Source organism: Rattus norvegicus, chromosome 9, assembly GCF_021556685.1.
Source record: "Rattus norvegicus strain SHRSP/BbbUtx chromosome 9, alternate assembly SHRSP_T2T, whole genome shotgun sequence".
NCBI classification, from domain to species: Eukaryota; Metazoa; Chordata; class Mammalia; order Rodentia; family Muridae; genus Rattus; species Rattus norvegicus.
This window is the reverse complement of record NC_141542.1, coordinates 88,883,897-88,955,985: the sequence shown is the minus strand read 5'-3', so window position 1 is coordinate 88,955,985 and position 72,089 is coordinate 88,883,897. Positions and strand designations below refer to the sequence as shown.

General features: G+C 42.2%; 1 protein-coding gene and 1 long non-coding RNA gene across 6 annotated transcripts in view; both read left to right on the top strand.

The window, feature by feature from the left end:
* The window catches only part of Mreg (melanoregulin), a 69,406-nt gene extending 64,013 nt beyond the window's left edge, over positions 1 to 5,393 (top strand). For all 3 annotated transcript variants that reach the window (XM_087567318.1, NM_001192002.2, XM_087567316.1), the window contains 3 exon segments: positions 924 to 1,014; positions 2,549 to 2,712; positions 3,569 to 5,393. In XM_087567318.1, the coding sequence (XP_087423444.1) occupies positions 924 to 1,014; positions 2,549 to 2,712; positions 3,569 to 3,703 (390 nt within the window). In that variant the 3' untranslated portion in view covers positions 3,704 to 5,393.
* Positions 5,394 to 19,257: 13,864 nt separating this feature from the next.
* On the top strand, positions 19,258 to 53,564 carry LOC148003786 (uncharacterized). Of its 3 annotated transcripts, none has more exons than XR_015629625.1 (3): positions 19,258 to 19,433; positions 46,627 to 46,714; positions 47,724 to 50,164. It is a non-coding gene; the product is annotated as an uncharacterized LOC148003786 (long non-coding RNA). The 3 variants fall into 3 exon arrangements; XR_015629624.1 differs by lacking the exon at positions 47,724 to 50,164 and adding an exon at positions 52,138 to 53,564 and having other exon boundaries at positions 19,273 to 19,433; XR_015629623.1 differs by having other exon boundaries at positions 19,276 to 19,433; positions 46,987 to 48,083.
* Positions 53,565 to 72,089: the final 18,525 nt, after the last annotated feature.

Here is a 72,089-nt window from a genome sequence, read left to right as displayed (position 1 = left end):
AAGAGTGATGCTAAGATACGGGATGGGCGACGCGGCAGGAGTCGGGATGCTCTGGAGTCCTAGATCTCTATGTCATCCTCATAACAAACCGAGACAGAGAGTCTGGCTGTTGTCTTTTCATGAACTTCTAAGATTTATTACCTAGAATAAAATTATTTGAGCCTTAGTTTCGTCATCTATAAATGGCTCCAAATACATGGGTTTTATTAGGTCTTCATTGTAGGCAGGCACTGACATCTTTTTCTTTCGTGTGTGTGTGTGTGTGTGTGTGTGTGTGTGTGTGTGTATGTGTGTATGTGTGTGTGCGCACGCTCACATGCTGATGTGAGCAGTCTTCCTCAGTCATTTTTTGTTTTAGTCATAGAGGCAGGGTGTCTCAGTTGAAGCCAGAGCTCACCAGTTTGGTTAGTCTAGCTATCCATGAACGTGCTCCCCTCCCCCAATATTTCTGCCTCTGAGCACTGGAATTATAGACCTACCCCTTCACCCACTGGGCATCTACAGGGTGCTGGGTCTCTGAACTCTGGTCCTCAAGCTTGTGTGGTAAGTACTTAACCTCCTGAGACAACCTTTGTCCTAATATCTTATACTGTAAATCTTGACGGTAGTCTTACGCGAAACTTTACTATGGCTAAGCACATTTTCAGGTAAGGTCAGTGCATTGGAGAGAAGTGATTATCAGAACGTCTAAGTAACATTCAGATGTGACATCCCTTAGAAGCAGAGCGATTCCTCAGCAATGGCAGCTGATGACGTTCCTGTCACCTCTGCCTTGTGTAGGCCTCCTTTTCTTGTAGGATTATGTTCCGTGTTCCGATTAGTGAAGAGAGGAGCCATGTGTTTAGGCAACATGAGGTTCAGAGGTGCGATAGGGGTTTTAGGCCAGAGGGTGTAAGTAAATGTGAATTTTTATCTCTTTACAGGAGTGGCAAAGACTCAACTATGATATCTACACCCTGCGGCAGATCCGCAGGGAAGTGAGGAACAGGTGGAGACGAATCTTAGAAGATTTGGGTGAGTCTGAGAGAGACTGAAACGGTAAAAACAACTGGTCACGTGCTTTTCACTTTTCCATCAAGGTTTGCCTGGACTGTCCCAGACCCGCCATGGAATGATGACATGGAGACCTTTCATTAATTCTGAAAGCATGGCCTTAGCTTCAGCTTGTTCCCAGCTGGCTCCTTTACTTAAATTGGCCTGTTTATACCAACGTGCGACCTGCCATGTGGCTCGCTCCCTCCCGAGCGCCGGCACTTGCCTTGTCTCCTGACTCAGATTCTTTCCCAGAGTTCCTTACTTTGCCCAGAAGTCCTGCCTCCCCATCCTGTTTTGCTGTAGGCCATTGGGTTCTTTTTTAAATCAATTGGAAGGTGGAGAAGATGTTTGCAAAAGGCTGAGACAGGCGATGCTTCATCAAAAGTTTGCCAAACACTGACTAATTAAGTTACCTTGTACTGATTAGGTTCTCAGTTTTTCTTTTAGGCTCTCAACATAGACCTTGATATTTCTGTTGTCACCAGTCCATATGACTTCATCTGTCCCCAAGTCAGAGATGACACCAGGTAGCAAAGTCATATGGGTGTTACTACTTACTGGTTTTGTCATTATTTATTGACTGAATTAGAAGGAGAGCGATTGTCCAAGCGGTAATAGCTTTATAAATATGACAGGTGAGAGAAATATTGTTTGTAAGAGATATTCAGACAGAAAGTTCTCAAAGAAGCAAAAAGTGGGAAAAGTTGCAGGGGCAGGAAAATACACTTGACATTATGGTAGACATTGAATAGTGGCCTTTCTTAGTTCTACTAGGGTTGAATAAATATCCCCACATCAAGAAATCAGCTTGCTCTAGTGTTCAGAAATGAGTGACCACCTTTAGAGTCTTTGATAGTCTGCTTTGAGGTCACGTGATCCTCTGGCATTCCAGGTTTCCAGAGGTGGGTACCAGGGTGGCAGCCCTCGTTGTCTTGGCTGGGGTCAGTGGGGTAAGGTGGGTGCTCTGCCCTCCTAACTCGCTCGGTCTCGCTGTGGGTTAATAGTTTACTTTCCACAAGTCAGTCTGATCAGTTGCCTTCTGTGAGTCTTTTCTGTCTTTGGGAATGAATTTTCCACCAGTTGACTAGATTACCATGAGGATGAAAAGGGGGGCCACTAACAAAATGCCATGAGCAGTCAGGAGCCAAACCTCCTTTAAAAGAGGGAAAAGGTAACAAGAAAAACCATGGAAAACATGGACTAGTGTTAAGTAAAGAGCCTCCCACTCACACAGTGTGGGAAGCAGCACACAGTAGTGCCTTTGACCTTAGTTTTCACTGTATAGAATCCACATTCTATTTTCAAGACAGGGTTTCTCTGTGTAGCCCAGCTGTCCTGGAGCTTGCTTTGTAGACCAGGCTGTCAGGAACCCTGAGATCTTCCTGCCTCTGCTTCCCGAGTTATGGGATTCAAGGTGTGCACCACCACACTGGTCAGGATCCTTTAATAACCACAGTGATAGTACCACAGGATGAGCTCTTCCTAGTGATGACTTTACATTCTCCTATGTTAGGCTTTCAAAGGGAAGCTGACTCTTTGTTGTCAGTGACCAAACTCAGCACCATGAGTGATTCCAAAAACACGAGGAAAGCCCGAGAGATGCTGTTAAAACTGGCAGAAGAGACCTCTATCTTCCCAGCCAGCTGGGAGCTCTCCGAGAGATATCTCTTGATTGTGGTAAGTGGGTGTCTTCCTTATCTGTCCTGTTTGGCTTTGCTTTTACCTTTTCTGTTATTTCCTGGAACACCCATCCCAGCCTCACAAACTCCAGCAGGATACAATGGCGGACGCTGTTGCTGCTGCCGTTGTGTGCACCTGTGGCCGATGGCACCAGAGCCACCTGAAAAGCTTTGAGGGGGAGGATAATCTGGATCTCACCTCAAGCCCTTGAGGCTCAGGCTGTGGCCAGAGTCTGTTTTTCAGACAAGTCCCGCTGTGTGGTTAGTTTCGACCTTAGGTCAAAGGGTCAAAGCATCTCTCCAGCCTGAGATTGACACGGTTGGTGGAGGGGTTGGGGAGATAGTCTAGTTTGTGCTCCAGCACCCACTTTAAAAGTCTGGCACGCTGGCACTCAGGGCTGGGACGCAGAGAAATAGGCTGTGTCCTGTTTCTAAGACACTTAGGCTTGCTGAGAGCTAGCCTAGCTGGTCAGGTGCCTCATAGCTCCCAGTGAGAGACACTGTTTCCAAAAATAGTGAAACAAAGGTGGGGTGGCTCTGGAGGAACAACACCGAAGGTTGACCTCTGGCCTTTGCATGCACACATCTGAACACGCACACACACACACACACACACACACACACACACACACACACACACACACACATGCATGCACACACATATGCTTACATTACAGAAGATTGGTGGAAATAAAGAGGTACAGCAAGCCTCTAAGACTTGAAATTTTAATGAACGCTTTACTTGCCTGGTCTGATTTCCAAGGCAGGCTTTGTTGTCTATTAAATTTTCGTATCCATGTGGCTTGGTCTCTAACTTGGCAAGCTTCCTTTTGTCTTTTCTTTTTAATCTGCAGGACCGGCTCATTGCTCTAGATGCTGCTGATGACTTCTTTAAGATTGCTAGCCAAATGTACCCCAAGAAACCTGGGGTCCCATGCCTGGTAGACGGCCAGAGGAAGCTGCCCTACCTTCCATTTCCAAGTCCCTGAAGGGAGGCCCAGAAGAACAGAGCTCTTTACACAGTAATTCACCCAAGCTGGACAGCTGCCCACAGTTTCCAGTGAGCCAGGAGAGGGCTTTCTCCAGTCAAACACTAATGTGAATCCTACGAAACGAAAGGTCTTTCTCAGGACCCTCCCCTAAGGATGCTCTGGTTACACTAAAACACCCGGTGACCACCGTGCATCCAGAAAGGAAGGTTAAAGAGGTGGTTGGTGGGCAATTCTTCCTGGATAGTCAGGTTCCAAGAATCCATGGCTTCATTGGTTATGTAAGCCACAGTCATTCATTCTGTGGAGTGTGGAGGACTGATGTTTTCTAATCAACAGAAGGGTCTGACTAATAGAGAAGGGTGTAACCGAGCCCTCAATTACATCGCCAATGTTGAGGTAATCATTATTAAGTGTAATACTAGACAGGGTGCCCCAGATTTCATAAAACCTCCTAAAACCCCCTGTGACCTCGCTTTGATTTGGAAACACCTGCAGCAGCTGGGGTGCTGTTTAGGGCATCCCTCTGAGCATCAGGCACGGTTATTTAGAAGACTAGGTGAGCCAGACCATAGATTTGTGTAGACATACAGCCCAGACAGCAGAACTTCCTGTAGCTCGTGTCTTCCTCTGTGATGAGAGCACCCCGAATCCTTGGCACCAATCCTCAGCCCTGAAGTTACCCAGTTGCCTCGATTTTTTTTTCCCATGTTGCCCATTTCTGATCCAAAAGCCCTTGGCATTTTTAGGAAGAATAGCATCTGTAAACTGGAACGTTTGGCCTCTACTCCCTGCCTTGAATCTGTTTCCTGATTGTCAGCTGAGGGTCGCAGCCGCCTAGGGACCTTTTGGTGCAAACTTGCAGATATGCAGGTAGTGGCACATGCTGACTGCTGGGTCTTCACTCTGAGGGTGATTTTCTAAAATGGAGCTGTGCTAACAGTGCAGCTTGCCCACCGAATGAGAAGCCCCATCTCCCAAGATCATAAAGCAAAGCTTGCCAAGAGATCGTGGTGCGTTTTGTTGAAAGGCCTTTAAAGACTTGTGGGATTTATCTGTAGACTTCTGAGGACAATAGAAATATTTTTATTTTTTAACAATTTTGCACTTCTGACTTCAGGTGGAAAATAAATTTGTATTAGTCTGTTCAGGGGATTGAGACTTGAAAAATTTCATATCCTGAGAAGTTTTTTTTCCCCCAAGCGTATACTTCATGTTTAAAATATTTACTAGGAAATACATGTCCTCCATTCATTAATATATTATAGACTAATTTAACAGGTGCGTTTCAGGAAAATTCTTCCTAGTTTAATAAGTAAGGTAAAAGTTTTATTTTATTTTATTTTTTTTTTAGTGTTTAGTGCTTATTCTCTACTTCATGTTTAAGATTAGCCCACAACTATTTTCAGTCTCTTCTGTGGGCTATTAGAAGATAAACAATAAAATAAACAAAAGACATCTTAGAATGTTGTATTGTTTTAATCAGAATTTGTTTTGGCTCTTGTCTTCTTTGATGTCAAAATAGATAAAATTGTCTGCGTCTATGAATTATAAACCATTAACCATAGTTTTTATTTTTTTGGTTTCAAACAAGTAAGGATAAAATTATCTCTGTGGTAACTAAAATACCTGCAATTAACCCAGGAGATGTTTCCCCAAGGAATTAAAAGACTTCTCTGTGTGCCTTCAAGTTGAATTGTGTGTTATATTTCTGATAAATAAGAAGAAACTTTGGTGTTCCTTCCATCATCCCTTTAAGTTAGAGGGAGAAGAGACTGAGAGACAGATGGGTTTACACCTAAGTCCAGTCAAGGACTGGGTTTTCTGCTCAAATGAGTAAACACTGTGTTGTATGAGAGGCTCAGACTGACTGAAGTGGGCCCTTCAGAAATCACAGGCTTCTCAACAGGACCAGGGACTGCCGATGGGTTGGGAGGCCACAGGGCTCACCTACTTTAATCAGCGTCTCCTTGTGGACTACATCAGCACTTCTCAGATTCATCTGCGTGCTAGGTGGTTTTAAGTGGTAGATGGGAACATATTTTTTATATTAAAATTATCCTACTGGGCATCAGGGGGAAAAATCCCTGTAATTAACAAGTCAAATACACATGTTCATATTTCCTAGATGTTTTTGGACAGCAAAGCATTTCTTAGGGAAACATTTACCGTGGTGAGGAGGGATGTGTTCATGGGACACTGGTGTCACTGAGAATTCCCCTGATACCTCTGTGGACCAGATGCTGTGACAGAAGAGATTTCACTGAGAGCAAAGGTACAGAAGGGTAGAGGCCCAGTGGCAGCTCTCCATGGTCTGAACAAATTGTGGTAGCGTTATCATCAGGCATGGCCTGCAGGGAGCTTTGGAGACAGCTAAATAGAACGTGAACACATTCGATGGGTCAATAGGAAGAGTATTGCTCAAGCTCTACCATTAAAATTTCCCAAGACTGGGTAAATGGGGAACAGGACACGACCATCCTAATAAAAGATTACAATCTCCACCAGGTTACTAGAGATTGGTTACTTTTTTTTTTTTTTTTTTTTAAAGATCTTTATTGTTCGGTCCCCAGCTCCAAAAACAAATAAAAAAAAAAAAGAAAAAAAAAGATCTTTATTATATACACTGTATCTGTCATCAGACACACCAGAAGAGGGCATCATATCTCATTACAGATGGTTGTGAGCCACCATGTAGTTGCTGGGATTTGAACTCAGGACCTCTGGAAGAGGTCAGTGCTCTTAACCGCTGAGCCATCTCTCCAGCCCAGCTTGGTTACTCTTTAAGGCCATAAACTATTGACCAAAAAACAGGGTAGATCCCCAAGTAAAAGGACTCGTGATCTGTTGTGGGAGTGTCTGATAATTAATTCCCTATGGTGGTTTGTGTGGAGGAAAGAGAACACACATTCTCCATGGACAACGAGCTACAAGGTTCAGGTTACCTGAACCCTTGGGGATTGTCAACTCCTTTTTCGGATAGGAACATTTGAGAGGTTATACATGGCTTCTTCCCTGGGACTTCCTAACACTGAATTCATGATCTACCTCATTGACATCTCCCCACTTCCAGAATAAATAATTGGGCCAAACATACTTGGGACTTGACTTGTGGATAAAGAACTATCTTAATGAGAAAAACAGACAGTTCTGAAATTCTCTACCCATTGGCCCAGACATCAAACTATAAAATTACTATTCCATCCTAGGGAGATGGCAGACATTATTTTTTAAATACCTACATAAGTTATAAATTATATGAAGTGTATGTGTATGGGTGTTTTGCCTGCATGTGTGTAAGTGTACTGTGTACCTGCCTGGTACGTGAGGAAGTCAGAGATCCAGAAACTGGAGTTATAAGACTGTTGTAAGCTGAGATATGGGTCCTGGGAACTGAACCCTGGTCCTCTGTGAAAACGCTAGTACTCTTACCACTGAGCCATTGTTTCAGCCCCAGCTGACTAATTATTAATGGAAGTCCCTACTGAAATCCATAGCTTGTTCAGATAGTTTTAGTTTTTACCTAACTTTTTTTTTTTCAGGACCCCATCTAGGCCACCATATTGCATTTAGTTTGATTGTCATGAATCAGTAGACTCCTTTTGGTCCTAACTGTTTATTAGACTCTCCAAGCTCCCAGTATTCCTGACAGTCTTGAAAAGTACTGCTTAATAATTGGGAGGAAGGACTGGAGAACTGGCTCGGAGGTCTAGAATTCTGGCTGCCTTTGCGCGGAGGACCTGAGTTCGATTCTTAGTATCATGTTGGGTGGCTCACAAATGCCTGTAACTTGCTTCAAAGAATCGGTTGCTTTTTTTCCCTGGACTCTGGGTCACCTGCAATCATACATGCACAGTGGTAGAATCTAGAGCAGTGATTCTCAACCTTCCCAATGCTGGGACCCTTTAACACAGTTCCTCATGTTGTCCTGACCCACAACCGTAAAATTAAATCTCCATGTTATTTCCTAATTGTAAACTTGCTACTGCTATGAATCATGATGTAAATATCTGATACGTGATACCCAAGGGTTGAGAAGCACTGGTTTAGGGGACCATTCTGGACAACAGCTGTAACAGTGGGGTTGCATGATGCTCTATTAACTCTCCAGGCAATTTTCCATAAGAAAAGATAGGTACCAGACTCCTAGATGAGATACCCCCAGATCTGGCCAGCAAAAGCAAGTATATCTGAGGAGTGCACAGGGCTGAAGCAAAGAAAATGCACTACTGCTCAGGCCTTGGCCTTTGTAACAGACATTCTTGTTCCCTTAGCTATTAGCAGTGCTGATGTTTGATCCTCCAGTTGAGATTGCTACTAGCTGATGGCAGCTGCATTGCCCGACGTGACTGTTGGATAGCTTGAAAACTTGACATAAGCTAGAGTCAACTGGGAGGAGGGAGCCTGGATTGAGAAAAGGTCTGCATGAGATCCAGCTGCAGGGCATTTTCTTAATTAGTGACTGAAGAAGGAGTCCAGCTCATTGTGGCTGGTGCCATTCTTGTGATGGTGGTCCTGGTTGCTATGAGCAGGCTGAACAAGGCATGAGGAGCAAGCCAGTAAACAGTACCCCTCATGGCCTCTGCACCAGCTCTAACCTCTAGGTTCCCGCCTCATTTGAGCTCCTGTCCCGACTTCCTTCAGTGATGACCAGTGCTGTGGAAGTGTAAGCTGAATAACCCCCTCCCCCAACATCACCACCACTTTTTTTTTTGGTCATGGTGGGTGTTTCATCATAGCGATAGAAACCCCAAGACACTCTGCCTTCTAGGGGGCATCCTACATCTATCGACTACTTAAGCGATGTGGAGGTAGAAAGGCTTAGCTAAATTCCAGAGTTTCCTATTAGATTGGCTGTGGCCTTTGCTGTGTCTCCCTTCCTGGATTCTGCTTTCTCTGTTTGTCCACATAGTTATTTGTTACCAAACAACTCACATGTCAATTTCCATTTCAGAACCTCTTCTCCAGGGGATCTAGTTATGACAGTATCTGAATTACCAATCTGGTATCTGTCTTAGTCAATATTCTATTGCTGTGAAAAGGCACCATAGTCATGGCAACTCTTATAAAGGAAAGTATTTAATTGGGGCTGGCTCACAGTTTCAGAGGCTTAGTCTATTATCGTCATGGTGGGAAACATGGTCACATCGAGGCAGACATGGTGCTAGGGAGGAGCTTGAGAATTCTAGCTGGATCTAGGCAACAAAAAAAGACTGGGACTGGCTTGAGCATTTGAAACCCCAAAGCCAACCCCCAGCAACACACTTCCTTCAAAGCCCATACCCATTCCAACAAGGTCACATCTTTTAATTCCTGTCAAGTGAAGCCACTCCCTAATGACCAAGCATTAATGGATGAGCCTAGGAGGGACATTCTTATTCGACCAACCACAGCACCCACACCTACACTTACAGATACCACATTCATAGTAACTTTACCTTTATTCTAGTATAAGGTTCCCAATTTACTATAACATCTATTGAAATAAATATTTCATTGAATTTTTTGGACTGTACCATATTAGGACACTATATTAGGGCTGTCTAGAGGAATAGAACCAATAGGATGAATATATCTAGATATATAGACAATGATAAAATATAGATCAACAGGATTTATTAGGTTGGCTGACATAATAGGGTCTAGGTAATTTAAGAATGGCTGTCTTTACATCAGAGAGACTGAAGACCCAGTAGATGTTTGATCCACAAGGCTTGTGTGATAGTTTGTATATGCTTGGCCCAGTGACTGTCGCTATCAGAAGGTGTGGCCCTGTTGGAGGTGTGTCACTCTGGGTGTGGGCTTAAGACCCTCACCCTAGCTGCCTGGAAGTCAGGATTCTGTTAGCAGCCTTCAGATGAAGGTGAAGGACTCTCAGCTCCTCCTGCACCATTCCTGCCTGGATGCTGCTATGTTCCTGCCTTGATGATGAGGGACTGAACCTCTGAACCTGTAAGTCATTGTCATTTATAAGACTTGCTTTGGTCGTGGTGTCTGTTCACAGCAGTAAAACCCTGACTAAGACAGCATGACCTCAGCAGTCTCACTCAATCTGGCACGGAAGGCTGGGTAGACTTTCTGGAGAATAATTGGTCTTCAATCCAAGTTAGAAGGCTAAAGAAACTGGGTTCTTGTCCTACTCGGGGTTACTATTGCTATGGTGAAACACGATGGCCAAGAGCAACTTGAGGAGAAAAGGGTTTATTTGGCTTGCACTTTTTAAAAATGTTTTATTATATATTTCTTTACTTACATTTTAAAGATTATTCCCCTTCCCGGTTTCCTGTCCATAAGCCCCCATTCCTCCCTCCCTCCCCTCATACGGGTATCCCCCCTATACATCCCCCTTATTGCCCTCCCCCATATTCCCCTGCACTGGGGGTCCAACCTTCGCAAGATCAAGGGCTTTCTCTTCCACTGGTACCCCAACAAGGCTATTCTCTGCTACATATGCAGTAGGAGCCCTGGGTCAGTCCATGTATAGTCTTTCGGTTGTGGTTTAATCCCTGAAAGCTCTCGTTGATTGGCATTGTTGTTTTTATGGGGTTGCAAGCTCCTTCAACTCTTTCAATACTTCCTCTAATTCCCCCCAAGGGGTCCTATTCTTAGTTCAGTGGTTTGCTGCTAGCATTGACCTCTGTATTGGACATGCTCTGGATGTGTCTCTCAGGAGAGATCTATATCCGGTCCCTTTCCGCATACATTTTTCAGCTTCATCAATCTTGTCTAGTTTTGGTGGCTGTAGTATATATGGGCCACATGTGTGTCAGGCTCTGAATGGCCATTCCTTGAGTCGCTGATCTAAATTTTGCTTCCATATCCCCTCCTATGAATATTTTTCCCCCTTTTAAGAAGGAGTGGGAGCATCTGCATTTTGGTCATCCTTCTTGAGCTTCCTGTGGTCTGTAGATTGCATCTTGGGTAATTTGAGTTTTTGACTAATAACCACTTATCAGTGAATGCATACCAAATGTGTTTTTCTGTGATTGAGTAACCTCACTCAGGATAATATTTTCTAGTTCATTCCATTTGCCTATGAATTTCATGAAGTCATTGTTTTTGATAGCTGAGTAGTACTCCATTGTGTAGATGTACCACATTTTTTGAATCCATTCCTCTGTTGAAGGGCATCTGGGTTCTTTCCAGCTTCTGACTGTTATAAATAAGGCTGCTATGAACATAGTAGAGCATCTGTCTTTGTTGTATGTTGGAGCATCTTTTGGATATATGCCCAAGAGAGGTATAGCTGGGTCCTCAGGTAGTGGAATGTCCAATTTTCTGAGGAACCTCCAGACTGATTTCCAGAATGGTTGTACCAGTCTGCAATCCCACCAACAATGGAGGAGTGTTCCTCTTTCTCCACATCCTCGCCAGCATCTTCTGTCACCTGAGTTTTTGATCTTAGCCATTCTGACTGGTGTGAGGTGGAATCTCAGGATTGTTTTGATTTGCATTTCCCTGATGACTAAGGATGTTGAACATTTCTTTAGGTGCTTTTTGGCCATTCGATAATCCTCAGCAGAGAATGTTTTGTTTAGCTCTGTACCCCATATTTTAATAGGGTGATTTGGCTCTCTGGAGTCTAACTTCTGGAGTTCTTTGTATATTTTTAATATTAGCCCTCTATCAGATATAGGATTGGTAAAGATCTTTTCCCAATCTGTTGGTTGCCGTTTTTTCCTAATGACAGTGTCTTTTGCTTTACAAAAGCTTTGCAGTTTTATGAGGCCCCATTTGTCGATTCTTGATCTTAGAACATAAGCCATTGATGTTTTGTTCAGGAAATTTTCCCCAGTACCCATGACTCTTCCCCACTTTTTCTTCTATTAGTTTGAGTGTATCTGGTTTGATGTGGAGGTCCTTGATCCACTTGGACTTAAGCTTTGTACATGGTGATAAGAATGGATCGATTTGCATTCTTCTACATGCTGACCTCCAGTTGAACCAGCATCATTTGTTGAAAATGCTATCTTTCTTCTATTGGATGGCTTTAGCTCTTTTGTCAAAGATCAAGTGGCTATAGGTGTGTGGGTTCATTTCTGGGTCTTCAATTCTGTTCCACTGATCTACCTGCCTGCCTCTGTACCAATACCATATAGTTTTTATGACTATTGCTCTGTAATACTGCTTGAAGTCAGGGATGGTGATTCCCCCAGAAGTTCTTTTATTGTTGAGTATAGTTTTCGATATCCCGGGTTTTTTGTTATTCCAAATGAATTTGCAAATTGCTTTTTCTATCTCTATAAAGAATTGAGTAGGAATTTTGATGGGGATTGCATTGAATCTGTAGATTGCTTTTGGCAAAGTGGCCATTTTACTATATTAATCCTGCCAATCCATGAGCATGGAAGATCTTTCCATCTCCTGAGATCTTCCTCAATTTCTTTCTTCAGAGATTTGAAGTTCTTGTCATACAGATTTTCACTTGCTTGGTTAAAGTCACACCAAGGTATTTTAATGTCATTTGGGACTATTGTGCAGGGTGTAATTTACTTAATTTCTTTCTCAGCCTGTTTATCCTTTGAGTAGAGGAAGGCTACTGATTTGTTTGAGTTGATTTTATACCCTGACACTTTGCTGAAGTTGTTTATCAGGTTAAGTAGTTCTCTGGTGTAACTTTTGGGGTCACTTAAGTACACTATCATATCATCTGCAAATAGTGATATTTTGATTTATTTCCTTCCAATTTGTATCCCTTTGACCTCCTTTCGCTGTTGGATTGCTCTGGCTAGGACTTTGAGTACTATATTGAATAAATAGGAAGAGAGTGGGCAGCCTTGTCTAGTCCCTGATTTTAGTGGGATTGCTTCAAGTTTCTCACCATTTAGTTTGATGTTAGCTACTGGTTTGCTATATATTGCTTTTACTATGTTTAGGTATGGGCCTTAAATTCCTGATCTTTCCAGGACTTTTATCATGAAGGGGTATTGAATTTTGTCAAATGCTTTCTCAGCGTCTAATGAAATGACCCATGGTTCTTATCTTTGAGTTTATTTATATAGTGAATTACATTGATGGATTTTCATATATTAAACCATCCCTGCATCCCTGGGATGAAGCCTACTTGATCATGATGGATGATCGTTTTGATGTGTTCTTGGATTCGGTTTGCAAGAATTTTATTGAGTATTTTTACGTCAATATTCATAAGGGAAATTGGTCTGAAGTTCTCTTTCTTTGTTGGGTCTTTGTGTGGTTTAGGCATAAGAGTAATTGTGGCTTCATAGAAGGAATTCGGTAGCACTCCATCTGTTTCAATTTTGTGGAATAGTTTCGTGGAAGGTCTGATAGAATTCTGCATTGAAGCCATCTGGACCTGCCCTCTTTTTGGTTGGGAGACTTTTAATACCTGCTTCTATTTCTTTAGGAGTTTTGGGGTTGTTTAGATGATTTATTTGTTCCTGATTTAACTTTGGTATCTGGTATCTGTCTAGAAAATTGTCCATTTCCTCCAGATTTTCTAGTTTTGTTGAATATAGGCTTTTGTAGTAGGATCTGATGATTTTTTTAATTTCTTCGGATTCTGTTGTTATGTCTCCCTTTTCATTTCTGATTTTCTTAATTTGGACACACACTCTGTGACCTCTGGTTAGTCTGGCTAAGGGTTTATCTATCTTGTTGATTTTCTCAAAGAACCAGCTCCTGCTTTTGTTGATTCTTTGTACAGTCCTTTTCATTTCTACTTGGTTGGTTTCAGCTCTGAGTTTGATTATTTCCTGCCTTCTACTCCTCTTGGGTTTATTTATTTCTTTTTGTTCTAGAGCTTTAAGGTATGCTGTCAAGCTGCTGACATATGCTCTCTCCTGTTTCTTTTTGCAGACACTCAGAGCTATGAGTTTTCCTCTTAGTACTGCTTTCATTGTGTCCCATAAATTTGGGAAATGTTGTATCTTCATTTTCATTAAATTCTAAGAAGTCTTTAATTTCTTTATTTCTTCCTTGACCAAGTTGTCATTGAGTAGAGCATTGTTCAACTTACATGTATATGTGGGCTTTCTGTCATTATTGTTGTTATTGAAGACCAGTCTTAGCCTGTGGTGATCTGATAGGATGCATGGGATTATTTCTATCTTCCTGAATCTGTTGAAGCCTGTTTTGTGGCTGATTATATGGTCAGTTTTGGAGAAGATTCCATGAGGTGCTGAGAAGAAAGTATATCCTTTTGTTTTAGGATGGAATGTTCTAAAAATATCTGTTAAATCCAATTGGTTCATAACTTCTGTTAGTTTCTCTATGTCTCTGTTTAATTTCTGTTTCCATGATCTGTCCATTGATGAGAGTGGGGTGTTGAAATCTCCTACTATTATTGTGTGAGGTGCAATGTGTGCTTTGAGCTTTAGTAAGGTTTCTTTTATGAATGTAGGTGCCCTTGCATTTGGAGCATAAATATTTAGGATTGAGAGTTCATCTTGGTGGATTTTTTCTTTGATGAATATGAAGTGTCCTTCCTTATCCTTTTTAATGACTCTTGGTTGAAAGTCAATTTTATTTGAATGTGAAGTTTTTTTTTTTTCTTTTTCTTTTTTTTCGGAGCTGGGGACTGAACCCAGGGCCTTGCGTTTGCTAGGCAAGCACTCAATTTTATTTGATATTAGAATGGCAACTCCAGCTTGTTTCTTCGGGCCATTTGCTTGGAAAATTGTTTTCCAGCCATTTACTCTGAGGTCTGTCTTTGTCTCTGAGGTGTTTTTCCTTCATGCAGCAAAATGATGGGTCCTCTTTAGGTATCCAGTCTGTTAGTCTATGTCTATTTATTGGGGAATTGAGTCCGTTGATGTTGAGAGATATTAAGGAATAGTGATTGTCGCTTCCTGTTATTTTCATTGTTAGAGGTGGAATTATGTTTGTCTCTCTTTTGGTTTCATTGCAAGGAAATTATGTTCTTGCTTTCTGTATGGTGTAGTTTCTCTCCTTGTGTTGAAGTTTTCCATCTATTATACTTTGTAGGACTGGATTTGTAGAAAGATATTGCATAAATTTGGTTTTGTCATGGAATATCTTGGTTTCTCCATCTATGTTAATTGAAAGTTTTGCTGGATACAGTAACTTGGGCTGGCATTTGTGTTCTCTTAGAGTCTGTATGACATCTGTCCAGGATCTTCTGACTTTCATAGTCTCTGGTGAGAAGTCTGGTGTGATTCTGATAGATCTGCCTTTATTTGTCACTTGACCTTTTTCCCTTACTGCTTTTAATATTCTTTCTTTGTTTTGTGCATTTGGTGGTTTAACTATTATGTGATGGGAGGAATTTCTCTTCTGGTCCAATCTATTTGGAGTTCTGTAGGCTTCTTGTATGTTTATGGGCATCTCTTTCTTTAGGTTAGGGAAGTTTTCTTCTATAATTTTGTTGAATATATTTACTGGCCCTTTAAGTCGGGAGTCTTCACTTTCTTCTATACCTATTATCCTTAGGTTTGATCTTCTCATTGTGTCCTGGATTTCCTGTATTTTGGGGCTAGGAACTTTTTGCGTTTTACATTATCTTTTGTATTATAGTTGTGTTGATGTTTTCTATGGTATCTTCTGCCCCTGAGATTCTCTCTTCTGTTTCTTATATTTTGTTGGTGATGCTTGTCTCTTCCTTTGGTTTTCTATATCCAGGGTTGTCTCCCTTTGTGCTTTCTTTTTGTTTCTATTTCCATTTTAAATTCCTTCACCTGTTTGGTTGTTTTCCTCTAATTCTTTCAGTGATTTTTGTGTTTCCTCTCTAAGGGCTTCTACTTGTTTACTTGTGCTTTCCTGCATTTCTCTAAGGGAGTTCTTTATGTCTTTCTTAAAGTCCTCCATTATTATCAAAACATGTGATTTCAAATCTAAATCTTGCTTTTCTGGTGTATTTGGATATCCAGTATTTTCTTTGGTGGGATTACTGGGCTCTGATGATGCCAAGTAGTCTTGGTTTCTGTTCCTTAGTTTCCTGCGCTTGCTTCTAGCCATTGGGTTGTCTCTGGTGTTCGCTTGTCTTGCTGTTTCTGGGAATGACTTGGCCCTGCCATAGACCTCTGTATCAGCACTCCTGTAGAACTGTTTTTCCTGCTTTCTTTCAGCCTTTCCTGAGAACAGGTGCTCTGATTTCAGGCGTGTCAGTGCTCCTGGAGACTGTCTTTCAGCTCTAGGTGCCGGCAGGAATCAAAGAGTCCTGCTTGTGTAGGTCCTTGCACCCCTTGGGCACAGTTGACACTAGGCGATTCCCTCTTGGGTCTGGAATGTGGGCAGAGGGTATTCTCCTCTGACTTCTCAGGAGTGTCCACACTTCTGAGGTTCCAGCTCTGTCCCTCATGGGATTTGGGTGCAGGGAGCTGTTTCGGCCGGATCAGTTCAGTCCTGGGCGCAGACCAGAATCATGGGTAGCAGCGGCTGTCTGATCCTATATCCCTCTGTCCAGAGGCACTGTGCAGTTTCCCCTTGGACCAGGGATGTGGGCCAAGGTGTGCAGAGGTGGCAGTCTGTCCTACGGCCTCAGGATGTCTGCACTCCTGGGTGGTCCGCTCTCTCCCCCATGGGATTTGGGTATAGGTGGCTTACACTTTCATATTACTGTTTTATCATTGAAGGAAGTCAGGACAGGAACTCAAAGGGGGTAGGAATATGGAGGCAGGGGCTGATACTGAGGCAGTGGAGGAGTGCTGCCTACTGGCTTGCTCTTATTCAGCCTGCTTTCTTACTGAATGCAAGACCACCAGCCCAGGGATGGCACCAACCACAGTGGGCTGAGTTCTCCCCGATCAATCACTAAGAAAACAGCTCCACTGGGTTGGGGATTTAGCTCAGTGGTAGAGCACTTGCCTAGCGAGCGCAAGGCCCTGGGTTCGGTCCCCAGCTCTGAAAAAAAAGAAAAAAAAAAAAAAAAAAAAAAGAAAACGCTCCACTGGCTTGCCTACAACCTGATTTTTATTTTTAAATATTTACTCATTTTACATCCCAGTATCAGCCAGCCCTTCCTCTCCTCCCAGTACCCCTTCACGTAAGTCTTCCCCCCATTCCACCTTCCCCTTCTCTTTTGAGTATCACACCCTCCCACTATCACTAATCACTGCACATCAAGTTGCTGTGGGATTAGGCACATCCTCTCCTGCTGAGGCCAGACAAGGTGGTCCATTTAGGGGGATGGGATCCACAGGCAGGCAGGCAACAGGCTCAGGGACGGCTCATGCTCTAGTTGTTCAGGAACCTGCATGAAGATCATGCTGCTCATCTGCTACAAATATGCAGGGGACCTAAGTCCAGCCCATGCTTGCTCTTTGGGATTTGTGTGTATGTGTGTGTGTGTGTGTGTGTATGTGCGTGTGTGTGCGTGTGTACCTGTGTATGTGAGGGCCAGAGGTTGGTGTTGGGTGTCTTCTTCAATTGATCTCTATTTATTTATTGACAGGATCTTTTCCTCAACCCGGAAGCTGGATTTGGCTGACAGGCTGGCCATATAAGAATCTTCCCATGTCTCCTCCCCAGCACTAGGCTGACCCTCACACTGCAGCACGTGGCTTTCAAATGGGTGCTGGAGATCTAAACCTGCCTCGTGTTGGTACAGCAAACATTTATCAAAGTAGACCATCTCTCTTAGTTTTTGAGACGGGTTCTCACTACGTAGCCCAGCTCCCTTTAAACTTGTTATGTGGTTCAAGATGTCTTTGTATGCTCCCTCCTCCTGCCTGACTGCTGGGTGCAGATGATCATGCCTGCCTCAACAGAAATACTAATCGAGCAAACAAACCCAATTCTAATACTAGAAACTGTATGGCAAGCATTTAGAGCAATTTTGGAGGTTTCAGTTTTTCTTTATGGGAAGATTCAAAGTTTGTATGTACAATTTTTTTTTTAATCCTAACTGCAAAATTTTGGTTGAGGGCTTTGAACTCAAATGTACTATGAGCCTATGAATAGGGATCATGTATCCAAAATGTTTAGAAAAGAAAGATTTATTTATTTAGTATATGAGTACACTGTCACTGTCTTAGAAAGCACCAGAAGAGGGCATCAGATCCCTTTACAGATGGCCATGAGCCACCTGGGAATTGAACTCAGGACCTCTGGAAGAGTATTCAGTGCTCTTAACCGATGAGCCATCACTCCAGCCCCTGGAAACAGTTTTGTTATATATACAGCCTTTCATTTTGTCAGCTTTTCTATTTTTGTTTTCTCCAGTAGAGTCCAATGTAACATTTTGTAAGGGTCCGTGATTCGCCGAAAAAAGATATCCCAGACTTAAATAGTATGTAAACACAGAAAGTATTTTATTCTGCAGAAGTCCAGCATTCTGGGTCTCCCATTACCAAGAATAGAGAGACTACCAAGTGAGCTTGCAGGCCTGAGTTAAAGGGAATACTGGGGTAGGTGACCTCTATGTTAATCTGTTGGGTCCATCTCTACAGACGTACCATTGATGGGGTGTGGGAGCTGGAAACTTGCTGGGGAGGACTGGAAACTATTGCTGACCCATTGTCCTTACCTTAGGCCAGGTGGTGGGGCAGCTTCTGAAGTCTGGACTTGCCTGGAATTGCCCAGTTCTTGGAAACAGATTTAGACCGAGTTTCCTTAACTGCCAATTTAAAGCCTGTCATGGAATCAGCCTAGCCTACTCAATTTATGTAGATTTTTCTCAGTTTTAGAACATTGGCCACTGGGGCTGGAGAGATGGCCCAGCCATATAAGAGCATCTGTTAATCTTGCAAAGGATCTGAGTCTCGTTCTTTGAGCTCACATCTCATAGTTTGCAACTGCCTATAACTCCAGTCGCAGGGGATCCAATATTCTCTTCTGGCCAGAGTGACCACCACCTGCACTCCTGTGCACACACCAGCCACACACACATGCACACCGTTAAAAACAGCAAAAAGAAAATTTTAAAGAAGTGTTGACCAATAAACTAAAAATTAAAAATCAAAACATCACACGAACCTAAGACCTCTCTGTAAATAGCAGCTTAGTGCAGTTTCCCATGCTACAGAGATTTTCCTTACTAAGGAGAATCTGAGGACATCATCTTTACAAAATAACGGATTTAACTGAGTAGGCATAGGAAATTTAATCACCGTCCATCTATTTCTAGACATTAGAGGCTGTTTCTAGTTTTCTCCATGGTGAGGAACTTCACGCCCATATCCAGTGCTTTCGATGGGGTTACAGAGTCAGAGGGATACATATTTAAACCATCCTTTGCACACATGGTAATTAGTCTTAAAGGCTTATTTGTGCTGTCACCTAGCAGCGAAGTATGAGAATTTAGTTTCCCACCTTGTTAACTGGAAACTTAGAATATGTAAAATAGTAAAAAAAAAATTGGATAGTTTCTTGTTGGTTTAATTTGCATTTCCGTTTACTGGTTGGGTGGAACATTACCCCATACTTGTGTTTACTGCCTCGAGTTCTTCAGTGATTCGTCCTTGTTTCCTTTATCTCTTGTCCATGGGGTAAAGCCCTTGGTTTGAGATTCTAACATTGTCAATCTATGCAGCAGCCAGGTATAAATAAACATCAACACCTGTTCCTTGTTTACAACATCTGCTTTATGGGGCCTTCGTTTTCCCTCTCGATTGTCAGCTTTTATCCACTGTCTCACTCGAGCAGCATTCGTTACAGAGGCAAAATGAACCCAAAGACGGCTCTCCATAGCCTTTGATGTGGGCTGAGTCTCTTTAACTCACGTTGAAGGCCGATGCTACTGGAGAGCCTAGAGGAGTACACGCAACTCACCGTTTTCCTGTACCTGAAAAGAAATTAGGAGGGAAAATTGGTAAGGGAGAATAGATTTATTTTCTATTTGACTAAAACAGTGATTCTCAGCCTTCCTGATCAACCCTTTAATTTAGTTCTTCATGTGTGGTGAGCCCCCAACCATAAAGTTATTTTCATTGCTACTGCATAACTGTAATTTTGCTACTGTTGTGAATCATAATGTAAATATCTGTGTTCTCCAATGGTCTTAGGGGACCCCTTAGCCCCCAACAGAATCTCGACCAGCAGGCTAAGAACCACTGGGTTAAAACATTATTTTAGTAGTCTGATAGCTGAATGAAGGTGTGCGAGTGTGTCTCCAGCCATGATAGTTATATTAGACTGTTTTACACTATCATTTTATGATTAGCTAATGAATTCTTATTTATAAATTACTTTGAGTTTAAAAGTCTATATCTTAATGGTGTACTGTAAGATAATTCTGGATTTTGAGATTCCACAGTCAGGATTCTACAGCCCAGATGGATACTCAAAATTAACCTGTAAGCTCCATCTGCTCAGGGACCTGGTGACTTCCTGGAATTCTGGGAATTGTAGTTCTTGGAAGATAATGCCTTATGGAAAAATACAGTGGCCTATGTCTTTGCCCTTATAAACCCCTGCAACATGGCCATTCTCAGTGGGGAAATTCCAGGGAATGGTCCTGACCAAAGTCCATCTCTTGGTCAGTATTTAGTATTTAATAAACTTGCTTCAAATTTAGCTCAAAATGGCGGAATTGTTTTTCTCTGGCATCAATACTTAAATGGCGTGAGTTACTTCTCTCATTCTGGTGACAAGCACTTGGCAGAAGCAATTTAAGGACAAGTGGCTTTGTTTGGCTTAGGAATTGAGACTTTAGGGAAGCATGGTGGCAGGAGGGTGAGGTGGCTGGTGGCTGGTCGTGCTATATCTGAAGGCAGGAAGCAGAGAGAGGTGGATGCTGGCTCTCAGTTCACTTTCTCACTTTTTCCATTTTGTTCACTCTGAGATCCAAGCCCCTCGGATAATGCAGCCCACACTCAGAGTAGGCCCTCTCTCCCCAGCTAATTCCCCATAGGTATGCCCACAGGCATTACTTGTAGGAGTTCTGAATCCAGTCAGGTTGACAAGGAGGATTAATGGCCACATATGTTGTGTATTCCAAACTACTCACTTTGCCTAATGTGGACCCAGTCCAGAGGTCACTTCTTCAAACTCGAATAGCTAATAAGCAATGGTGACGTATTTTATTATTTACGACTTTCATCTCAAGTTCTTCCCCTTCACCATACTGCCTTCTCCTGATGGCACAAGCATGTCTTTGCTACATTGTATAATTCGATGCCAATATGTAATACGTCAAATCATGAATAAGTATATTTCTAGTACACTCATGTCAGAAATATGTTACAGGAAAACAGTGGCTTCAACTGTGGTCTCTGAGTAAACCAGGATGCCCGAGACTTTAGAAGGAATTTAAAGGTGGAGGTGTGGACACCCCAGTGACTTGTGAAGGAACTGGAGAAATTTTGTTTTGTGATGGCTTTTGAAACTTTATAGCTGACCTGTCTTGATCAGTTTAGTTTAACACATAAGGGCAAGGCTGGAAGACACTTAAATTTAACTCTGAAATGTTGTCACAGGAATTTGAACATTCTGTTGATCTTGATCATAGAATCAGAGTCCAAGAATGCAGTGTTGTGGTCCATGGGTTGCCCCACAAACCACACAAACACTGGTCTTAGTCAGATAGGGATGGTGTATGGAACACACACCTTAATACTGATCAGATCAGAATTATCTGAGCTACAACAACAAACATTTCTCAGGGCAGGCTTATAAAGGGAAAAAAAACCCACAAAAACTGTAATGAGCTCATACATGGGGCAGGAAGTGCTGCCCAGTTGTCCACACTCATACAAGATATTTTGGCTAGCTAGACAGAACAGTTATAACTGACCTTTATTCTGATTGGTCTTATGGCTGTGGAATTTCTTAAGATTAACAAACCTCAGAACATACAGAACATAACGGGACATGGTCAGCATGACCCTGCTCTGAGTCAGTTATTTTTCTGTGGCAATGACTGGCAGGCCTATTACAGAAACAACATGAAATAGCCGGAGGGCACAGAACAAAATGGCTACGGCTATGCTGGGGCTGGGGGTGGGTGGGGGGAGGTAGACCTCAACACAGAGAAGGGTGTAGCAGAAGGGCAGAGAGCAGAATCTCTCACCTGAAGTCTTGGGCTCTCAAGTGAGCAGAGCTGTAACAAATTGGGGAATTTGCATAGCCTTTTGTGACTGACTTCTTCAGCTGTCAAGGAGGAGGAAGGTAGTCTGAAGGGAGAACTGCAGGGAATGTCTAGTATATGAGACACATGTGTATATATGTATACATATATATGTACATGAGGCAGTGACTATCAACACCTGCACATGCATACAGACATAGACACACACATGTGTGCACACATGCTCACACACACACACACACACACACACACACACACACAGGTTGTCTGGAGCAGTAATGGACAAAGAATGATAACATATCTGTCAGTATGCCAAGTTAAAAAAATTCTGAGGTTTCTTATTCTTTTCTATGTTCTCTGATAAACCATTTCAGCTATGACAAGTAGCTTCTAGGGTTTTTTTGATGTTGTTGTTTGTTTGGGTTTTTTTGGTTTAGATTTAGAAGATAGACTATTATTATAATCCAGGAAAATTAGTTTTAAATGCTGGTCTTGGGGTTCAGGTAGTTTTAGGTTGCTGGTGATACTCTATAAATGAAAACATGAATGAATGAATGGATGAATGGTTAAAGAGAAAATCGCGACACACCATGCTTTAGGAACACGTCATAGGTGAAGCTGAAATGCTAGGTTAGAGGGTGGTACTTGGACTCTTCTTGAGAACTATACTGGCATTACCAGTAGGTGAGGAATTCTCAGGAGGAACCAGCAAGGTCTACTGTCTCCCAGAAGAGTGGCAAAGCTTGGTTCTATTTTTAAAAGTAACTTTATTTGGCCAGGCAAGGTGGTGCAGGTGTTTAATTCCAACACCTTGGAAGCCAAGGCATGTGGATCTCTGTGAGTTTGAGGCCAGCCTGGTCTACATAGTGAGTTCCAGGACAATCAGGGCTATGTAGAGAGACCTATCTCAAACAAACAACATCAAAAACAAAACTAAAAACTCCCACTTATTTGATGTGTGTGTGTGTGTGTGTGTGTGTATGTGCGTATATGTGTGTGTGTATGTGTATGTGTGTATATGTGTGTGTTTATATGTGTGTGTGTATGTGCGTGTATGTGTGTGTATGTGTGTATATGTGTGTGTTTATATGTGTGTGTGTATGTGTGTGTATGTGCGTATATGTGTGTGTATGTGTATGTGTGTATATGTGTGTGTTTATATGTGTGTGTGTATGTGTGTGTATGTGCGTATATGTGTGTGTGTATGTGTGTGTATGTGTGTATATGTGTGTGTGTTTATGTGTGTGTGTATGTGTGTGTATGTGCGTATATGTGTGTGTTTATGTGTGTGTGTATGTGTGTGTATGTGTGTATATGTGTGTGTTTATGTGTGTGTGTATGTGTGTGTATGTGCGTATATGTGTGTGTTTATGTGTGTGTGTATGTGTGTGTATGTGCGTATATGTGTGTGTATGTGTATGTGTGTATATGTGTGTGTTTATATGTGTGTGTGTATGTGTGTGTATGTGCGTGTATGTGTGTGTGTTTGTGTGTGTGTATGTGTGTGTATGTGCGTGTATGTGTGTGTATGTGCGTATATGTGTGTGTGTTTATGTGTGTGTGTTTATGTGTGTGTATGTGTGTGTATGTGCGTATATGTGTGTGTGTTTATGTGTGTGTGTATGTGTGTGTATGTGTGTATATGTGTGTGTTTATGTGTGTGTGTATGTGTGTGTATGTGCGTATGTGTGTGTGTTTATGTGTGTGTGTATGTGTGTGTATGTGCGTATGTGTGTGTGTTTATGTGTGTGTGTATGTGTGTGTATGTGCGTATATGTGTGTGTTTATGTGTGTGTGTGTGCGTGTATGTGTGTATATGTGTGTGTGTTTATATGTGTGTGTGTGTGTGTGTGTGTGTATGTGCGTATATGTGTGTGTGTTTATGTGTGTGTGTATGCGTGTATGTGTGTATATGTGTGTGTGTTTATATGTGTGTGTATGTGTGTGTATGTGTGTGTATGTGCGTATATGTGTGTGTTTATGTGTGTGTGTATGTGTGTGTATGTGTGTATATGTGTGTGTGTTTATGTGTGCGTGTATGTGTGTGTATGTGTGTATATGTGTGTGTGTATGCGTGTATGTGTGTATATGTGTGTGTGTTTATGTGTGTGTGTATGCGTGTATGTGTGTATATGTGTGTGTGTTTATATGTGTGTGTGTGTGTGTGTGTGTGTGTGTGTGTGCACATGTTATGAGATACATGTGGAGGTCAGAGAACAACCTGTGAGAATCTTGTCCTTCCATCATGTGGGTCCAGGGATTTCACTCAGACAATCTTTTACAAGTGAATCTTCTCTCTGGCCCCAAGGACATTTCTTTTTTCTTTCTTTTTCTTTTTTTTTTTTTACCGTGTGAGGTGCAGTGTGTGCCTTGAGCTTTAGTAAGGTTTCTTTTATGAATGTAGGTGCCCTTGCATTTGGAGCATAGATATTTAGGACTGAGAGTTCATCTTGGTGGAATTTTCCTTTGATGAATATGAAGTGTCCTTCCTTATCTCCCCCCCATCTTTATTAAATTGGGTATTTCTTATTTGCATTTCAAATGTTATTCCCTTTCCCGGTTTCCAGGCCAACATCCCCCTAACTCCTCCCCCTCCCCTTCTATGCGCGTGTTCCCCTCCCCATCCTCCCCCAAGGACATTTCTTAAAGAATCTGATGAATACTCACTGAGAAGTAGTTCTTTCAGCAAAAAGGTGGGTATTTGAGGGCAGTACCTTTGTGGCTGCACAAGACTTGAGAAGCTTGTCTTCTCATGGAAAAATACTGCTGATCTGTCTGCTGCGTGTAGCCTTTTGGGTTAACTAAGCTGACTCTCTACCCCTACTGCAGGACTGTGTATCCCTTGCTCAGTACCTTTCTGTTGATTGTCACCTAAAGGAGTCAGATCCAAATTTAAAATGCTTACCCCCGGAGGTCCTAGGGTTCTTCAGAAAAGAGGCGGGTGCTGGGTGTGACCGAGGACAGTAAAGAGAGGAAGATGAGAGTTAGAAGGGGAGATGAGCAGATGGGAGGAAAAGGTGTGTGTGTGTGCCTGTGTGTGTGTCTGGAAGGCCTAGTAACCGGGGGCCTAGATTTCTATGCTAGAGTTCCTTCAACAGAACAGCTACACCTTATCAATATTATCTACTTGAAAGTAACATGACCATTGCAAAGAATATTTCACTTTTCCCTCTTTCCCAAACCATTGGTAAGACCAGGTACAAGGTACCCTAGGTTGAATTCCAAGTACCACAAGAAGTTGAAGCAATCTCGTCTCTAAAAATCATTGGCATGCACTCCATTTATAGCTTTGATAGGTGGTTAAATAGTTTTTAATTTAAATAGTTCCCTCAGAATTCATTATTCACCAGAGAGTTAAGAGTAATGGCGAAAGATTGAAAGCAAATCCAGAATTATATTTTTAAAATGGACACCATCTAAATTTTATCATGTTAAAAAACATCATTAAAAAACAAACAAACCCATAGAGAACCTTTCTCCTTCATTAGGCACTTAGTGTCACCATTAGGAGGCAGGGCTGAGGCGTCCCCCCTCCCCTCCCCGCCTCCAATCGAGGCTGTGTGATGCTCGGTCTCTCTGGAGCAATCTGTGTCCTTATCTGTGAACATCTGTAGAAACAGCAGCATAAGGGCTTAAGTGAACACGCGTGGGAATCTCAGGCAGTTGACGAATGAAGCTGATTTGCATTTTACAATAAACAACGGCCCCTCTTTGCAAACGAAAGAGTGGTGCAGGATTCTGATTGAGCACTAGATGTCGCTATTGACCCATTCTGTTGCCTGGCAAGTCAGCTTTTCTCAATACTAAATTTTCCTCTTCTTTCCTTTCCTTCTTTTTCCTTCCCGCCCCTTTCCCCCTTTCTTCTATCATCTATTTCTATTGTAATTTTTCTTTAAAATTTATTTTTAATTATGATTTTATTTTTGAAATTATAATCACATATTTCTTCTCCTTAATTCCCCTATGTGCTTTGCTCTCTTGCAAATTTTTGGCTTATTTTAAAAATTATTGTTATATATATGTATACGCTTATATGCATATATTTCTAAATATGTAAATATAAACTAAGCTTGTATAATGTTTTTATTATGCTACATTATATATAATGTGTATGTATTTGTGTGTGTACACACACACACACACATGCACGCACGCAGGCACGCAGTTCTTTGTTCAAGGTTGGAGCCTCGTGAGACTTCCTCCTTCCGGGTTAGCAGGCCTGTTGCCCACATCCTTGTTCAAGCATGTCTTGCTTAGGCAGCCATGACGATGAGACTTAATGGCTGTGACTTCTCTGAAGTTTCTAAGAGACACAATCTCACAGCAAACTTCCTATCCCTCGAGCTCTTATTGTCTTTCCTGTTTCTTCCATGACGACCCCCGGGGCTCAGGTGCAGGGGTTGTGCTGTAGTTGAGTCCGTTGCGGCCGGACACCACGTGATCTCTTAATCAGTTGTGGTTTTCTCTAACAGTCTCCATCTGTTGAAAAAGTTCCTTGGATGAGGGTGAGGATACATTTACGCATGGGTTAAGGACAAATGTTTAGAATGTGGTTAGGGAATGTGCTGGTTTAGTAAAGAGGTGGTTGCAGGGTCTCCTCCAAGATCCACGATTGCACTAATCTTGGTAGTTGGCTAGGTTTCAGTACCAGATGCGATTCCCCTCTTGTTGAGCAGACCTTAAGTCCCATTAGAGAGCTATTGTTTACCATCAAGGTATTGGAGCCACCACTGTACCCTTAGGTTATCAGGTCATGTTGGTCATTGTTGTGGTTCATCGGTTCATCATCTTCATCATTGGCATCAAGCTGGAGAGGACGGTTGGTTGCTTCCCTCCTTTGGAAATTTGTACGGCACCTTCTGGTGCCATAAAAACTAGTACTCAGGGCAGGGAGGCCTTCAGGTCAGTTCCAGTTCAGGGGCCCCTGGGCCCTGTGTCTGTGCTGTTTTCAGCCATAGGGATTCACCTTGCACCTCTGGGGACCAGCCTAGGGCAATGACAACAGCCTGCTATGTTTTGGGACTTTCTTGGATGCCCCTGACCAGCAACTTGAAAAGAAGAGTCTTCTATCTGGTGCTAGGGTTTAGTTAGGAAGTCTATAGTTCTTGTGGAGAACATGTAAGCTCAGATGGGAAGTTTTCATTTAAATTATTCATGTATATATAGACTCACATCATTTTATGTAACTTTTTTTTGGTTCTTTTTTTCGGAGCTGGGGACCGAACCCTGGGCCTTGCGCTTCCTAGGCAAGCGCTCTACCACTGAGCTAAATCCCCAACCCCTATTTTATGTAATTTTAAGTAGATAATATGATTCCTTCTGACTTTTTTCAGACATCCTTACTGTTGTTATCATAATTTTACTTTCTTGAGAATTTCATTCACATTTATTTACATAATGAAATAGGATAATATCCACTTCCCCTCCTCCCATTCTCTGCCCTTCTGACTCCTTCCCCAAGGACAAGGTTTTAAAAGCTTGAGTTAATACATACATTTTTATTTTTCTCAATTAACTTAGTTTAAATTTTTTGTGATACATTTTAAAGGTTATCTCTTCTGGGGAACATTTATCATTTGACATCAAGTAGAAAAACAAAAGGTGGAGAGTTTTTCTCAAAGGTGATTCGGGATCAGAAGTTTATAATTATGAACACTTCCAGACCTCTAAGTTTCTGCTAATAAAAAAAAAAATCAAACTACTCTAGGTTTCTTTGTCTGGTTCTTTTCTTTTAGTTTCTTTGATACAAGGTCTCTCTATGTAGCCTTGGCTGTCCTTGGATTTGCTACATAGATCAGGCTAGCCTTGAACTCTTAAGAGATCCACTTGCTTCTGCCTCCTGAGTGCTGGTGTGGGGAGCGGGTGTAGCGGCAATCCCAAAATGGCGCCCGAGATTGTTTAAGACTAGCACCTGAAAGTAAGCCACGCCCTCATCGTGAGAGCTGCGCAGGCGCACCATGACTGGATGGTTGAGGCGGAGTTGAGGGAGGTTATAAGGGAGTGCGCTCACGGGCTGGAGAGAGATTGTTGCTGCTTGCATGCAAAAAGGTTCTTGAATAAACTGTCGCTCCTTTCCTGCTGGTCGGGGTTGGAAGCGACATGCTGGGATTAGAGGCATGTACCACCACACCTGGCCTCTGGCAAACTTTTAACATGGAGGCTAAAGACTAGTCAGGTAAACTCTATACTCACACTTGTGGCTGCAGAAAGTACTGAATTATACACAATTATCTGCTTGCTGCCTCCCTAAGGGGGTTTTACCGTTTCTGCCTCATAGGTAATAAACGCGAGACTCAAGATTGTGTAGCTCCCTGGTTTATACAGCCAGTTACATGGTCTGACTTCGACATTTTTTTCCAAGTGTGTTTTTATGGCGTGACTCTCTGTGAGCTTGATTTCTGCTAGGTCTGTGTGCGTAGCTGGAAGCTGCATTCTTTTGAAGACGAGCCCTATATTTACATTTTAAAAGCTTTTGAAACAATATCTGTAGGAGGAATTTTCTAGAAAGTAAACAAGTTGTGAGGTTTAGTGGTAGCCTGATTTAACATAGCCGTGTGTATTGTACGTGTACATATGTCCGGACAATTTATTCTACAAAGAGGTTCAAAACCACAAGAATATATGTGAGATCACTCGGGAGCTAGAAGCTATCACACAACCGATGTCGTAAATGGCAGAGGTGGTACAAGGTACTCTCTAGCTTGTGTCTCAGTCTGGAAATAGTCCTGTAAGAATCTCTACAGAAGGGCCGACAGCGCATCACCGTGACAGAGTGCTTGCTTGTCATGTGTGAAGCCTTTGCTTCGATTTTCCCTGGACATTTTACTATGTTTACGGAACCTAAATATTTTAGGATCAAAATGATCCTGATCTTTTCCCGTTGTTGCTTTCTGTCTTGCATACTGACCGCTGTTCCTTGCTCATTAATTCCTCCTGTCACGGTTACTTACACCCCCCACCACCGAGGCCACTGAAACCATCAAAGATCAGTCTCCCTCCACATAGGCTGTAGTCTAAGATAGCAGTTTAGCAAACCTGTCAGGTCCCTCTAGTTCCTCATGATTTTTTTTTTAAACATTTATTTATTATGTATACATCATACAGCTTTCTGCCTGCATGTATGCACCTGCAGGCCAGAAGAGGGCACCAGACCTGATTATAGATGGTTGTGAGCCACCATGTGGTTGCTGGGAATTGAACTCAGGACCTCTGGAAGAGCAGACAGTGCTCTTAACCTCTGAGCCATCTCTCCAGCCCCATGATTTTTTTTTTTTTAAATAAGTGATTATTTTTATTTTCCTCTGTGGGTTGTTGGTATGTCTGTGTAAGGGTGTCTCATCCCCTGTAACTCATCTGGAGTTACAGACAGTTGGGTGCTGGGAATTGAACCTGTGTCCTCTGCAAGAGCAGCCAGTGCTCTTAGCTGTTGAGCCATCTCTTATCATTCTTACTATTTTAAACCACTCGACCAGCGATGGTTTAAAACTGAGCGATGCAGGCCAGTTAGGACGACCTGTCCCAGAACCCCAGAGATCCGTTAACAACAGTAGAGGGGATGCTTCTTTCTAAAGGTGTGTTACTTGGACATATAACGAACTGCAGATAAATTTGGAGATCCTATGGTGGCTTGACTGAGAACAGCCCCATAGGCTCATATATTTAGTCATGAGAGAGTAGCACTGTTTGAGAAGGATTATGAGGTGTGTCCTTGTTGGAGGAAGTGCGTCACTGGGGTGGGCCTTGAGGTTCCATAAGCCCATGCCAGCCCCGCCCCCTGCTTCTGGATCAGGATGTAGCTCTCAGCTGTGTCTCCAGCATCACGCCTGTCTGTGGCCATGCTCTCTGCCATGAAATGCTTTCTTTTATAAGAATTGCATTGGTCCTGGTATCTCTGCACATCAATAGAACAGAGATCCCTTGCTACATTTTAGGCCTGAGAATTACCCCTTCCAGAATAACTATGGTTCAGACTTGGAGACAGCGCTGTCTTGGCTCAGTGGCAGATGCTCAGACCATGTATAATTTTGATTGAGATGTGTTCTATTCCTCTGTTCCTGTTCCCCCAGACAAGAAGAGGGAAGCACCAAATCCTTTCCACCCTATGTGCCTATGTTCTGAGTTTTTCATAGTGCCTGGCCAGGGTGGAATCAATCAATCAATCTCTCTCTCTCTCTCTCTCACTCTCGTTCTCGCTCTTGCTTTTGCTCTTTCACACACACACACACACACACACACACACACACACACACACACACACACACAGAGTCTTTCCCACCCCACCCACTTTGAGACAGGTGTAGCCTTGTGTAGCCCTTGGCTGTCCTGGAACTCACTCTATAGACCAGGCTGGCCTGCCTCTGCCTTTCCTGGAATTAAAGACCTGTGTAGTACTATGCCCAGTCACAGGGAGTTTTACACCACATGATGCAGGGAGGACAGACAGCTCTAGATCTTTATTCTTTAGGACATCTGCAGGATCCTCAAGCCCTATTTGCCTATTTCCTGGTGCTCATTTACTGCACATGTGCATAGCCTTCCCCAAGGATGGGCCAAAGTAACCGATTCTGCAAAGCTCTGTGTTCTTTTTCTATATCTGGGAGGATATTCGTGGACTGACAGCCTAAGTCATGACCTGGGAAAAGTGACTCAAGGCCTCAGGCATTTAATCTTATAAACCCACCCAACTTTTGTACAGGGACCCACACCCAGAAGAATGTCTCTTTCATGCATATTGTTAGCAGACAAAGCAGAACAAATTTATAATTGTCTGTTTGGAACTTTCTGCAAAGGGCACCCCAAGATGTTGAAATCAAGGGAAGAGAGACTAGAGAGATGGCTCCATGACTAAGTGAATACCCTTTCTTTTCATAGCTCCAGTTCCAGGAGATCAGACGTCGTCTTCTGGACTCCATGGGTGCCAACACTCATGTGACATACCCATGCACAGACATATATACATACTTAAAAATCAACAAAAATAAATCTGATTTTTAACATAAAAGACCCTAAGTGGGAAATTACTATACCCTACAAGATACATGTAAGTGCTGTAGCATGCTATTGGTAAAATATTTGTTTTCTAAGCTATTATTACAGTGTTAGCTTAGTAAATACACACTAGGGTCTTTCTTGGGTCCACTTGTTTCTTTCAGTATTATGACTTCTCTATCAGAGAAGTTTTTAACAGCTTACAAGTCACTCTGGTCTCCTGTAGGCTACTTCTGTAACTGATCTAAAAATACAGAAAGATCTGTGAACTTTCATTAAAAGTGAATGCCCATAGCCAGTGTAAAAAAACAAAAAACAAAACAAAAAAACCCACTTTAGTTTCTAAGGACAAGAAAAGACTAGGCAGCAAGGTACCATAGGGAGAAATGCAGGTGTACGGTAAAGTAGAATGGGTGGGCACCTTTGCACAGCATAGGTGGGGGCACCTCTGAGAGAGGGTGTGTGAGACCTGAAGGACCAGCTTCCATGTAAAGAGCTGAAGAGCTGCAGCTGCTTCTGAGGGAACAGGAAGGACAAAGGATTTGGAAGAACTGAGGGGCAAAGGAGGAGAAAGTAGTGTGTTCTACAGTTGTCATAAGTTTTGTGCCCTTAGCTGTCAGGGCCTGGAAGGGTTGGGGTAGAGACCGAACAGCAGCCTGAGGAGGTTTTTTCTCAGAGTTTTTTTCCTCAGGTAAAGCTAGATCCTTGGTTTCAGAACGAGCCAGTGTGAAGTGGAGTTGAGGATTATTAAGGGGGATTTTCAACATGGGTTTAAGTGGTGGGGTTAATAGAGAAAGAGGAAACCCAGGGAGAGAGTAAGATCTACCTAAACATGGGTATGGGCTTCTCAGAGGAGAATCGCTTTTCAGTGTCTTATCTCCAGTAGTCATTAGGGGGATACCGATGAGTTCTGAGGTTACTCTCTTCAAAGAGTTGTGAAGGAATTTAAATGAGAGATCAGAAGATAGTTCCTGATTTGTGCAGACAGGATTACAGTTAATAAGATAAAGCCCCACATCACAGAGATGTGGGAGGCTTGGGTATCTTTAAGGTACCCAAAAGTTAATCTGCTTTGTGAGGGTTTTAGAAGGGAAGGAACAAGGGTATCCTTGAAGGTCAATAGGCTTAGCCTGTAAGCATGCTTTGTTGCTAGTTTAATATTCTTATTAAAAAAAATCTCTACACAAGAGAGATATTGTCTTTATGTAGGTAATCTTCACAGCAAATATTAATAGTGCTTCAGTTCTTGCCTTGTGGCTGGTGAGAGACTTCAGCCAGAATCCAGAGTAAGGCATGCCCTGCCTATCCTGTATCCTAAAATGTCCCCGTCCTCCTGTCCTTTCAAAACCACGGTAAGGATTGATGTGTTGTCCCTTGTTTCAATGGGCCTTTGATGGGGTGGGTTCCAGGGACGGTGCTGTCTTCATGATGAGGCAAACCTGCCATTTGTAGATGGTAAGAATGGAAACAAGTTAGGTTAGGTGCTTTAGACTGGGGGAGGGCAGAGAGAATTAGAATTAATGGGGCAAAGTGCAATGGGGCTGAGACTGCGTTAAGGTTTTATTTTTTTACTTTTATTTTTGCCAGTCTTATTATTCAGTCCAGGGTGGACTTGCACTTGCGATCCTCTTGCCTCACTCTCCCCCTCATGCCAAGATTTCATGCTTGCCCCACCTGAACACTAGGAGGCCCCTCCCTAACAACTCATTTTGTCATGAGGCATGTGGAGAACATCAGGAAGACTTTTGGTAATAGCTTTATTTAGGTTTAACTGAGAGACGACACAATTCAAGTAAGTATGTATTCTTGTTAGTACATATAGAGTTGTATACAACAACCAATTTTATAATTAATTACTCCAAAAGAAATTCCAGAACCTTTAGCAGGCCCCCCACCATCATTCTTCATATCTGTCATACTAATGTTGTTTCTTGTTGTGGTAAAATTATAATAGGGCTTCTTTAACCCGCACTAGAGTCGGTACCATGATGTCTCATGGTTTCTGTTAGATATTTTCATCTCAATCAGTAAAGTGTCTCACCTACTTAGCTCTGACCCATATCACACTGCTGATGGCTACTCTCTGAGCCTGGCAACAATCTCTCTACCCGTCTAGTTCCCAAGGCAGGTTGCCACCATGCCAGACATACACATCCCAATTCCTTGGTGGCCCAGTGTGTCCAGCCACCATACACTCTCTTGAACTCAATTGAATCGCCACATGAAAGAACACACAACACAGTAACCTCTGATCACCTAGATAACAAAGTTTGCTCATCTAGACACACAAAATCCTATATACATCCATCCCTTAAGAATATTCATAACAACCTGTAAATGTGCAGAGAGAAATCTTAACATCTGCCTCCATGTTCTCTTGGCTGTTCTCCCTTGCTCCAGTCTTCTCCTCCTCTCTAAAACTTTTCTCCCGCCCATCCTTCCTTCTTGTCCAATGACAGGCCTCATTCTATCTTGTACCTGCCTTCACTTGCATAATGACATCATCCTACAGTTTCTATCTCTATAGATGTGTGTTTCCTGGACATTTTAACACATGGACCCCTATTATAATTCAAAGTTCATCCACCTTGTAGCATACTATTTCATTTGTTTGTGTTGTAGAATAACACTAAGTTGTATGGCTACTCACCCAACAGCTGATAGTTGGATGCATCTTAATCCAGTAAGGATGCCATTACAAAGATACAGTAGCCTGCAGGGCCTAACAAGAAATAAGCATCTGCTTCTCATAGTTTTGGAGCTACAAGTTCAAGTCCAGGTTCAGGCCTGATGCAGTTTCTGATGAGGGCTATCTTGCAGAGAACCATCTTCATGGTATAGGTTAATAGACTCTCTCTCTCTCTCTCTCTCTCTCTCTCTCTCTCTGTATGTGTGTGTGTGTGTCTGTCTGTCTCTGTCTCAGTCTCTCATAAGGGCATTCATTCCATTCAAAAGATCCCTACTTTCATAAACTCCAAAGATTTCCACTCTAAATAGGGGATGTATTAGTGACTTTTAGTTGCAGTAATAAAACACCATACCTCAAAAAGACCTATGGAAGAATGATTTTAATTAGTTTCAGAGGAAGAACCTATGACTTATGAGTGGAGGAGACATGACTGCAGGCAGATGGATCAAGAACCTGAGAAATCCCATCTTTAACCACAAAAAGGAAATATGGTAAACTGGAAGTGAGGCAAGGCTATGCACTATGCCCTGCCTGCTCCCACCCAGTGATACACCTTCCTCTAGCAAGGTTCCCCAAGCTTCTCACACAGAGCCACCATCTGAGGACCAAGTATGCAGACACATGAGGCTAAAGGGAACATTCCTAATTCAAGCCACCATAGGGGGTTAATTAGATCCTTAACCTATGAGTTTTTTCGAGTCACAAACATCCACTACAAAACCCAGTTATTGCTGTTTTTGATGATCAACAAATCTATAGGGACATTTGTGTGACAATGCTACTTGTCAACCTGACAGAATCTAGAACTAGAAGGGTATGGTGGTTTGAATGAGAATAGCTGCACGGGCTCATATATTTAAATGCTTGGTCCCCATTTAATGAGTTGTAAGGAAGGACCAGGAGGTGTGTCCTTGTTGGGGTAGGTGTGTCACTGGGAGTGGGCTTTGGGGTTCCAAAATTCTACACCAGGCCCAGTCTTCTTCTGCCTGTTGCCTATGGATCAGGGTGTAAAGCCCTCAGTGACTTCTCTAGCACCATGATGATAATGGACCTAACCCTGTCTGTAAGCAAGCCTCCAATCACATGCTTTCTTTTTGTAAAAGTTGCTTTGGACAGGGTGTCTTTTCACAACAGCAGAACAGTGACTAAGACACTGAGAGGTGTGCCTGTGGAGTGTTGACTTGAATTTGTTAATTGAGGTGGAAAGACCTTGCTGTGGGTGGTGCCATTATCCTACTGGAATCCTGGAGTGTAAAAAAAATGGAGGAAGGTAGGAAGCAGCAGCACATATCCATCACCCTCTGCATCCTGGGTGTGGATGAGACATGGTCAGCTCCCTCAAACTCCCTGCTTTCAGTTCCCTGTATGGTGGACTGTCTACGCTCAGCCTGTAAGCCAGAATCAACTTTCTTCCTTAGGTTGCTTTGGTCAGGGAAAGAGACTAAGACAATTTGTGTATATATTTTCTTTTTTTTTTTTTCTTTTTTTTTTTTTCGGAGCTGGGGACCGAACCCAGGGCCTTGAGCTTGCTAGGCAAGCGCTCTACCACTGAGCTAAATCCCCAACCCCGCATGTGTATATATTTTCATGTGGGTATCCAAGTGTTTTGTTTGAATACTTGGAATTCACAGTGTTTAAAGGCTACATCTCCAAGGACTTGCCAAGTTACCTCCCATGGACTCATGTTTTTTTTTCTTTTTCTTTTTCTTTTTTTTTAAGATTTTATTTGGGCTGGAGAGATGGCTCAGCGGTTAAGTCCACTGACTGCTCTTCCAGAGGTCCTGAGTTCAATTCCCAGCAACCACATGGTGTCTTACAACCATCTGTAATGGGATCTGATGCCCTCTTCTGGTGTGTCTGAAAACAGCAACAATGTACTCATATAAATAAAATAAATAAATCTTAAAGGATTTTATTTTATGTATGAGTACACTGTCACTGTCTTCAGACACACCCGAGGAGGGCATCTGATTCCATTACAGATGGCTGTGAGCCACCATGTGGTTGCTGGGAATTGAACTCAGGACCTCTGGAAGAGCAGTCAGTGCTCTTAACCCCTGAGCCAACTTTCCAGCCCTCATAATTTTTTTCTAACAGCCATTCATCTTCTGACCTTTTCCCTATGCTGAGGCCCTGTGGTGGTTTGAATGAGACATCTGACATATTCTCAGGCATCTGAGTACTTGGTACCCAGTTGGTGATAGTTTGGGTATGTTTAGAAGGTGTGGCCCTGCCGGAGGAAATATGCTATGGAGGATGGGCTTTGAGCTTTCAAAAGCCATGCACCATTTCCAGTGAGTTCCTTCTGTTTCCTGTTGGTGGTTTAAGCTGTAACTCAGATCTCAGTTTCCAGTCCAGTCACCATGCTGAACCTGTTGCCACATATCCCTACAGTGATGGTAACAGACTCTCATCTCTCTTGACCCATAAGACCCCAATACAATATCCCTTCTATAAATTGTCTCAGTCATGGTGTTTTATAACAATAGAAAAGTAGCTAATAAAGGCCTGCTAGATATCTCAGTTGGAACCATCATGGAGTTGGCTTACAGCTCTCAAGGAACTCACGGAAGGTCTTCTGGAAGGAAGAGTAAGCCCAACATGTATCATTAGAGGTCACATATTCGGGGAGAAGCTGGGCCAGTGATGGAGCCCTGGGCTGGATGTCTGCTCTCCTTTCCCTAACTCAGGAAAATTGCTTGTTTTCTGGTCTTCATTGGTAAAAAGGTGAACCCCAGCGATAGTTAACTCATTGAGCTATTAGGAGTGATAAAGTTGTGCTCAGCTCTCCTGGAAGAATTACTTCTCAGTGTCTGGTGTTTATATTAGAGATGGGGTGTATCTGGTATGAAATGCTTGGGACCAGAAGTGTTACATTTCTTATCTTTCCTTTGAATTTTAGAATATTTGCATGTATCAAGTGCAAACATTGAATTTATTTACGTTTCAGTACATATTATATGCATAACCTAAAGGCAGCTAATATTGTTTTTTTAATTCCCATCCCAGAGGATCTGACAGCTTCTCACATCTTTGGGCAATAGGCAAGCACATGGCACACGGACATGCAGGCAAAACACCATGCACATTAAATAAACTTAAAACTTATTTGTTTTCATTTTATATGTATGAATCTTTTCTCTGCATGTATGTCAGTGTAATATGTGTGTGCTTGGTACTTGAAGAGGCCAGAAGAGAGACCCTGGAACTGGAATTACTGACAGTTGTAAGTTATCATGTGGGTGCTGGAAGCTGAACTGGAGTTCTCTGCAAAAGCAGCGAATCTCTTACCCACTGAGCCATTTCTCCAGCCCCTGATTCTTCTTGTTTCCCATTTTGAGACAAGATCTTGGTAGGTAGTTTAGATTGGCCAAAAGATTTATAGTTAGCCCAGGTTGGCCTCAAATTTGAAGATCTTTCTGTCTCTCATTCTTATTTTTTTTATTATAAATGTTTAATTTATGTTCATAACCATCCATGTCTGCTTGCTGTGCATTTCTCCTTTAGTAACACACAAATATCATTGAGCCTTACAGGTTGTAAAAGTGACCTGAGGTGACAGGTCTAAAGAACATAGCAGTAAGACCACTGTCAGGGAGTTGCAGCTATGCTTCCAAGCTTGTATCTCATTTTAATTTGTGTTGGAGACCAACTATTCTGCCCAGACTGGTCTTGAACTTGTCAGCTCAAGTGGTTCTCTCACCTCAGCCTCCGAAGCAGCTGGGACTTCGTGTTCATTTACAACTGACTAAGCACCTGTCTCTTGGAGCACCTACTATGAGTTGCTGTACTAGTCATGAAAATAAAGCCGTCTCTGGCCTTAGGAGTCTCTGTCATTACCACTGTCATTCTTGTCAATCTAATTTGCATTGTTCTGGTTGTGAGCCCAGTCCTTAATGTCTGAGCCATCTCTCCAGACCTGATTTGTGATATTTTGAAGAAAGGAATAGGGTATTGTTTAAGAATGGACAGCGACCATATTTTTATTCTATCTGGAATAGCAGGCTTACAATTTTAGTTTTGTTTTTGTTCCTTTGTAGGAGCAGACAGTCACCTGTAAAGACCTGTTAGGGTGGGAGCCTGCTGACGGTCCCTCGGTGGTCCTGAACTGTTGTCCCCTCAGAGCTCAGTCCAGGCTGCCTGCTCGCAGGCTTCAGTGATGAGTTCTGCTGGGAGCACCGTTTTAAGTAGACTTGCCTACATAATCAGAAATTATTATCGATGTTCTCAGCTGTTTACTAATGTGGCAGTTGAGTATGATTTGTGCTTCGAAGCTTTTTTCCCAAGCCCATTTACTTTGTAAATGTAGCTGACTCCGGAGTACACCATGCTGACAGCAGCATGGAGGATGGCCCAACAGAAGATGGCAGCAGAGACTCATGGATACAGTTCTTCACCTAGGAGTCTGGTGCTCTTGCAAAAGGCTTTTCAGCTGTACAGGACTCAGGAAACTGAAATTATCCACCCCTCGCCACCCCCTAAACATCTCAGACGGGTGTGGGAGCATCTCTGTATGTTTGACAGACCAGGAGTTCTCTGCCACTCTACCTGAGGCATGTTTAGTGATCTGTCTGATACTGTGTGTGACCAAGGTTGTATACAGATAAGGTTGCATATCCCTTCACAGCTGTCACTACATTGCTGCTGATTCACTCACAATAGTAGATTGACAGTTATTAACAAGAAGGTAAGATGGCCCCTCCCTTGCTGGGGGTGACTTTCAGCATATTCATATTCACAGGCTAGTTGACAGTTTATAAATGAATTTCCGTTTCCTTGCCTTGGGTTTTTGTTGCTGTTGTTGTTTTGTTACCTCTGCAAGGGTTGCTGGAATACAGTTTTGTTGCCCAGGTAGAAATGAAGACCCTCTCCACTGTCCCTGTGGTTTCTCTGCAGGATCTTTTTGAGAATACTGTTTATGCTGCCTGATTCACAGATTGCAGGCCACTCTGTGTCCTGAGTGGATTTTCCAGCCAGTTTGACAGGCAGGAAAATTCACAGGTACATAGAAATTCACAATATAGCGTATTTTCTAGTGTTGGCTCGCATATAAGCCAAAGAGGTTTCAAAGACTGCAAGGGCATGTCGTAGTGACTATGTGGGTCTGCTCTGTTAAATGGTTCTACCCTGCTGGACCTGGTTCTGTAAGTTTCAGGACCAGGGAAAAATGAAAACAGAACGCTTTCCCAAATTATTGGGCCTTCAAGATGTTGAGAGCAAAGGATTGGATTAAGTCTAATCTGAGGAGAGAGCCACAAACAGCAGCACAAGTTTAGTGTCAACGAAGTCAGTTTTCTCTCTTCCTCTGTCCCCTTTTTCTGGGTATGAATGTATGAGAGAAGAGGATGGGGCCGGGGAGTGGGAGAGGTTTTTTTCTTCTCTCAAGATTCTGCTTTTTGTTGTGTAAACTCTGAAACAGCGCTGTCAAGCTTCAGCATTCTAGAATAGGATTCTTCATTGCGGGCCGTGACCGGTGGTGCCTTCCGATGTGCTTAGCGGCATCATCAATGTTCACTACATTCTAGTTGCCAGCTCCCACCACTGCTGTAACAATAAAGAAATATCCTTTAGACACTATCAAATATCCTCGTGGGACAAGATTTTCCTGATTGATGACACCGCCTCCCCCCCCTTTCTACTTCCAAGGAGAGCTTCTACCCCTCTCACTTCCACCCTGCAGGGCATAAGGAAAATAATAAAGGCCCCTAGGGGCTAAATTCCAAAACATCCACTGCAGGCAGGGGTTTAAGGCACACCCCGGGCGCATTCTGCACATGCTCACTTTGTCCTGGTTCCCTTCACGGCTTTACTTTTCACACAGTGTCTGTTCTCTGAGCTCTGAAAATGTATTCTTTAATCTCGGGCTCAGAAAACCCCTTGACTGTGGAAGGAGACACCAAAGGCCTTCCAGTGACAAGCAGGGAGAGGGCGGTTTGGATTACTAATTTGCTTTCACTTCTTAGCCTGTTTTTCCTTCACAGGGCCTTTCCTCTGTAGACCTTGAGTATGAATAATTCCACGTAGCCTGAGGGGAGAAGCAGGAGGCTGTCTTGTAGGGTTGTTTGTACTGTAATGAAATAGAAAGTTTAAAAGCTTAAGCGAAGCCTCTGCTCGTGGAAATGGCGGGAGGTCCAGCATGCACTTTAAAAATTACTCAGAAAGCTGACAAACTCTTGAAGGCAGGGAGAGAAATTGCCTACTTCATTTTTGGAAGTTGTCCCTCCCCACCCCGCATTGAACAGCCCCCACACATTGAGCCTGAGGACAGAGCGTCCCAACCAATTAAATACTCATGGAGATACACTCTTAACTCAGTATTTGGGTTGTCAACTGGAAGGCCAGAGTAAGCACCAGGGTTGTTGAGGAACTTGCTAGTCAGCTGTTTGAGAGATCTGAGAGTTACTATTCTGTACTCAGATACTGACTATGGCTGTTCAAATTACCTGACAAAGAGGTACAGGCTCCTAGATTTCAGTGTTCTGTGGGGTCCTTAGTTGGGCCAACTAGTCGGAGGCCAGATAGCTCCTTCTCGACAATTGCCTTGAAAATGTACAGATGACGATGATGACGACGATGATGATGGTGATGATGGTGATGGTGATGATGATGATGATGACGACGATGATGACGATGATGATGATGGTGATGATGGTGATGGTGATGATGATGATGATGACGACTACGACGACGACAATGATGGTGATGATGGTGATGGTGATGATGATGATGATGATGATGATGATGACGATGACGATGGTGGTGATGATGATGATGATGATGATGATGACGATGACGATGGTGATGATGATGATGATGATGATGATGATGATTTTATTGTTAAGTGTTGCATGGTCACACTGAATTACAGCTCTTCACTGACGTGGGTTGGAGGTGGTCCCTTCAAAGACATGAGCTCTTTAGATGAGCGTGAACTCCTAGCAAATTGAACAATGCAAACACAACTTGTTTCATATCAAGAAAGAGATGGGGGAAAAAAGCCTAGGGTAGGCCATAAAAATCATCACATTAATGAAAAGACAAAACGGTAACATATAGTTTTAGTAAAATAAGAAAATCAATGCACAGTGGCAGAAGCACAGTTTTGCATCCCAGTCTTTCCTCTTTCTAAAAAACAAAAAACAAACAAAAAACCAAAAACCCTCTCAAAACAAAACAAATAAGCAAACAACAACAACAACAAACAAACAAAAATTCCCCCCATAACTTTAAATTAAACAGAACACCCCAAATCGTGGCCAGAGAGATAGCTTAGTGGTAGAAACTCTTGTTCTTCTTGCAGAGGACTTGGGGTTTGACCCACCTCTCAATGGAGATTCACAATCAGCTCTAGGATGTCTGACACCTCTTCTGACCATCGAGGGTGTCAGGCATGCAAGTGGTACACAGACAAAATACCCATATACATAAAAATGAAAAAGATATAAAAATTAGCTGGGTGGTGGTGCACATGTTTAATCCCAGAATTTGGTGGGGGGTGGGGAGGGCAGAGACAGTTGGATGTTTATGATCTAGGCCAGCCTGGTCTTCAGAGTGAGTTCCAGGGCAGTCATGGCTACACAGAGAAACTCTGTCTCAGAAAATAATAACAAAGGTTTTGTCTAGCATTTATTTAAATGTCTGTGTGTCTCTCTCTGTGTATCTGCAAATGTGTGGATACTTGTAGCTGTGTATGTGCAGACACCAGAAGAGGGTATCAAATGTCTTCCTCTCGATCACCATCAGCCATTCCTTTGAGATAGGCTCTCTTCCTGAACCTGGGGCTTGCATTTTCTCAACCAGACCTTCTCAGAAGTGCTGAAGCTCCAGCGATCCTTTTGTTTCTCCCTTCCCTTCAGGTATCCCTGAAGTTACCGGTATCTGCAGGACTTCTGGCTTGTTGCGTGGGTGCCTGTATCTGAACTCTGGTCCTCAGGATTGCATAGCAAATGTTTTGCACTATTTCTCTATATCTTTAGATTTCGCTGGTTCTTGAGGGGATTTCTTTGCTTTTGGAATTAATGCAACGGGGTTGGGGATTTAGCTCAGGGGTAGAGCGCTTGCCTAGCAAGCACAAAGCCCTGGGTTCGGTCCCCAGATCCGGGGGGAAAAAAAAAAGAAAGAAAAGAAAAAAGAAAAAAAATTAATGCAACACATTGGCGTTTCAATCTGTTGACTGTCAATAGAGCAATAGAGAGCCTTATTGTTCTCGTGCTGTTACCCACCCTGCTGAGGAATCAGAGCAAGGCTTTCAACCTTTTAGAAGGAACTGGCTGCCAGGGAAGCTGCAGTAAGCGCAAATGGATAAGGACAGGAGAGATGGGGGAAAGAGAACAGGATAGAGGTTAGAAGGGAGGCGCGAGACAGACTCCGTCGACTCCTCAGTGAAGAAAGTAAAGGTACTGGTGCTGTTGTCTAGATTTCTAAGGTTAAAGAGTAACTTTATAAAGGACGGGGAGATGGCCGAGTGATTATGAGCACTGGGTGCTCTAGCAGGGGATCTGGGTTGGGCTCCAAAGCACCCAATATGGCAGTTCTGATTTACCTGTAACTCCACTTCCTGTTGGAGGGCCCGGAAGGCCTCTGAGGGCACCAGGCATGCGCATGGTGCACATACAGACATGCTAGACCAAACACTCACACACAGAAAAGAAATAAGTCTAAAAGAGTTTTTAAAAAGAACTTAAAAATAACACAACATAATCATGAATCTCTGATATAAATTGAACCCGTTAGTATTTTATTTAAGTCATTTATTAATGAGGTAACCTCGCGACATTACAATGGCCTTAAAGGAGAATTCAAACAACCATCAAGTAATTCTGTAGTCATTTTACAAATGGATGCAAAATTGTTCTGTTCTTTAGTGCGGGTGGGAGCGGGGGTTAGAAATCAGTTAGAAATCAATTGTATTTGCAGAAAAAAAGATTAATTTTCATGCCTATAGACAGGTCATTTGAATTATTATTGGTGCCAGAGAGTAGGGCAGACAGAGAGGATCTGAGGACTTTGTGTTAAGCGCTGCAAAACTAGCATGAAAAAAACACATAGAAAAAAAAGACTTTGGGAAAGGCTGGGTAGCTCACAACTCCCACCCTTCAGGAGGCTGGCGCTGTTGATGGACATACACAGTACATATCTGAAGATGACCTATGCCTTATTACAGTATGAAAACAGACACTTCCCTTCTGGTCAGAGAACGTGTGAAAATCTACACTGTGCAAAAGAGCAAGAGGACCCAGGAAATGTGACATAAAGGCTCCATCTTTTGTTTAGCATTACTGTTGGAGCTTCTCAGCTTCCTCTCTGCTCTACCCTCTTTGGCAGCAGGTTGTTTCCTAATACATGGTGCCTCCTCCTGCAACTTTCCACGTGTCTTCAGCCAATGTTTGTTTCAGGACATGAGAACCTGGAATTCCTCCAGAGGAGCCAACCAGTCTCTCACATTCGCAGACATTGTTATTGATACAGTTTGCAACTTAAGAGTTGCAAAATAGCTCAGCCATGGAAAAGCATAGAGAACTCAGAAAATCAAATCCCTAGGAAGCCTATACTTAGAGGACGCCCTGTTTCCCATTGAAAAGGACCTTCTAATCTTTCTCGTCCATTTGATTATTTTATAGTTTCTTTTCTTAAAAGTTTCTATGTATTTGATTGTCTAATGGTAACACTTTATTTTAGACAATGGGCCGAGCTTTTAGGAAAAGAAGAGGACCTACAATTTTCTTTCCAAACAGATTCAACCAGCCCTGATCAAATGTCTTTAGGTAGCTCTTAGATGTTGGGGAAGGAAGAGAAGGCGGTAACTATGCAGCCATCGTGGATACTTAGGCCTCATCTTTGAGGCAATAGTTATGGCTAATCTCTCCTCTCACCTTGTTTAATCTCTGCTCCACCTGTAATGTGTGGGTCTGTAAAAATCTTTAGAGGTTCAGCCCTCATTCAAGGGCAGAAGCATATCGTTTTTTCCCTACGTTTATTTCTAGTTCTCCTGTAGGGTACTACTTCTTTGCTAGGTATTAGGGTAAGAGGTAGTGGCGTTGGTAGTCCTTAGTGTAACCTGCAAAGTGGGAAGTGCTTAGACAAATGGAGTAGGGAGAAGAGGACCAGGAGAGGAAGGGCTTAGCAGCCCACAGACAAGGGCACATTTTCTTTCCTTTTGCTAAAATGGTTAATTAGAGTCGAGGTGGTGCCTTCCACCTCAGCACTCAGAAGGTGGATGATGCCCTGTTCGAGCTTCTCAGCTTTCTCCCTACCCTACCCCTCTTCTTTGGAAGCAGATTGTTTCCTAGTGCATCTCCCCCGACCCACCCCCGCCTCTGCAACTTTCCACATGTCTTCCACCAATGTTTTACTCTATGACAAAGTGATCCAGACAGGTGGATTCCTGTGAGTTCCAGGACAGTCAGGGTTTCACAAAGAGACCTTGTTTAAAAAAAAAAAAAAACAACCTAAAACTTTTCATCAACGGCAACAGGCAAAATGACTAATTAGGAAGCCATTAGATGGGAAGGTTCTCTAATGTAAGCAAATTGAATTTGTAAGCAATTTGATATAAATGGTCACGTTCTAGAGAAAAATAATTTGAGTTTAACTAATTAGAACCATCGACTAATTTCTAACTAGGCATTTTACACCGAAATGATCTAATAAGACCATTCACCACTTTAGCCAATTTAATATTTACTTTGTTCTGATTCTGAGTTCACCCTATCAAAATGTTCCTCTAGTGCCCTCTTGGTAGAGTGTCAAACACCAAGACCCGTTATATGGAACTGTGAAATATTGTTATCTGTTTAAATAGACCTTTTTAAAATGTTAAGATAGTTACATTTATCTTTTAGCTTTTTCATTAGAGTGTTCTTATTCAGGTGGAGAAAAAAAAATCCAGAATTCCGGTTTGAATTTTTTTGTTTGTTTAACACTAGGAGAGACATGGGGGGTATTTGAACGATGGTAATCTATAGACCTTGCTTGCTTTAAATACCAACATACCTGGCAAGATGTGCTCAAGTGGTATAATAATGGCATGCCAGTTATAACCAACCACATTCTAATTGGATATGAGGTCTACTCCACAGGAGGGATTTCATCCCTAAATTATACATGGTCAAAAGCCCATGACTGGGAAGGTCATGGTGCTAGAGAGAAACTATTACTGTTGTTATGCTGTCAAACTGTCTTCTAAATATTTATGTTTATTCCTATAGATTTGTGTTGCTTTTAAGTTTGGTCTTTTCGCAGTGGGTGGCCAATAACAGAAATTCAGATCGGGTCAAAGAGCGAAGATAGCAACTGTGGACGAATGATCTATAGCAACCCCTCCCATTCAAGGCTCAGGGGACATTATGGAAGAATAGGAGGGAAGAATGTAAGAGCTGGCAGATAAGGGACACAGCTGTGAATTGCTGTCTCCTGGACACAGCATAGCTATTGCACGAATCAACTCAAGCTCTCTGTGGTTGCCTGCATAAGATCTAAACAAGATCAATCCAGTCAAAATTCCAGCATGAACTCTTTCAGGGAATCGGGGAGTTGATGGTCCCTGAGGAAAGGAGAGTCACTCTGCCCCTGTCACAGTGGGTGCCCCCCCATCAAGTTCACACGGTCAACGTTAATTAGACCCAGGGAGTTAATAATAATAACAAAATAAGAAGAGATTAAAAATAAAATTGGAGGGAGCTAGAGTAGGGGGTACTAAGGAGAGTTGGAAGAAGGAAGTGGCAGATGGACAGGATAAAAATACATTGTAGAAATGTATGAAATGTTCAACTACCGAAAGCATTTAAAAAGACGGAGATATATGTATTTAGCAAGGAAATAATGTACTTGAGGATGTTTGGTATTTTATTTTTGTGTGCGAGTGTGTGCGTATGTGTGTGTGCATATGAGAATGTGTGCTACTGTATGTGTACATGTGGAAGCTGGAGGAGGATGTCGAGTGCTCCACTCTACACCCTCATTCCTTTGAGACAGGGTCTCTCCCTGGACCTGGAGCTATGTTGTCAGGCAGTAAGCCCCAGTGGGATCCTCCTGTCTCTGCCTTGAAACAGTTCTGACATTACAGGCATGCGTTTGATATCAGGCTTTTTACATGGGTTTCGGGGATGTGATCAGATTGTTCTGTAGTGAGTTCTCTTAGCTACTAAGCCGTCGCCTCAGCCTGGTATTTCTGCATCATGAGGTCATGGATGCAAATCCATGGGGGCCATATACAAAATTAGCTTCTAGGTTTGAAATGGACAACTGATTTTTGAGAATTTATTTCTTTCTTTCTTTCTTTCTTTCTTTCTTTCTTTCTTTCTTTCTTTCTTTCTTCTTTTCTTTCTCTTTCTCTCTCTCTCTCTCTCTCTCTCTCTCTCTCTCTCTCTCTCTCCCTCCCTTCATGTCTCTGTCTCTTTCTTTCTTTCTTTCTTTCTTTCTTTCTTTCTTTCTTTCTTTCTTTCTTCTTTCAGGTTCACACCCCCAATTGTTTTGTATCACATAGCTATAATCTTTTTCATCCCTTCCTTCCCTCAGTAAGCAAACAGAAGTTTTCATTCTTTCTTTACATGTGAATTTTTGAAAATTCTATTTTAAATAACAGTAATAGGTTTTTTTTAATGCTACAGAACAGAACAATTTGTCATAGAGAAAAGTGAGAAATAAGACACAAATTTGTCTTTAAAACTACCAAAACTCCTAAGACTTAATGTGTTGCTGAATTACATCTGTGCAGTTGGAGGTAACTTAAAAGCCAGGCGTGATGCGTGATTGTAACCAATTTTCATAATTTTAGCTTTAATTCAAAATGCCTAAGGTTTTTGGATGGGTTGGCTTAGGATCTTCTTGCTGTTGATTCAGTGGAGAAAAATGATATTGGAGACTTGGACTCTGAGTAAGCACAGTGACAAAAGTATGACTGAAACTCGAGAGCAGTTGAGAACCTGAAATTTTTTTTTCTTATGGGAACGGTTAGCAACACAATAAAGTTAAGTCAAAACGGAAAATCGTCTCTTGTTCCATTGTATTTCGATCAATCCCGCTCTCTCAAGATGTCAGCTCAGAATCATTAATTTAAAAAGGGTTGTTGTTGAATTCATGGAACTTAACACTCTAAATTCTCAGGTGAATGAAATAAATAACCCACCTAGTTCCCATGGGAGATACTTTGTCTAGGTTAGATCTCCCAAGTTAGTACGACAGTGATGACTAAATCAGGGGAGAAGGGCAGAATTTGACACATGGAATGATTTATGTCTCTGGTCTATACAGAAAAAAGCAGGCAACAATCAATTCAAGTTTTTTCTTGTTCTGTTTCAGACCGCAAGGGGACTCAGAAATGTCACCATTTTTGGCTGTAAAGAGAGAAATTCGTGCTGCATGCTGGGCAGCATCTCTCCTCTGGTAGGTGAGTCCACAGTGGATGAGCAAGATTGAGTGGGGCAAGCGAAGCGGTCTCTTTTTTTGTGATGGATGCTGAAATTAGGGGAGAGGGGATTACTCAATGCCTCTCAAGATTCCAACACCAGCACAGCACCGACAGAAAGGCTAAAATAAAAAGTCAGAGAGGAAAACAGACCCAGAGAAGCACCTCAGTCCCTTAGTGGTCAGTCACGCACAGAGTACCTAGCAATGGCCTTAGGTTTTTTATGGTATTCATGTCCTCTGTTGCTTGTAAAGGTGATTAAGAGATGAAAGCGGTCCTCTGGGAGGTGGAGACATCAACTTCTGCTTGAACTGATACAACCGTAAGGCTGGAATATCCCTGGATGGCCGTTCCAGATGAACCCAAGTATCATATCAGTCTGCTGCTTCTATTCTTATTATAGGAAATTTATCTCCCCTTGACAACAGTGGCTGCTGTAAAATCACTTTTCCAGGGACAGTAGATACAAGAACCAAAGCTGCCTGCCTACCATTGGCTGTCTTTTGTGTGGTCAGGGGATCCCCTTTTCTGGAGTTTCCTTCTTTGTCTGAGGTGGGAGGCTGGCTGCAATGAGGGTGCCAGGTCAGAGGCACTCCCGAAGGAGAGGAGCAGAGAGATTCTGAGTGGGAAGAGATGGGAGGGCTGCAGTTCCTAAGCTGCCATCCACAGTCTGGAAGAGTGGGCTTGAGTAATTCTGATTTAATGTTACCCACCTCAGGATGCCTTTTCAGGCCTTCCCAAGCCTGAGAACAAAGTAGACATGGCTGATGAAGGTCATTGTTTGTATTCTAAGACCCAGGTCTTAGAAAAAGACAGGAAAACATTTCAGGGCACAGTGAGAATGTCTGTTGCGACATTCCCTAGGTATAATTAATGACCATGATGTGACCTAAGAGGTGTGGTTGTAAATTAATGAGGCAGGCTCTTGGGTGTGGATTAAGTAATTTGTGCCTTCTTTATGGTAACACTTCATTTAAAATTCTGCAAACAGGAAAATGCAAACCAGTGGGAGGCAAGAGAAAACCTTCATCTCAGAATAACTGCTGGAACATTCAGCTCACAGCCGGTTTACCTGTGCCTCAACTCTTACAGCACTTGAGTGCAATGGGATGAAGGGTACTCAAATTTACCTCCCAAAATTTAAGAATGAATAAAGATGAATTTTTAAAACTATGGTAATGGGACGAATAATCCTGAAATATGATAAATCACTCTGAAGTATGCCTCTTTAGCATAAGGAGTATTTTGAACTATGTCTCAGGAAACTGAAGACACAGGAGACATTCAGAAAGACAGACAGGAAGTTTAACAATGAGGGAAATTTGTATCAATAAAGAAGTCTCCAGGTACATTTCATTGTGTGTGGATATGAATAAATCCACAGGGTCGGTTCCAAGACTAATCATTGCCAGGTCAAAGGAGGAGTCAGATGTGCATTTTAATTTTTTATAAATACTGACAACATTCCCTCCCCTTGGTGTTTCTATGTAACACAGTGGTGTGTGTGTGTGTGTGTGTGTGTGTGTGTGTGTGTGTGTGTGTGTGTCCTTTTTGTCTGGCCTTTTAAACTCTTATTGTTGGAGCTCATAAATCAAACTGATAAAAGAGATGAGTAAGAAATCAAGGTTGGGCTGGAGAGTGGCCCAGACGTTAAAGGCTCCCAGCCATTAAAGGTAAGAAAACAGAAGTTTTCATTACTTACTATACATGCATTTCTTAAGGAGAAAACATTCAAGTACATGGCTAAGTGATTGAGTTTTGTAGACATTTTAGTTAAATAAAGGAGACAAGACCTGGGGCTTTGGGAGGTGTTTCCTCCCCACACGTAAGGGCCACCATCATGTTAAGTTTCTCTTTATTCTTCTCCTGCTAATCTTTTATTTTATTTTAGGGAGTTTAAGCTAAGAACGGTGGCGAATGAATAGTAAGGGAAGTTGTTTTTCTTCTACACTTGAAAGTTAGCACATAAAAGATGTAGAGGGGAGAGAGTGTTTGGAAAACATGGTTGTCTTGTGTCTGCAGACAAGGCTGTGTGGTAGAAGAAATGACATCTTTACAAGTGGAAATTTCCTTTAGAAATATGAATTTACTTTGTAAAAGGAGAGACTTATCATCTATTTTTAGGTAGATACAGAGAAGTGAAGAATGTTTCTCAGATGCTTTTAGCCCAAAATAATCCATATGCCAAAACAGCATATTCTGAGGCCCCATGTTTCTCATGTTCACATGGGCGATGTCCCACAGTGGTGTTCTGTCACATTCCTGCCAACACAGCTAACCCAGGTTTCCTAGTGGAGCTAAAAACAATTTCTTATTTCCATTTCTCTTCCATCCACTGGAAGTGAAGCCTTTATATAGTAATAACAACAACCAACTTCAAAACAGAATTATTACCTGTATTACAAAGCTCTAAATCCTTCTTTTTCCTGAAGTCTTGGGAACTTTAGTCTAGAGAGAAACAGAACAATTAAGTCTATTTGGTATATACATGGTTTGAATTCAATTTTTTTTAATCTGATTTTAATTTGATCCTGTGAGAGCCTATGTTGGCTATCATCTTGAGCATCACCTGGGCTGGGCTCGGCGGTTCTTAGGGGGTCAGTGAAGGGCAGGTTTGGAAGTGTCTGTGAGAGACTTTCAAGAAAAGATCAACACGTAGAAGAATGACTAAGGTGGAAAGACTGGAGCTGAGTGTAGTCAGTCCTGTTCCTCTGCTGAGGACCTGGGGCAGAGTGTTATTGTTTGCATGCGAAATGCCCACTTCAGGGGCTGAGGCTTGGTCTCCAGCTCGTGGTGCTTTTTGAAGAGGTCACCAAAACTTTGGAAGGAGGTCACTGGGCATGATTCTAGGGTCCTATGTCTGTCTCTCTGTCTTCTGTCTGCCAGGAGGCAAAGAAGCACCTTCACTGTACACTTCCACAGTCTAGGTGTTCTGCACAAGCATGAGGAACCAACTGACCTCAATTGAATCTCCTGAAATCAGGCTCCAAATAAGCCCCCCCCCCCTTAAACTGTAGAAGATGTTAGGCATTTTGGTCATCAAAGCTAACTATAAAATAATGTCCTACTCCCGATGCTAAGAATAAGAGGATTTAGTTTTCGTCTAGGTATCTCGAAATTTTTATAAATTGAAAGGGAACAAACAAACAAACAAGACTCTAAAAGCAATGGGTTAGGGAGTTGCTTTGAAATATCTGTAGCTGGAAAGGTATTCATGCCCCACCCCCATCTCACAGACACCGGTAAGGTTTCCCAAGGACCAGATGTAAGCAGAACACCCTAAAAACAGGAATAAACAGTGGGACTGAAGCTGTCCTTTTTGCTCATCAGATTCACTGGAGCAAGGAGCAGTCTGCAACAGAATAATAGGAAAAGCATAGTTTGTTTTTTCAGGAATTTATGACAGGAAAGGAGCAGAGATCAGCACAAAGGAGAAATACACAATGCAAGGGGAGTTTGAAGAGCCTGGGTTCCCAGGCATGTCTGGGAAAGGGATGGTGGTGCTGCTGCTGACAAAGAAGGGAACAGATGCTTAGGGATTCCAAGGGTTGCAGCTCAGAGGGAAGGAAGAGGGGTCAAAGGAACCCATATAATAGACAGAGAACAGACCACAGGGAAGATCCAGGCCTAACCCCAGATCAACCACCACTGTGTTCACATGTCTGGGCTCTCCCGATTTTTAAAATGGGAGTATTCTGGCTATGTTAATAATTTTGTGGATCAAATGGGAGTTGTGCATGTGGAAGTGTCCCACAGAGGGCTCAAACAGTTACCTCTAGCAAATAACAGTGAATTTGAATCTAGAGGCTGAATGGTTGAGGTACAAGGATACGCTTAGTCTGAGAAGCTTGGGAGCATTGGACAGAGCATTGAGAGTGGGTAGCGCTGGGAGATGTGCAGGGCAACACTTTCAAGTAGCCTTTAAAACAAGACATATTCTGGGGGAAAACAATGTTTGAGTAGAAATTCCCAAGCACCTAGACAGTGGTTACTTGAAGCCAACCAGCTCCATATCTATATGTATGCAAATGTGGTCAGTTCTTATTTGATAGGCACTAGAGATGTCTTAGGAAGACTACTGGCAGGGTCTAACACTGAGGCATGTTGTATAGACAGCATCTGATGTGTAGATCGTCTTTCTGAGAAGAATATAACCGTGAGTGCATTTGGTTCACTTTTGTACTAGCATTTTCTGAGATGTTTCCAAGCCATGGAAGCCTTTATGTTATTATGTGTGGAAGCTACGAAGTGCCATGTATGGAATCTTGGACTATTTTGGGTAGCTGCAAGATGTTTTAAATTCTTTCCTTGAGGTCTGGTCTCCACAATCCACTTTGTAGTATCTCAAAAGAGAGTTGCTTTCATCCCCTGTCAGGAGGTGTAGAGAGAAGCCATGCGCAGTGTGTAAGAATCAGAAGATGGCTTTTCTGCAGTCAGAGATGGTTCTTGCCTTTACTTACCCAGCCTATTCCCTCATGATATCAGTAGTCTGCCTTTCTTGGTTATCTCTCAGTAGATGCGTTTTCCAAGAGACTCAAGTCGTTTGATATTGAAGAATTGTTGGGTTCACATGAGCAAATCCCGAAATGTATTGATGAGGGAGGAGTTTTCATAACCATTGATTGTTGTTCCTACAACGGCTGTCAAAGCAACTCATAAAGTTTGTATTCTTTCTTTATATTTTCTATGGGTAGTAAAGAGGGACAAAAATGACATGAGTTCAACCCATTGCCCTGTTTATAGGTCTAGGCGGGAAAACACGTTATTCCCAGGATGAGAACTTAATAAAAATTTCAAGTTGTAGGGGCTCCTCCTGAAAAAGAAAAACACCAAGGATCTCTCATCAGAATTTAAAACTATCCCTACTATTGTGAAGGACTGAGGACCATCATGGACCTACACATATGAATGTTGGGTCCCTCACAAAATGGTCATGTATTTGTCTATATCCAACACATAGCCGATATTATATTTTAGAATAAAAAATTAAGTTATTTGTTTGTTTATTTATTTGTGTGTGTTTGTACATGTGTGTGCTGGTACCTATGGAGGCTGAAAGAAGGTGCGGGAATTCCTGGAGCTGGAGTTAACAGGTGTTTGTGAGCCACCTGATATGGGTGCTAGGAACTAAACTCAGGTCATCTGCTAGGGAAGCAATCACTCTTATTGGCTGAGCCATTTCTGTGTAATTTAAATTGTCTCTACTCTATGTATAATTTTTAGCAAAATGTATGTGCTATGTAAATATCTTTTATACTGAACTGTTTGGAGAATAGTGATAAAGAAGGTGTCCACACACACCCCTGTCACCCTCCCCCCACTCTCACCCCCACCATCAAATACATTTGATTCACAGTTACTGGATGTTTACAGGAGTCTGACTGGTATTCATATCTGTCTTTCAGATGGTTACAGCTTTAAACCAGCTGAAAATTTGAGAATGCAACCTTGGGCCCAGCCTGCTACCTTAAAAAATGTTATGGCCATTGACTGAGTGTAATGAAGCCCAGCTGTTGTGGTTTCCTCGCTGCTAGTTCTAACAGTGCACACAGAGCTATAAATCAAGGAGACACGGAGGAAAGAAACTGTCTGGGTCCTCTCTTGATACCTGCACCTCACTGTGGTGCAAAGTGAGACTCACCAACTCAGGTGGCCAAAACAAGCAGATGTTTAGCACAGCTAAGTGTAAAGTGTTGGGGAAGTGACTTTATAGGCCTTTGGCTGAGATGCTCACATTTGAATGTCATACACAGGAAGTCATCAGGTAGTGGAATAATATAAACAGACCTTACCTCATGAAGTGATTTATTTTGGATTCCTGGCAGCAGCAACAGCCTCTAGCACAAAGGAACATAAGGACTTATTTCTTTTATTTGAGAGATTTTTCCAACTGGTAAGGGCTGTCTGTCATGAGGGAGTGGGGGCACTGCTTCCTTAATTATAGAACGTATTCATCATCAGAGGGACAACGTTCACTCATGGCAGTAACAATTCCCAAAGTACTCATAGCGCTATGATATCCAGCCTCTCTGATAACCTGCGGAAGGAGAAGGGATCATTGTCTAGAGTGAATATGTGGGGAAACTGAGGTACCACAGGGCAATCAACAAGTATGCCCAAAGCCACAAAGTGGTTAAAAAGTAGAAGAGAAATTGAAGTGAAGTCTTATGAGATGGGAGCTCTTTCTACTCTGTTAGAATGTAGCCAGTGGGGAATGAGGTGATCTTACATAATGATCAATACAAGAAGATGCAGCAGTCTTGGCTTTGTCTTAGTCTAACTTAAAAGACAAGGGGATAGGTCTTATGGCACAATGACTGACAAGCTTGCTCAGATTAAACTCAACTAGTAGCGTTGTCTTACTTAGATTCCAGCTCTCAGTATACCACTTACTATGTGATCATTTCCAACCTAGTCTCCAGTTTCCTAATCTGTGATGGGATGACAGGAATCTTTCCTCATTAGGCCAGTTGTGGAGATTCAGTGAGGTAGTAGCATTTGCAAAATACTCAGCGTTGGGCCTGGTACAGTGTAAGAAGTCTGTAAGTTTGTTAAGGAAAAAAAATAAAACTAGTCTATTCATCCTGTTATTTTGTGGGTATACTGAATTCAGGAAGGGTAAATTAAACATTTATGAAAAAATGAGAATGATTTTGCAGTAAGATAGGTAAGATGGTGGAAGTCAAGTGTAGAGGGAATGGCTGTAGACTGTTCTATGCCAACCCTTCTGAAGGGGAAAGAGTGGGAGATCTTCAGCTTGTACACAGACACTTCTTGTCTCCATCTAACCTCCAATTTTTAAATAAAAAAAACTGTCTTTTTAGTTCTTTAAGTCAATAGTGTAGGTATAAACGCTCCCTTTAACAAGATGAACAGGCCCAGTCAACTCCCCCAACGCCAGGACCAGAAAGTCACCTTGGTTTCTCGCTCTGCTTATTTTAGTCAGAAACCAGCTTTGACCCAGGGTGTTGGAGGGAAGGGATTCGGGGAATCTGGGACAAGGTGGGGACTGATCAATTGCAAAAACCAGACACCGTGGCCATAAAAAGGAGACAGGAGGGAGGAAGGCTGCGAAGTGAGTCATTGTGTTTCCACACCGGACGGTTACCTCATTGAGACCGAGAGGAACAAGATCTGCTGATAGGGTCATTCCTATCTGTCAGATGGCAGGAGGAAATGAGTATGCCATTTGGAGGACTTCTTCTAGGATGTTTCATTGTATTCTCCTCCTCGCTGGATTGTAGTCTTTGTTCTGGGAGAAAAAAAAATCCCATGAGGATAGAATTCTGGTCTTGTTGATCTGGGTTCAAGCTCCCTGGTCCCTGGTGAGCTCTTCTCACATCTTCTCTGTTCTGCCACTCCACTCCACAGAAATGTACATCTGGTCCTGAAGAGATTACTTAGCAAAGAGATTGAGAATCACAGAAAAAGGTTAATGGAGTAACACTGCTTCTTCCTTTATAACATGGATGTCGTTGGCCCTGGGCTAGAAGCCACATGAGCCCCAGGCCCCTGTTGCTTTGGGTGAATAGGAAGCTTCAAGCTCTCATGTGTCCACTGTAGACAGGTGAGACTAAGGAATAAGAACTGGTTTGACTCACACTGCCTGTCTCAGATAGTTCCTCTGTTAGCTACTCTGGGGTCACTAAGCGTCTGTAAAGTACCAGTAGAAAGGGATTCTGGTCAACCCAAGCAGAAGTCAATTTGATGAAATATTTAGAAGTAGCTGAAACAACTATACTCTATGTGTTTTAAAATCTGGACATAAATGAATTCATCACCTTGGGATAACGGTGTGAGATAGTTTCCATTATTATCTCGTAGGTAAAAGAGCTAAACTAATCAAATTCCCCTGACACATGCAATTTGACCTCTGAAAACTGCTTAACTGTTACCATGGAAGTCAGTCATGATGATATTGTCAACCCCGGTGCTAGGCAACATTGCTTATGGTGAGGCTGACACTTGATTGCAAATTGTTTCTATACCAGGAGCACACAAATCTGTGTTAGGAAGCTACAGTTTTGGGCTTTATTTAACTCTTGGAACTGGCAATGCCCTTATTGTGGGGGGACCTGTGCTTACAGATTAGTTGCAAGGACTGGCACTAGATCTTTGTGGAGAGTAGAAGGCACGAGGGTTATTAAGCCACAGGAATTCCTGGTTGGTATAAATTTTAACTCTTGAATCTTACTGTGTTGACCATGGCAAGGACTCCTATGTGGGAGAATATCTGATAAACTTCCAAATAAACTAATGCCAAAGGTGGAGTCTGTTGCTGTCTTGTGAGTTTGCCTATTGATTTGAGCCCAAGAGAGCAATGATGAGTATTGGATATTGCTTTTACCTGAGGCAGGGTGATGAAAACCTTCTGTAACTCATGGTCACGCGGATGACAAATGATAGAGCTGTATTCAACCTTGGGCACATTGCCTCCTAAACGGTTCACCAGGGCACAGCTTCCTGGAGGAATTTGCCCTAGATATTTTAGCTCATGGGTCCTTCAGCTCAGTGTGCAAATTCTTGGGGCCTTACAAACAACGAGTGCCACTGTTGCTGAGATCAGACAGGGCTTCAAGACAGATGACTAACGGACAGTAACCTCTCCATGTATTTCCTGTTTTGACTGCTGTTGTTATTATGAACATATATCACTAAGGGGAGCTGCCAGGTGGCCAGATCTCACAAATTCCTCTGCCAGATGTTAAAGCACTCATTCATCTACTCTCTCTCTGCATCACCCATTTGACAGCATGTTGAGAAATCTGACAATGACATGACTTGGCAGTACGTCATGTGATGTGAGGCAGCAACCGTTGCAACTCCTAAGTGATGGAAGTCTTCAGTGGCTGGAGATGCAGGTGCAACTCATGGTGAACAATTAGAGATAACTGGGAGAGACTGAGGGGAAGGACTTTGGAGAAGCAAGAGTTTTCTAGGTCATAGAGACAGCTGGGGTTTGGTCACAAACAGGCTCTGGTTGTAGTAGAAATAATGGTTCGGGTGAAATTTGGGATAGGAGACAGAGCAAGATGACAGTATAGGCTGGGCGTGGGGATTATTTAGAACCAGCTCTTGAGTCCCAGGTGGGATTGGCTGGAGAAGAGGGAGGGAAACTGAGTTTGCATTTACTGAGGACTTCAGGAGAAGCCACACAACTCCAAAAAATATGCCTGGATCACAGTAGATGGACAGTGACAGCTTGGGGCTTCTGGGATGGTCATGTGGTTCAAGTTCAAGATGGCTGGGGCCAGGGCAAGGGTCCTAACACTGGGTGTTTTAGAATCTACCTCTTCCCCATATACTAGCCCTTTATTTTGTTGGCTATGTTCTCTGGGTCTTCTTCCTGATCACCTCAAACTTGGGAATCTTTTCCCCTTTACTCTCAACTCCAATATTCCTAAGATTCACTGGTTCCCTGGTTAGCTAATAAATAAATTCACAGAACACTAACAGTAACACCAATTAGTGATGGAGATATTTATCTGCTTCAAAGAATATATTTTTATTTAGCCAAGCCACAGGAACAAAATGTGGGAATTTCAGATGTTTAGCCATTTCTACTGGATGATGGGAATAAGCAAGAGGATTTTTGTCTCAAGGAGAACAATGAAATCTGGTACTGTTAGGTTAGGGCCACCTTCAGAAAATGATGTTTTTTCTATAGGATCTTAACGCAGTAGGGAAGAATGACCAAGTGCTTTAGAATTCACAGTTTTCTGCCTTTCCTGTCTGCCGGAGATTCATATTTGGTTCATTGGAGTGTGGACTTTCCTGTATACAGCAAACAAACCAAGGCGGGGGTGGGAGTTGGGAGTGTGTGTGTGGGGAATATCGGGAAGAAGGACTTTCAATAGCCTCAGAAGCCAGACTAATTTGAGCTATACAGTGGGGAACTGGGGCAGAACAGGGGCTGAGGGGGTGGATGAACCGTACAGACTGGATGTCATGGAAAGGTTTTGGTCTATCTGTGAGGGCAGGGGGGATAGCAAGTGCTCAGGAAGCAGCTGTCGTTTGTGTGAAGAATATTGAGAATGGCAGAAATCAGAAGTAATGGATTTTTAAAAGATAACTTGGTGTGCATTAAATATGCACTCTGCCCCTTGGGCTTTTTCTTTAGAGCTTGGGTATAGATTTGAATTACTTTTGTAGTAATGTACTTATGTAGTTTTTGATGGACAGCTGTTCCTTTGGATGTGGATTCCATATTGCGATCCGACCATAAGGTTGTCTGGCACTCACAGGAAGAAGCAAATTACAAAATAGGCAATGGGAAATTACTCTTGAAGCCAGAATGGGTATCCTAGAGTCCCACTGTTTTACCCCTTGTCTCCTGAGATGCTGGCTCTGAACCCTGGGACTTTCAAGTGTCATTTGAGATTACTCTCTGGATATACACCCTCTGTCATCTTCCAACTCTGGGAGTCATACAATTCTAGCTTTGCTTCATTTTTAGTCACAAGCACTGACCACGGGAAAAGTAGACTCTTTCAGGTTTCACACCAGGTTGCTACATTTGGGAAAAGGTGCCTGTGGCCTTGAGCCACTCCCTACCCTGGGCCATGGGGTGTGGTTTTTGTGAATGGAGCCCAGTGTGGTTCTAGCAAGTCTAGGTAACATGACCCAGTCTGTGTCTTGCCTCAGAGTGGAAGTCTAGTTACATACCACAGACAGCCTCTTGGAAGAGCCTGCCCCAATTACCCAATATTTTCCTCTTGTCTCCAGACAAGACTTCTCATAAATCTGCCTGCAGTAACCAGCTGGAACTGGGTTTGAGGGTTGAAACCGGCTTATTCAGTGGGGGTCTGGAAATCGTGCAAACAACAAACCATTTGAAATGACTAGGGAGTAGCCTTGATTTCTCCAAGGGCAGACATGCAGAAGACACTGTGCACTGGAACAGACACTTGCCCCAAAGAAGCGAGAATAAGAGGGTCCCAGGTGTGGAGCCCCGTTGGGATACACAGTTCTGGCTTCTAGGATGTTGTGGTATCCCTTCCAACAGCTGGATGGGATTTGTGTGTTCCCATGTTTCCCGCTGTAGCGAACTGGAATGGCCTCTCCCTGAACATTTCCATGGCTTGGCTGAGAAGTCTAGTTTTACTATTAATACAGAAATCTTAATGAAAACATAACAAAACAAAAGGATTCATGATCAACTTTCTTTAAATCAAAAAAGCAACACATGGTATCCTAACATGTTTATACAACTAAGAAGTGCATGAGTCTAACTATTAGTTAGACTCTAGTTAGTTTCCACTACAATCTCCTGCCTTCCTCCCATGCCTGTTAAACTAGGTGTGCCTTTCAGGATGCTTTCTAAGAGAGCCCAATCTTCCATTTTGTTAGAAAGATATGAAGCATAGGCGCTGTTGTTTTAGATTTGGGGTAAACAAGCAGGTTTTGAGTGGTTTGGGTGGGTTAGGTCCTGGTAAGATAACGGAGCCAAAGTTCATCCTTTGCTTTGAGTCAATGCTTTTTCTAGCAAAACTGCTCCTGTCTTGTGGGCTGTGTTTATACAACACACACACACACACACACACACACACACACACACACACACACACACACACACACACACATCTATTGTACTTTATCAGCCCAGGCCTCCTATGCTGATTCATAAATCTTTACAACAGATAGAGATAGACCCCTGGGCAAAGGGTTCAAGTCCCCAGCCATGTCCTCAATGTACAGTGCTTAGAATTTCCAACAACTCCCTAAGACATAGAATGACCTGTGTGTAGAGTGATGGGGAAAAGCAAACCTGGTAGAAATCCTTGACATGTCGACATCTCTTTTTTTCTTATGGGAATTTCCAAGAGTTCTGGAGGGAATATTTTAGTTTCTCTGTTGAATGTCAAGGGAGGTTGGGATAGAGATTGGCCATGAGATTGGGACTTGTTGGTTCGAGTCTCCATTTCTAAAAACACTGTGAAGATGGGGCAAAGCTGGTTATGAAAAGCACAGGGCCTGTGTAGCATCCATCAGAGATGAGAGTCTTTCTTCCTTTCCTTAGTTCTCCCTCCTTAACAACCACACTTTGACCACATTCTTATTAATGAGTGACAACATACATTCAACCAACAACCATTATGGCCTGCCTACTGTGTGCCAGGTATTCGTGTAGGAACTTAGCATATGTAAGTGGCCCAAACAAATATTCTTTCTTTTATAAAGCTTACAGTCAACAGCTTATAGTGATCCATTCCTTCCCTCAATAGCCTGTAAGTGAGGGAAAAACAGTTAAGTAGATTTTATAGTATGTGTTTTTTCTTTTGCTGAGACAGGCTTTCTCTGAGTAGCCCTGAAATGAACTCTGTGGACCAGACTCAGAGATTCACCTACCTCGGCTTCCCGAGTGCTGGCACTGAATGCGTGGGCTGCCATGCCCCGCTGACTTTTTAGTAGTTTCAATGGTGATAAGTGCTGTTGGCTCAGAGAAAGGATAAGAAAAGATATGAGTGAGGAGGGTGGTTTCTAGTGTGAGAAATAACATCATACTAAAGTCAAATCCAACTTGGTGGTGTATTAGTTAGCTTCTGTGAATGTGCATTGCAGGGGATGGCAGAAGACAGACAGAAAGACAGACACTGCTACTCCTAGCATGAGACCCCACTCCCCCATCAGCTGATTTTGTTGGATGCAAGGCAAGAATGAGTTCAGGTCCCAATACTGAATGGCCACTGAATGCCAGAAATGTAGTCACTCAAGAAGGAATAGGGAAGGTGGCTGGATCTACTCCATGGTTTCCTCTTCTAGCTGCCTCAGATTTCAGTCAGGATCCTTGCATGTTTTTATAGGATGTCCATACATTTCTACAGGATCCCCACATGTTTCTACAGGGAAAGAATTTGGCCAAGACTCTAACAGACAATTCTCTGTGTCCTAAAGAATTGATTCCAGGATTGATCACTCTGTTGACTACCCCCACCTACCCCCCCCAACTCTCTAGTTGGGGATTGGTTGGTCTCTTCCTTGCTTAATAATGGTCTCCTTTCTGCTTCTCAAAGATCTGTCTCAGTAGGACTAAGAAGAAGGGAGCTAACTGTTGGTTAGAAGAGACCAATCTCACTATCTGACTAGTTTGGGATCCTGATTCTTTTGCATTGTTTTGCTTTGGAGATGTATGGGTTCTGGGGTCCTCATACTTGCATGACAAACATTTTACCCACTTAGCCATCTTCCCAGCCCCATTTATTATTATTACTATTATTATTATTATTATTTAAAACAAAACGAGGTGAGAAGAGAGATCATGTGAGTGAGGGGAATTCCCAAGACAATTAAGGAAACAGGAAGACTAGCTGAATACCTGATATTATTGTAAAATTTCCCTCAACTTTTGGGGGTCTGGTGTGATTATATCTTAACAGTATAGTCTTTGTTTTCCATAAATACACCCTGAAATATTTACATATGAGATTATATCGATGACATGTAACAACTAGAATTTGCTTCAAAAATTACCATAAATAAATAAATAAATAATAAGTAAATTAAAATTATGAAAATAGAACTCATTATAAACTTATCATAATGAAATTTAATGATGGCTACCTTAGAGGTCAATAAATTATTTGTATGGCTTTAAGTATATCATGTATTTTTCTTAAAAAAACTAAAGGACTAAATCTCCTATACTCTGATGCCTGTTGTATTTTGTTTTCTGTAAGTTACTTTAAAATGTATGCATGCTTTTATTGGCTTGTTTCTGTAGGTAACTCTTTATTCTAATTATTTATTAAAAAATCAGTTAACATTCCAAGTGTGAAATTCAACAGAATTTATAAATCACCAAAGTGTAGACATGAAACCGTACTAAGTTAGTTGAGGAAAAATTAATTTAATAGACTCATAAGCCTGAAGACATTGGCATTTTAAATGAAATGCTTAATTAGGAACCACAAACAGAGCCCAACAATAAGCAATCAAAACTTCTTTTCAAGTCTCAAGCCTTTGAGAGAGTAACTGCTGCCTTATAGCATTATATAGGTCCACATGGAGAACATTTTGAAAACATCTGGAGTCCAAGCACATCTGCCACAGGTGAGCAAACAAAGCCTCCATAAAGCCATAGAACAGATAAAACGAGCTGACTGACCAGAGGGTAACTTCTGTGAATAGCCCATTAGAAAGAATGATAGACAGTGCTTCTCAAGTAAGGAAAGCCACAGAGTAGCACAATCAGGCAGCAGCCAAAACCATTTCCTTGCTTTTGGTGCGAAATACTCTTTCCTGATTCAGACAGACAGCAAATATTTAACAAGGAGAGAAGAGTTGCAGGTGCAGTATTTGGGCAAGCGGTGGGCAGTGATGACTTGCACTAGTCTGAGTCATCAGTGGGACACTCGAGGAGGACTTAAGAGACAGTCAGCACCTTTGATCTTTATTAAAAGGAGGAGGATCTATTTTAAGAGGGGATCTATTCCTGGGTTCTGAACAAATAAATACTCAGACTCATACACACATAGATGCAGATACACACACAAAGACATACAGACACAGACTGGAACACACACACACACACACACACACACACACACACACCACACACACACACACACACACACACACACACACACACACACACACAGAGAGAGAGAGAGAGAGAGAGAGAGAGAGAGAGAGAGAGAGAGAGAGCACGCAAAATTGGTAGTAACAAACTGTATCAATTAGCCAAAGTGAAACACAAGGACTCTGGAAAGCGTTCTGAAGCCAAACTTCAGGTAGATCCATGGTGTTGATTTTGGGGCTCCTGGAGTTCAAGTGGCTTAAACCAAGGCTGTTAAAAACGTGTCCCCAAGCTATCAATACAAGAACTACCCACAGGTGTGCACAGATACAACCTCCTAAGACAGAATATTGTAAGTGACCTCCTGTTGCTGTTGTCGTTTGTGAGTGTTGTGGGACTGAAATCAGAGCTCGGTACGTGCTAAGCAAGCATTCTACTACTGTTCCTCATGCCCAGTGGGAATCTACATCATCAAGAAGCGTCCTACCTGGTATTTGTGCCAGCATTGTCTTAGACCAAGACTGAACAGAGAATATTATAACTCATATCAAAATATCAAAGGACAGAATCAAATGGTTATTAATTTTTTATGTAACATATATGTGAAATCATTTCTTAGTCACATTCATATCTACAAAAGCTAGTGGGAAAGGGGCACAAGGGTTAAGAGATATTTAGGGTCAGGGATTCTTGGCCTCTGTTATGCTTAGCTTTCTACTCTTTGAGTCATCCAAAATAAGTCTTGGGATAAGGATCTTAAAGCCCACACCCACGGTGACATGCCTACTCCAACAAGGCCACACTAATAGTGCCACTCCCTGAGCCAAGCATATACAAACCATCACACACACACACACACACACACACACACACACACACACACTTATGTATCTTGATATATATATATGATATATGATGTAATATAATATGTGATATATAATGTATGATATATGATGTATACATGGAATATGGAATACAGACCATAGAAAATATAATATAATAAACAATATATGCATATGTAATATATGATTTCATTTGATTCATATGATTACTTATATAAAATACATTATATGATTTAGCTTCATGAGATCAAAGACAAAGCAAGGATTTAAACAAATTTTGGGGGTGGAACATTAATATTTAGACATACTATATAGTAAAGACAACCTTCAGAACCAAAACTGAGGGTACATTATTATTACCCATTTGCTTAATGTCACTCATTTGCATAATCACTATTGTGTGTCTAAGCCATTTGGATGAGTGACCTCAGAGACAGTCCCTTGATCTCTGTGTGCACTTATGGCTGGTAGACCTGTCCAGAACTGCTTGAATAGACCAAACATAATAGTGTACTCTGTTGTTGAGTGAGTTGTGCTGCTTGCCATTTTGCTGATGCCACCCATCCTCATGATCATGTTAAATAAAATGTGATCTGTCATATGTTGGTTCTGATAATTCCAACTGGAATTTAGCATTCAGATTAAAAAGTTCTTAGTATTGTGTATAAAGGTTTGTGCGTGATGAGTGGGCTTGTGTATCGTGATGTGTCGCTGGAGTTCAGGGGACAGGGTTGTCACATGAGTTCTGGGTTTGAACTCAGGTCGTCAGGCTTGTGTGGCAAGTTCTTTTACTCACTGTGTCACCTTGTCACCAGGGTTTCTACTTCATCTCTTCTTCCCTTTTTTCTTCTTTATTTTGCTCTTTCAAATCCTACTTCTTCTTTTCTTTTGAGACAGGGTGTATCATGATACAGCCCAGGCTAGCCTGTAGACCAGAATTCTGTCCTAGAATACAGGGATTCATTTAACCTTTGCCTCCGGAGTGATGGATTAAGATGGGTTTAAAGGCATCACCGCACTTAGAATCCTGGTTCTTGTTATGTTTTTTGAGACATGGTTTCTCGGGGTAGCCATGGCTGTTCTGGAACTTCCTCTGTTGACTAGACTGACCTTCAAACTCAGATCGCCTGCCTCTGCCTCCCCAGTGTTTGCAGGTGCCACACCAGCATGCCTTAGAATCCTGGTTCTTAATAGGAGTGGCAGAGCCACTCATTTCTTTATCTCATACCACAAGAAAAGAACCACCACAGAATAACAAGTCCACGACTACCAATACCGTGACGATTAAAGCTATTTTATTTTGTAATCATTTCTGGACCGAGGTTGGCAGTGCTAAATGCAGGAGTGATTTAATAAAAGTTTAATTATTTATTATTCCAAATACATTTATAAATGGCAACGAGACTGAAGTCAACAAGGATTCACTGTGTAGCATTTTCTGAGCTCCGTGAAGCACATCCCCCATTATGGCCCTTTTCAATCTACTACTCGGCCTCACCAGATGCAGCTAAGACAAAAGAGAAACACGTCGGCCTGTGAGAGCCAGGGCGGGCAGCGCTGCACACTGGGGAAGGGCCTGTTTTGAAGTCACTTGAAAGAGTTTGGGGCTGTTTGGTTGTGCCACCATCTGGAAACACAGTTAGATTCACTTGTTCCCTTTCACTTTAAAGTTTGAGGGATGACTTTGTGAATTTATGGGCCTCATTATCGTGCAAAACATTCATACGGTTTCAAATTAAATCTGTAAATATTCCAAGAGGCTAATTGCCACCCTTACTGTCACCCTATACTGTCCCTTCCCCACAGGTCTTTCATTTATGGTTGAACGTTTTAAACTATTTTGTTTTTAAACTATATGAAACCTTTCATTGTCTTTTTCCCCTTTCCTTTTAAGTTAAAAGAACGACTATTATCAGTGTGTGTGTGTGTGTGTGTGTGTGTGTGTGTGTGTGTGTGTGTGCGTGCATGTGTGCATGCATGTGTGCATGAGTGCTGAGGTACCTTGATGATTAGAGGCCAACTCTGTGGAGTTGGTTCTCTGCTTCCACCTTTATGAGGGTTTCAAGGACCCAACTCCAGTCTTCCTAAGCCAGCATCTTTACCCAGTGAGCCCTCTTGCCCTTTGTTCTTTGAAACAAGATTGCATGTGGCTCAGGCTGGCTTTGAACTTGCTATGTAGCTGATGTTGGTTCGAAACTTCAGATCCTCCTGCTCTACCTCCTTAGGTGCTAGGGTCACTCTGCTTTGCCTCCACTGTTTCCTTGTAAAGTTTGTACACGAAGACTGAGGATGGAGCTCAGTGGTAGAGGATGTCTAGTATGCATGAGGCCCTGGGTTCAATCCCTAACAAACCTTGCCCTCTAAATTAGCTAAGCACATTTTCTACACACTGCTTTGTCTTTAATAATATATCCTGGAACTAATTGCACAGTAGTCTATGATACACACACACACACACACACACACACAATATATATATATACATATATACATGTATATATGTATGTATGTACACACAAGTATCTATATATACTTTTTATGTATATACACATATATAATGCATATATACAAGTATATATAGATACACATATATACATGTATATACATGCATATATGCATATATTATGTATATGTATATATGTGTATGTGAGTATTATACTTTTTAAAAAACTGAATAGGACTCCAATTATTAGACTGACATAGATTACTTAATTGACTTACAGTGATGGACATTTATTTGTACGAACGATCTTAACTGAAACAGGTTTTTTTTTTTTTTTTTTTTGGTGTTGACAGAAAGGACGTTCAGTAATTAAACTCCAGATAATGTAACAATAAGCAGTGATGCTCCCCTTCTCACCTCTTTCTCCCAGATGGATACTTTCCACCTGCGAAAACAATCTGGACTTTGTATGTGTTATGTTACACATACTCTATTACTGTTTGCAAGGTTTGAACCATTCTTATCAGTCTGAGACATATATATATATATATATATATATATATATAGAGAGAGAGAGAGAGAGAGAGAGAGAGAGAGAGCGCACACACGTTCCTGTGTGTGGTGTTGTAAATAAGTAGAGTGTACAAATGTTTCAAGTTCAGTCAATCACATGAGAGTTTTTATTTCTAGACTGTAGCTAGCTTTTCTATCCTATGCATATGTATTTTCTTCTTGGCCTCCAACTCAGAATATCAGTTACCAAGGCCTTTTTTGCTAAACTACCTTCGTCTGGATTGAAATCAGTTAGTAGCAGTTGGAGAGGAGTAATATTCCTAACATCATCACCCTCGTTAGCAAAGGACGAACCTGCTCTAATGTCTTTTCCTGTGAACAAAGATGGTGGCATGCTGAGAGTCCTGTTTGCAATTAACACCAGCCATTACAAATGGTTTCTCGTTAATTTGCTTTTCTGACTCATGTATTCATCTAACATGAATACATCCAGCAGACAGTGATTGAACACTGCATAGCAGTGCAGAGGAGCCTAGGAATTATCAGGAAATACTATGTTGGGGCTGGGGAATGGCCAGCCTAGAGTGAACATGTTCCAAAGACACTAGACTCTGGCACCAGAAGACTCTTTTCCCAGTCCTGGTAACATGGACCCCTGAATACATCTACATATGCCATTTCCTGGCTCTTGTTGAAACTTTCTGTGAGTTTAACACTATCACGGGAGACAGGCTATGAATTTCTCTGAGCCCAATTTTGGCCAAACCTGAGGATAAATAATTTTCCTGCAATTTTTCTGCAAATTTCTATAAATTCCTATATATCATATACCATTTTCTCTTAATGTGGGCAAGTGTTCAGATCTAGGATTTAGGCTTATGGACAGGGGCTCTAGTGATAGATGATATATAACAGATTAGCTAGGTGCTTATGAAAGAGAAGAGACAAAAAGACACATTTGGTGTTTGCTTTGCAGATATTATAGTGCAGTGAAAGATACTGACATTGTAAAAAAGATAAAGCCACGAGAGTGCACTATATATACATTTGTTTATGATGTAGGACCTAGGCAATGTCCAGGTTCCAGCACTTTACAAGCAAAGGGTTCAGCGTGTGCTGAGAGCCTGAGGTGGGAAAACGTCATTGGCATGTTGGAGATCAAATGTAGTGTCTCTACAGGCAATGTATGCAGGGAGGGGAATTGGGGGGTGTCAGTGGGAGGAGGGACTGGGGTTAGATGTAAGGCTTAGAATAGGACACACGTGAGCTTCATCTTTAGAGTACAAGCATGCCTCTGAGAGATTTTCATTTAAAGATTATTCAGCTGCTGTGTGGGAGGAAGGTGGAGAGAGTCAGAATGGAGGAGCGCCACAAGGAGGGCTCTTGTCTAGTTGTAGCTGATGACATTGCATGACGTTATGAACTAGGGTGGGAAGAAAGGTTTTCCGTGACTGGAGAGGTTTGGGTCTTGGTAATCAAATGAAAATGAAGACAAAGCAATGCACAGAGAAAGAAGGGGCTAGGGAGATGCTCGGCTGGTAAGAATGCATTCTGTGCAAGCGCGAGGATCTGAGTTCAAATCCTCAGCACTCACATGAAAGACAGGCACCGCACACACCAGTGAGTGTTGGGGAAGGGGAGACAAATGGATTTCATGAACCTCATGGCCAGCCAGCCTGGCCAAAATTGTGAGCTTTAGGTTCAATGAGAGACCCTATCAACCAACAAACCAACAAGCATTAGAGCAATGGTTGTCAACTTGTGGGTTGCAACCCTTTGTGGGATAGGGGAGGGGTCACATATCAGATATCCTGCATATCAGATATTTACATTATGATTCATAATAGTAGTGAAATTACACTTATGAAGTAGCAATAAAAAATTATTTTGTGGCTGGGGGTCACCACAACACAAGGTGCTGTATTAAAGGGTTGCAGCATTAGGAAGGTTGAGAACCACTGCATTAGAAAAAGGTATCGGAAGACACCTCCCCAAGCATACACACACACACACACACACACACACACACACACACACACACCAACAGCGACAAAAAAACTTGCCCACCCACAAAAGATATCTTGAGAGATGAGTACCAGTGTGTTTCAAAGTGACATCTACAATGATGGAAAAGCCTAGAACTAATTTGTCTGGCATATTAATAATTCAATAATATTGCATGAGTCAAGTCAAGAGAATTCTTGGAAAAGGAATTGTCTTATACGTAGATTTCTAGTTTCCATGCAACCAGTTGCTCACAGATCAACTGTTATCACCAATTAACTGTTATCAACCAGTTAGCTTTTTGCCAACTTGATACAAGCTTGGGTCATTTGGAAAGAAGGAACCTCAACTGAGAAAAATGCCTCCATCAAATCGGACTGTAGGCAAGTCATTGGAGCATTTCTGGGATTAATGATTAACATGAGTTCCCCGTAGGCAATGCCATCTCTGAGCAGGTGGGCTTAGGTTTTATAAGAAAGGCAAGCTGAGTGAACCAGAGTAAACCAGTAGGCAGCATTCCTTTAGGGTCAGGACTTCTGTTCCTACCCTCAGATTCCTGCCTTGAGTTTGTGTTCTGACTTCCATCGGTGACGGACTGTTGCCTAGAAGTACAAGATAAAATAAACTCTTTTCTCCCCAATAGCTTTTGTTTACCATTTTATCTCCGCATCAGAGAAACAAATTAAGAACCACCTCTCATCCTTGCCTTTCACAAGTGATCTTACATTTTGGAATCTCAAGGTGTAGATAAAAAAACAAACAAACAAACAAAAAACCCTTGTTACTTGTTAAAAGAGCTGTGGCTGAATAAGCCATGGGTTTAATTAGTTGCTGATGACTATATTAGAGCAGTCACCTGGTTTTCTCATTTGAATTCTTTGAAAAAAAAAACACTCCATACCTTTTATTTACCCCTACTACTGCCAAGGGGTAAGGGATTTTCTTCTTCAAAGATCAACTGTTTGCTATAAGAATCTTCAATGCTTACTGTGGTGGTTTGAATATGCTCAGTCCAGGCAATGGAACTATTAGGAGGCGTGACCTTGTTGGAGAAGGTGTGACTTTGTTGGAGGAAGTGTGTCACTGTTGGGGTAGGCTTTGAGACCCTCCTCCTAGCCATGTGAGAGTCAGTCGTCTCTGTTTTGCTTTCAGATCAAGATGTAGAACTCTCAGCCCCTCCAGATCCATGCTGGTCTGGATGCAACTATGTTTCCTGCTTTGATAATAATGGACTGAACCTCTGAACCAGCCCCAATTAAATGTTGCCCTTTATAGAAGTTGCTTTGGTCATGGTGTCTCTTTACAGCAGTAAAACCCTAACTAAAATACTTACTCTTCTTTGGCATGTTGTCTCAGGATGTTTATAGTGTAAAACACACTTAATTGGCTGAGTATGGTTATACTATATGCAAATTACAGGTGGGTAGACCACTTATTTGTATATTTAGTTGTCTTAATGTTGTTGATCTAAGGAGATGGATACAGGTACACGGTCTTCATAATTTAAAGTATTGACATATATGATTTGGTATTTGTCTACTAGATGTTCTAAGGGGTACAAGGATATAAATATAATTCTCTAAATCACACAGTTGAGTAAAAATAGGCCTTATGTCTTAAGAGTCAAAAAAGATAATGTAAAATATTAAAATTCAAAATTAAGAGTGAACTCTCGAGTGCTGTTTTGGCTATTTAATTGTTCTCCAAATGGCCCTCAAAATGGTATTTTCTGACCATCAGAAAATTATTTCCTCAAGATGTTTTCTTTCTTGGCTTCATCTTGTCATTTATATGTCCCTGTGGGTACTGTTACTCAGTTTTGAAGAAATAAGAACTCACTAGTGTCAGGCTTTAGGAACAGTGTTCAGAGCCCTGGCCTCAGCATGTAGAGTCAGATGCCTGGAGCCAACTCTTTCATAATAAGCTGCCTTTGGCTTCCCTTCCTAAGTGGCTATGTGAAGACTGGTTGAAATGGATGCGTTCAGAAGTCACTAGGCACTATTCCAAAGTAAGGCTTTTGTCTCCTGCTTGGAAGAAGTTCTCTAGATGTCTGCTTCTCCTTCCCCACTGTAACTGCTTTAGCAAGATGACCTTGCTCTTTCACTGGGCTCTGAGGGGAACCTGGGACCCCAGGCCTGCCCTTCAAATTCTCCTTCCAAATTGCTCCTGGTGCCATCTTCCCCAAATGCAGATCTCCTGGGCAGCCACTGCTGGAATCGATTAGAGCTTTCCCATGTCTTTCAGGGTCTATGTTTTCCAAGGATCTGTGAAATGGCTTCCAGACTCAACTGCATGCTCTTTTCAGTTCTATGCCCAAAGTTTGGCCTGTTCCACTGACCTTCCTTTCTCCACCTTCACTCCCCAGCTTCTGGCTTTCCTTGATTCCCTCCCCTTCTCAGGCTGGCGAAGAGCCTTTTTCCTTGAGCCTTTCCTCCTCCTCTGCCTTCTCTCAGTCTCCCAACCCCTTGTTCTCACCATCTTATCTCCTTCTTCTATTTCCTGGTGGCCTGAGTCCTAGCCCACTGATGCATTGTCTTAGGTAGGGTTTTATTGCTCTAAAGAGACACCATGAGCAAGGCAAACAAGAAAAACATGTAATTGGGGCCGGCTTACAGGTTCAGAGGTTTAGTTCACTATCATCATGGCAGGAAACACGGTGGCATTCAGGTAGACGTGATGCTGGAGAAGGAGCTGCGAGTTCTATATTTTGATCCACAGGTAGCAGGGAGAGACTGTGTGGCACCTTAGGTGTAGTCTGAGCATAGGAGAACTCAAAACCTGCCCCTGCAGTGATACACTTCCTCCAACAAGGCCAAGGCCACACCTCGTAATAGTGACACTCCCTATGGGCCAAGCATTCGCACCCATGAGTCTATAGGGACCACCCTATTAAACCACCACATACACCCTCTACACTGTTTTGTAAGTACTTGTGAAACCCCAGAGTGGTAGCTTGAACAGTCTAAAAAAAATGGCGCTATCTTTACTCAGTGTCCAATAGGAAGGACTTCTCCTCTCTTTATGGAGGAAGCTTCTGACTCAGCTTCCCTTGAAACTAGGAGATAGTTTCAGGCTGGAGAGAGCCCTGTTCATTTGTCTGTTGTGACCAGTAAGGTATCTGATGGGTAGTTGATTTCGTCTCCCTCTGAAGCTTCATTTAGAACTATTTGGAGGTTGATCACATCATATCCAGCAGAGGCCAAATGAGGCATCAGGTCCCCTGGAATTCTAGTTACAGATTATTCAGTGTGGGTACTGGGGATTGAACCTTGGTCTTCAGGAAAAATAGTCCAGTCCTCCTGCCTTCCCTTTGGTAACTTTCTAAGTGGGAAGATTCTTCTTTCTTTTGGTGGAAGGTTCACTGGGACTAGACGCTTTGGAGTGTTACAGCGATGAAGATGCCTAGGCTCCCAGTTCATCCACGCTCTGCTTGGTTCTGTAGACTCACGGGATCCTAGATATTAATGGAGGTATGTCCCATTGCAAAGCCATGTCAATGGTCTCTGTAAAAGAGGTGGTGTGAAATGGTTAATAAAAATATAGGAGTCCTGGCTTGTCTAAAATATTTATCATGATGACAGGGGCCGGGCAAGGAAGCATGGAACCTGTTGAGTCTCGGTTTTACATTTATGTTGCTGCTTTTAAATCCCAAGGACAGTTATCTCTGGCATCCAGGAATGTCCAGGACTCAGTCTAGACTGGAGATGAGAGGGTCTGCTCTCTCCCAGACAGCCTTCCTCCCTTCTATTCTCGCTGAGGGGGGACTTGTTTTACAGCTCTGAGGCCTCTGTGGACATTATTCAGCTTCATGGAAAAGAATCCCTTAGATGAAAGAAAAAAAAAAAACCCTGATTACTTCAGATGAAGAATCAGGGATGTGTCTGAATATTTCTGGTGCAGATGGCTAAGAAGTCCCAGTGCATTTTCATATTAAACAACCCCCAATTACACGAATGCAGCAGTTCAAGTGAGGAAAAGCAACCCAGAGCATCTTAAGATTCCCAGGTTTTATGTAAGTATGTATCCAGAAGGTATCAGCAACGTGATACATTAAAAATTATAACCAGTATTCTTAAGCACATAATTAAAATTTAGACTAATGCTGCAAAAATTTCCCTTCCTCATCTCCTTCAATAAGAAGTCCAAACTACTCTCTTTTCTTCCTCATCTCCTCATCTCCTCCCTCCTCCCTCCTCTCTCTCTCTCTCTCTCTCTCTCTCTCTCTCTCTCTCTCTCTCTCTCTCTCACTCTTTCTCTCCTTTGTAGAGACAGAGTTTTCTGTGTAGCCAGTGCTGGACTAAAAATGTGTGCCACCACGACCTGGCTCAAACTACCCTTTCTAATGTGACAATATGGAGTGTATGATAATTTGGTTGTTCTGTTGAAATGGTTCACAATCTCTTGCTGTATCTCTTGTCCTAAGTAATCTCGTTCATGACTCTGCTGAACATCAAGGTTAATTTTTAATATGCATGTGCTTTCTTATAGCAATAGTGCCAGAGCTCTTTTATTTTTTCATTAATACCATGATCTATTTAGAAGTAATTTTGCCTTAGAGCCAAGGTAATCTCATCTCTGAACAATGCTTCTATTTATGTAAGTCTGTCTGCAAGCCTGTCTATATCTTGAAGAAATCCCCAATGTAGAAGCCAGGATATAAAATTGAACACCATCATGTAATATCCCCACAGGGACTTGTTTAGTGTTTTCTTATCCAGTTACCCATAGCTACAGGGTAGAAGAGGGTTTTTTTCCCCCCAAAATTCAATACAAATTGTGTTAGCTTGTTTTTCTTCTTGACGTCTTTAAGTCTTCTTTGATCATAGTAGATTTTAGAGGAAAGAAAAAAGAACTCCTTTAGATCCCTCAGTGTCAAGGGGCACCCTAATGCTTATTCCACAGCCCTTCCACAGAGCTGTTAATTGTTCAGAAGGACGGAGATATTTCAGAGCAGGCATCCTGGGACCTCGGCAAAGCTCTTGGCTCTGCTCAGTGTTGGAAGCTCTTGGGCATTAGCCAAAAGGATTTAATTATTGAAGG